Source organism: Henckelia pumila, chromosome 2 (genome assembly GCF_033568475.1).
Source record: "Henckelia pumila isolate YLH828 chromosome 2, ASM3356847v2, whole genome shotgun sequence".
Lineage (NCBI taxonomy): Eukaryota > Viridiplantae > Streptophyta > Magnoliopsida > Lamiales > Gesneriaceae > Henckelia > Henckelia pumila.
The window spans coordinates 68,981,362-69,053,450 of NC_133121.1; the positions used below are offsets into that span (position 1 = coordinate 68,981,362).

General features: G+C 36.4%; 1 protein-coding gene across 1 annotated transcript; it reads right to left on the reverse strand.

Moving 5' to 3' along the window:
- Positions 1–20,439: 20,439 nt before the first annotated feature.
- On the reverse strand, positions 20,440–45,271 carry LOC140880865 (protein LEO1 homolog). Its single transcript, XM_073285710.1, has 10 exons — positions 45,160–45,271; positions 28,720–28,826; positions 28,509–28,524; positions 27,443–27,569; positions 27,158–27,325; positions 24,807–24,980; positions 22,055–22,186; positions 21,780–21,932; positions 21,577–21,702; positions 20,440–21,106 (listed from the first exon to the last, which is right to left on the reverse strand). The coding sequence occupies exons 2-10, from the start codon at positions 28,808–28,810 to the stop codon at positions 20,915–20,917; spliced, it is 1,179 nt and encodes a 392-aa protein (XP_073141811.1). The 5' UTR covers positions 28,811–28,826; positions 45,160–45,271; the 3' UTR covers positions 20,440–20,914.
- Between the last annotated feature and the right edge of the window lie 26,818 nt (positions 45,272–72,089).

A 72,089-nucleotide genomic window follows, 5' to 3' on the forward strand; every position in this document is an offset into this window, starting at 1 on the left:
CTGCCCGAGAAAATTCCGGTCTGTGATTTTGAATCGCAGTAAGGAATAACGAATCAGATTCGTGTAATCTCTTCGCAGAAAACTTCTGATAGATTTTCTAGTGCAATCTATCAGAGGGATTAAACCTCTGTTCGTGGACCTGATTGAAGGCGTTCATCGGTTCCAGGGAGAGACAACAAGAGCAGAATTGTTCTGTTGGTGTCCATTAATCTCGTTGCGAGATTTGAGGTAAAATTTATTTAATTGTTATTTAAATTTTACACATACAATAATTCAATCGTTGTATGGTTGATACCCACACCATGGAATCGTTCCATGAGAAAATTTTTAAACTTCCGCTGCACCGGGTATCAATCGTAATTGGTCTGGGAACTCGCCAGTTTTCCAACAGTGTTTTTGTGTGTTTTTATGTGATGTATTGAATATGTGTGTATTTCACTCTTCGGGTTGATTTTTGTAGGAATTTGTGATGACATCATGATTTTGGAGCAAGAGAAGAGCCGCAAGAATGAATTACGAAGTAGCAATGGTCAAAATTTTATTTTTGATTCTAGATAGATCCAAATCCGATCATCACCGTTCAAATTGAAGCTCAAGATGTTTTGAAGCTGCTGTCCAAATTTCGACTCAATCCGACAGCTAGAACTTCGGATATGAATTTTTTAAAATCGATGCGTGCTGGAAAAAAGTGAGCTCGCACGAACCGCAACTTTTTGCGGCTCGAGCGAGATCTGTGCTGCGGGAAAAAAAATTGGGCAGAAAGTTGCTCTCTTGAGCGGAAATTTCTTGCCGCTCAAGAGAGCGATCGCGGATCAGAAAAAAATACAGATTTTGGAACTTAAAATTCTTAATTTGTCGGGCTTTATTTTATGGGCTTTCAAAGCACTACAAGAAAAATGTACAAACACAACACTTAAAAGACAACGCTTTTAACGAAAAGGGTTGTCTTTTTTTAAAAGACAACGCTTTTAGTGAAAAGCGTTGTCGTTATATGTTTTTTGTTCATCAAAGACAACACTTTTTTTAAAAAGCGTTGTCAATAAGCGTTTTTTTGGGGTCAAAGACAACGCTTTTAAAAGTGTTGTCTATAAGCATTTTTTCCCCATGTATCACAACACTTTTTAAAAAGTGTTGTGGAAAAAATATTATTTTTATTTAAAATAAAACATAAAATAAATAATATTTCCTTAGCCCAATTAGATCCTCAAATCTCAGACCCCTTCTCTCGATCGATTTCTTCTCCAGATCCGACATATCCCTTAGCTCCTTTTTCTCTCTTTCAATTCAAAATCCCATGGCTTCCATTTTTGCCCGATTCTTCAAACGATTTTTGAAGTGACTCCGACGATGAATTGGTTGACACCTCGCAACGTTCTCGCTCGAGCCGTCGGGAAGCCCACCTCGCATCTTCACTACAGGTGAATACCGATCCCTTAGTTTCCTGTCACGTTTGAAAAAATCCCAAAATACCCAAACCCTTGTCACGATTAATACCTTAAGGTAAAGTGGAAGCTTGCTTTTAAAAATTAATACCATTTTACAACTCTCTCATTTGAGGGTTTGAAAGATAATTATAACTGCTGAACGGATTTTGCAAATGACAGATTCCTTAGTACTAGAAGTACACCTCTAAATTTTTTTATTGAAATACAGTTCTTCGTTTACTTATTAGGATGCACCTTCATTAGGTGTCTTGTGATATTCCTAAAGTTGTTTATGAAGGAAGAATTAGGATTAATGGAAAAGTGAGAAATCCCATTTAATAAGGTGCACATTCGTGTGTTTTATGCAAACAGTTGCACATCTTCACGCATAAATTTCTTGATAGCGAGGAACATGACAATTTTCTTATGCTTTTACACTTATATTGCTTTTACCAGTAGCAACATAAGTTAGACGTTATCCATATAATGGATAGTGGCTCAGCCTAACACAAATGCCACCCTTGAAACATTCTGCCTTGAACAGAAAAATAATCATCAATTTAAATGACAAACATTGTTGCTTGCTTAGCGGGCTTGAATTGGATATATGTTCTTGTTTGACTAGAGCGCATTTATACAAGTATGAAAACAACACAATTTCTCTTACTTTACAGATATCAAATACATGGTATTTTTCATATTTCGGAACAATAATCATCTAATGGTAGTGCACATAAGTTCCTCAAGTTTGACTTAAATCTATTCGTTGTCCCTTTTTGGCATGTGTTTTTTGAGTTCATAATCTGCATACTAATATATGTTTAAAGTTTAGGTGCTTTACATGTTTATTCTACTTTCAGGACGCAAGCCTGACCATTCCTTTGCTTTCACCTGTTCTTGTTCCAATGGCTCAAAGCATTGGGCCACTTTTGTCGCAAATAGCATCATCACCAACAATACGCTTTGGGGTGAGCTTAACTTCCATCTTATGCATTTTCAGATGTTAACGTACTAAAGTAAGCAGCTTTGTTAGCTTCACAATTTATGATGAACAAATATTCCAATCTTGGAAAATTAACTAGTTTATGTGCTATCAATAATTGTTCCTTTATGGCTTTTCTACACTTTGCAATTGAGAATCGTTGGTGAAGATTTTGAACTTCTTCTACTTAACTAATCCAAGAGTATACTGTGATTGTGCGCCTCCTCTCAATACTTCTATTTTTCTGCAACCACTCAGGTGATGTTTAGTAATGTTCTTGAAAATATTTCGGGAAGATGTGTTTTGGAATATTTTGCAGAATTTGATGTCTATTTGATTTTATTTTTGGAATAGGCATATTTTACCACGACTGCCATCTTATATAAGAATTTGGCACATTAATGACATCATATTATTTAGTTATCATATTGTAATCTTCAATAATAGTATTGTATCATTTTTCCAAGTTTAAGTTTTTGGAGTCTTTATTAACACTTTATAATCAGATTGAAGGAGCCATTATGGCAGGGATCTTCACTTGGAGTTAGGGTTCGAGCTCCTTTTATTTTATTTGAAATTAATTATCAACTATATATAGGCTCCAATTATGATCAAACACATTAGCTCATTTAATATTAAATAAATTATTATCTAGTAATGTTGATAAATTTTTCAGACATGGAAGCTATTGAATGTGTCCTCTGTGTCTTAGCTAGCTGGGAATGACTAGTTTAATTATTCAGGCTATTCTTGGTGAACGCTCAAGATCATTTGGTCCTTGGTGAGAGCCATACCTTTCTAGATTCTAATTGTTGTTCAACTATTTTTTTCTGTTTGAAAATCCTTTTTAGGATAACATGTCTTTCTTTATATGACTTGATGGTGGTTGATCATCTGTTATATGTCTCAAGTAATTGTTTTCTTGATGTGCGAATGGATTTTATTTATATTATTCTATTTGGAGAGTAATTAATATGATCATGGTTATGGAATTGGCATCCAGAATTTTAGAATTTGCGTCATATGATGCAATCTTGTGTTTTTTACCAATAGGATGATAACCCATGCTATAGAGCTGCTGACAACTGGAAGTACACAAGTAGAAATACTAATGCGTGAACATCAGCCAAAATTTTCAAGGACACGTGAAGGATTGTCTAACTGTGAAAACAATGCAATGAGCATCAAACCCCACTTTTTTCTCTCTTTTTCCCATCACTGATGGCCATTGCATTCTATTGATATGTTCATTTATATGTCTTATTCCCTTGTTATTTATATGCTGTGAGACATTAGATGTTTGAATTTTAGGGATTTTTAAATTGATCTGATTGTCTGTTGCCGCCAGATGGTGGGTAAGAAGCCCTCATGGAATATTGGTTCGTCATTTTACATTAAGAAATCCATGCTAGTTCTACCCAAATTCCATTTTGACGATGATATGGATTTAATTGATGAGGATATTCTCCTCACAGAAGATCCAAAAAAACAGCTGCCACTTGGTTAGTGTTTATGTTTGCAGTTCAATTGTTTATTTATAGTCTTTTGTATGATCGGTAGGTGGAAATTTTGAAAATATTTCCACCTACTAGGTGATTGTGAAGTTGGAAGTACAAGGAAAGCCTGTAAAACTGCACTTGTGGAAGGGCTGAAGAAGAGGAAAAAGTGCTAAAGCTTGGACTTACCATGGACCAGCTGAATAATCCTTAATCTTCTTGTGGAAATGTGAGTTCAATTCAACTCTAAAATGTTGTTTTGGTATCTAGGTTTATAAATGCCAGACGTCCTGAAAATGATAGGGTACTACTGAATTTTTTTAATATGCTAGTTTTATTTTGCTTCAACCTGATCACTATATCACTTTTAACAGTGACTGAAATATGCAAACATTTTTAATTAATGTTTGTCTTTGAAAAGCAAGTTATATGATGAATTCTTATGTTGGTTTCGTGCTTCCGAGTTTCATTGTCACTTTCTTCATTGGCTGTGGATCTTGTTTGCATAAGGAACTATGTTTTTCACCCATATAATCTCATTAATGATTGTTGTCTATTCAGTGTGGTCTTGGTGATGCTTTTCAATGCAGTATGTGACCTTACAAGGGTCTTCCAACTTTTAAACTAAGTTAAAAGGTGCCTCTACTGATTCCAAATTCACTGAACGAATTCTATACACATTGTGATTACGACTCCTGAGATCTAGACATGTATGAATTATGCTTCCAAATTATTATAAAATGTTTTGAATCTACCTCCCTAAGTATATGCCAAAATGTTTCACATCCACCTACATTCAAGAGATTTTGAAGCATCCCCAATTTCACATCCAAAATGTCTCTTGTGTATGTATTTGAAGTTAGATAATGTTTTTGAGTTTAACTCAAGTGTTGTATCCAATTGTTTCCTGTAATCTCTAAATTTCTCCGCAATTGTGTTTTCGAGAGGAGAAATTTTTTCAAGGGAGAAAATGGCAGATAAGTTTATGAAGGAGCAGATCGCCGAGTTCAAGGATGCATTCAGCCATTTTGATAAGGATGGCGATGGTATACTCAATTTTAAATCTCTGTTTTTGCTCAGTGTGTGTGAATTCATGAGTTGAATGCTTCTAGGACTTCCCTCATTAGAGGCTGGAGCTTTTGGACGATGAGGAGCACATTTTCAGTATGTGGATTGTTGGTGGTGATCATCGGCTCAGCTCAAGGTTGATTTTTTTTTCATATTTAATAATGTTTGTCTTTTTTGTTGGTTTATTTGCTCAGAATGAATATGGAACACAGACCGAGTATAGAGTGTGGAACTGGAATCGTTTCCAATTCTAGCTGGCTACATCCATTCTTGGTGGAATTGATAATGTTTGGTAAGTTGGCCGGCCTCACTTCGCCTCTCCTTTAGCATAGTTTTGTTCCATTGCCTAGATTACTTACTTTTTCAATTCTAGTTTTATGTTTGGTATTTCATTTTATCCTTGTATTAGAGTTTCCTCCATATTTCCTGGTTGTTTTTTTTTACTTCAGCTGTTGGAAGGCCGCACTTACATCTGTTGCTAGTTTAATAACATCTTTGCAGATTCTCATGTCCAGGAGTTTCCTTCCTCCCCTCAAGCTTTTTTGAGATATTATGATTTATGTTGTTATATGGCTAAGCTCTGAATGTGTGCTTTGAAGATGTTATGAATCAACAATTGGTGACTCGAGTTTGAAAACCAACATGGAATCGACATGAAATAGGAGACTAGCCAAAGCTATACATCACTAAAAATTGGAGGCAAAAGGAATGACTTGGATTCATCGTCGTTGTCCGATATGTAAGTTTCCCACTGCATTCCTGAATCTACATTATAAGTTATTGGCAAGCATTGCGTTTCAGACACTTTATCGTGCAGATTTATTCTACTCTATGTTTTTCACTTTTCTTCCCTTCTTCTCTCTGTTTCCCCTCTCCTACAGTTTGAGCAGAAACAGAAGTATGAAGCATGGAAAGCTCCAGATATAAGGAAGGCTATAAAATAAGGGAGGAAGCCTCTGCTAGGCCCGAGAGGTAACTCCCAAGACTTTTGATGTGTTTTATTATTCATTCTAGTTGAGTGATAGTTGTCTGCAAACCTTGGGTTAAATATTTTAGTTGAGAAAAATATTTGAGGGTGTGAGAGACCTTTGGCCCCTCAAGATTTTAACATATCAAGATTTTTACCTTCAACGTGAATTATATACGGTAGCAATGCCGGGTGTGAGAGACCTTTGGCCCCTCAAGAATTTAGCATATCAAGATTTTTACCTTCAAATGACTTATATACAGTAGCATTGCCTTTAATTTTATGCTATTTCCCGAATTTTGCAGTTTGGGGATGCTATCCTGCCACATAAGGAATACTTTTTTTTTGTCCGGTTGCAGCTCACATGCGTGAACTGCCGTGAAGCAATACTCTCTGGAAATCATTGGACTTGCAATCAATGCCACTACCATTTAATGTAGCAGGTGAGTATTGTCTTCAATACCAAGACCTTTCTTCTGTTTTTTAACTCAATAAATACTTAAGGAGCTATCTATTAACTTTGTTTCATATAATCCATCAACAAGTTTTAACTCAAGAAATACTCAACATTCTTACGTTCCTTTTTTATATTTGGTTTATGATCCTTTCAGATTGCCGTGGATGCACCTGAAAACACAGATGATAAAGATATATTATATAATGAGCTCTTTGAGAGCACACACTCATTCTTGAGAGTTGGTCTGATCGCTGACTCTAGTTTGAGGTAGAAAGCATAGCGCACATGGCCGAGATGAACATGAAGAATTCAATTATTTGTTATATTTGAATGATTTTTGTTATATTTGAATGATTTATAATATTGAAATATTGTATATTAGATTTAATTTTCAAAAATTTTGAATATTGAGTGATAATATTGAAAATTTGTGAATTAATTTTTTTTTTGTTTTTTATTTGAGAAAAGACAACGTTTTTTAAACATTGTCGTAGGTGGAAAAAGCGTTGTTGTTACTAAAAAAGACAACGCTTAAAAAACGTTGTCTTTTTCAAATATCACGATGCTTTTTATGCGTTGTCTTTGCTCAAAACGACAACGCTTTTTAAGTGTTGTCTTTGAACGCGGCCTTGCACAACATTGGCTACGACAACACTTTTTTTGACAAAGACAACGCGAAAAAAGCGTTGTCGTTTTTACTTTCCAGAAACGACAACGCTTTTTCCGCGTTGTCTTTGAGCGTGGTCTTTTACAACACTGGATATGACAACGCTTTTTCGGGGACATTAACAACGCGGAAAAAGCGTTGTCTTTGGCCGTTTTTCTTGTAGTGAAGCCATGTAACAGGGAGATAAAATATCAGATGAAGGGGGGAGATCGCACGCACAGATCGAGGCGGCTAGGGCGCAGATTGAAGATTTGAAGAATGCTCCATTCTAGTTTCTTATTTCTTCTTCTTCTTTTTATTTTTGAATTATATTGTTTTCGTTATTTGATTAGTTTTTCTTCAACCAAAACCGCGAGATTGGGCCGAACAATTTTATGTCGAACATGTGGATTTTTATTTGGGATTTTTAGATTTTTATTAAAGTTTTTGGTTGTTGTATTTATATTTTGTTCTTGTGAATAATCTGATCAATTATTTACTTGTTTGTTAATTGATTTTGAGTCGACAGAATAGGAATTGATTTCGATCGCTCCAATAATTGACATATGATTAAACCGACTAGAAATAGTATTCGGTTTCAGTATGCGGCTTTAGGTAAAAACTGAATTCTCATAATTCCTAATGCATTTGAAGTTGATCAGAATTATGAAAATTAATATGTCAATATTTGAATAGGTTTAACTGTTCTAGAAATAGACTGTTAAATAAATTAGGAGAATTCGCCATGATTTAATATTAAATCTGGATCCTAGATTTTCCACTTGTTTGCATAAATTTTTTGGTACCTGCGTGTGTCTTGGTTTTCTCGTTTTAATTAAATTTATCTTTCAGCTATTTTATTTCTTATTTGTTTTAGTAATTAAATTTTTATTTAAATTCATCGCATCCTTTTTATTACTCTGTCTAGATTAAGCTAAATAATTAAATATTGAAAATTAACTACAGTCCTTGTGGGTTCGACACTTAGACTCTCTGTCCACTTTACTATTACTTGACCAAATATACTTGCTAGTAGACACCGATTTAAGAGGTCAAGTTTTTGGCGCCGTTGCTGGGGACTATTTAGTTGATATTAGGATATATTCTTCGCTTGAGACTAGACATTTTTTTCTTGCATTTGTTTAATTTTTAATTTTGATTTTATTGTTTTTTACTTGTGAGATATTTGGAGATGGATCATCGACGGGTATTCACAAGGTTTGGCCTACAATACTTAGAGTCATTCTTTGTTGCTTGGAAAAGATTCAATGATTTTACAAACAATTGTCGATATCATGATTTTTAAAACTACACTCTAGTTCAGATTTTTTATGGTGATTTGGATGATCCAACAAGAATTTGGGTGGATTATGGAGCTTTGGCAACTGGCAGTCACTTGTTCAGAAGAGATTATAATAGTGTTATGCACTTGTTAAATGATATGGCAGATTTGGACTACCATTGGCATTGTGATCCTTCACTGCAGGGTTGGAGTCACCAATATTCTCCAGAATTCAACTCCACAAATTTTGCGAACCAACCATTTGAGCTTCAAGAATAGTGTATAGGGAGTTTTGAAAATCATGTGGCTTAATTGGAGAACATTGTGAAAAAGTAGGCAGCTACAAATAAGTTCTTAGATAGCCACATCAACTCTTTGAGTCATTTGGATGAACAGATTGCGCTTTTTATAGAACCATTTTTTGAGATCTGTCAAGAGAATGAAGTAATTGAGCCAGAGCAAGAAGAAATACTATTTGAAGAATTTTTAATTGAAGAGGAGCCAAAAGTGATAGTGAAGGAGGAAGAAATATACAAGGAGAAAGATTTGACCTCGTCAATGGTCTATCCATGTACACCATTAGAAGATCCGTTCTTGCCATTGACTCCAACTTCACAGTATTACATCCTCTATGAGCTTCAGCCTAGATTCGGAGTCTCCTTCCAAACTAATTAGTTCATGCCGAGTATTGCTGGACCGACGAGCTTTCCATGTCAATATCACGCCAAGATTGAGGGCGTTGGAAATCAAGACCCATACGTAGATTCGTATGATTCTTACTATGGGCGGCAGCCGCTATTTGATGGCTGCTACTGGAAGTTGGGTAATAGAATATAAACTTAGCGCTGACTGGGTCCTTTAAATTTTTTTTTTATTGTTCTTTTTATGTTTATTTTTTATTATCTTTTTCTAATCCAATGTCTTACCCGTCGCTTTCCATGTTCAATAGGTTACCCTGATAAGTGAAGTTGCTTTGGAGTTCTACAGCCAGAGGAAAAGGAAGAATCATGGACCAGGGGAGTGTTATTTTTATTTGTCCTGTGTTTATGTCGTCTTGCATGTGTTTTTTTGTTTCTGCATTTTGTTCATTTTTTCTAAATCATTGAGGGCAATGCTTTGGATAATTATGAGGGGTAGACTAGTTTATTTCAATGTTTTTCATGTTTGTGTTGCATTCCTAACGTTTTAGTTTGATTGCATATAGTTCGTGTCGTGTTTGATTGTGTTCTGTTCGTTTTAGTAATTGTCTGCATATGTGTTGAGTAGGATGATGAATGGGAGCTGATGATGATATGAAGTTATGAATTTTGTGAAAATTTTTGCTCTTGACTTTACATGAGAAACTGTAGGTTGAACCGTGAATATTTTTAAGCACTCATGTTAAACCAGTGAATTGTAGAGAAAGATTTCATGAAGTTTCTGTTTGTTTGATCATTGCACGACAATAAGTGTTTTGTGGAGCTTAACTGTGTTCTGTGAATTTTGATGAGTCTCTAACATTGCACTTATGATCTTGGGAACATAAAACTCAACTAATTGAAATCCTAATTACCACGTCCAATGCTAAGTCTGCGGATGAAATGAGGTTGATGCTCCATCTGGGCTATAGATGAGGGGATTGAAATTCAAATCCTATCACAGTTATAATTAAGCTTTCGGGTAATTATTGGGGCTAAAGCAAAACTGGGTGTAAAATCTGGAGGTGTGTAATTAATTATCTCAAGGGAGGTGTGTTTTGTTAAGAGATCATTGGAAGAAATGGATACTGGAGAGTGAAACTTTCACTGATTTGTCATAGGTCGCTTAGCAGTCTTGAAACTGATTCTGTCTAAGTTGCATGTAATTGGAATGACATCGCACATACACACATTCACGCTAAACCGAAGGTTTATCGTGAAGAGTTAAGGGTGTTTGTGATTTTAGTTTGTGTTTGAACTTCGCTGAGGCTAATACTTTCCCATATAATCATCCTACCTTCGATTTGTGTTTTATATTTTTTTGTCATATGTCTTGATAGAGGGCGAGCAAGGTTTAAGTATGGGGGAGTTGATAAGTGCATTTTGTGTGCATTATTTTATGTTATTTTTATGTCTATTTTGCATGCATTCGTATTGTCTCATTGTGTTTTTGTGTGTTTTTATGTGATGTATTGCATACGTGTGCATTTCACTTTTCGGGTTAATTTTTGTAGGAATTTGTGATGAAATCATGATTTCGAAGCAAGAGAAGAGCCGCAAGAATGAATTACGGAGCAGCAATTGTCAAAATTTTATTTTTCATGCTAGAAAGATCCAAATCCGATCTCCACCGTTCAAATTGAAGTTCGAGTTTTTTGAAGTTGCTGTCCAAATTTCGGCTCGATCTGACGGCAAGAACTCCAAATATGAATTTTTTAAAATCGCTGCGCGCTGGAAAAAAGTGAGCTCGACCGAGCCGCAACTTTTTGCGGCTCCAGCAATACCTGTGTTGCAGAAAAAAATTATTGGGCAGAAAGTTGCTCGCTCGAGCGGCAATTTCTTGCCGCTCGAGCTAGCGATCTCGGATCAGAAAAAAATACAGATTTTGGAACTTAAAATTCTTAATTTTTTAGGCTTTATTTTATGGGCATTCAAAGCCATATAAAAGGGAGATAAAATATCAGATGAAGGGGGGAGATCGCACGCACAGATCGAGGCGGCTAGGGCGGAGATTGAAGATTTGAAGAACGCTCCATTCTAGTTTCTTCTTTCTTCTTCTTCTTTTTATTTTTGAATTATATTGTTTTCGTTATTTGATTAGTTTTTCTTCAACCAAGACCGCGATATTGGGCCGAACAATTTAATATCGAACATGTGGATTTTGATTTGGGATTTTTAGATTTTTATTAAAATTATTGATTGTTGGATTTAGATTTTATTCTTGTGAATAATCTGATCAATTATTTACTTGTTTGTTAATTGATTTTGAGTCGAAAGATTAGGAATTTATTTTGATTGCTTCAATAATTGACATATGGTTAAACCGAATAGAAATAGTATTCGGTTTCAGTATGCGGCTTTAAGTGAAAACTGAATTCTCATAATTCCTAATGCATTTGAATTTGATCGGAATTATGAAAATTAATCCGTCAATATTTGAATAGGTTTAACTGTTCTAGAAATAGATTGTTAAATAAATTAGGAGATTTTGTCGTGATTTAAGATTAAATTTGGATCCTAGATTTGCCACTTGTTTGCATAATTTGTTTGGTACCCGCGTGTGTCTCGGTTGTCTCGTTTTAATTAAATTTATCTTTCAACTATTTTATTTTTTATTTGTTTTAGTAATTAAATTTTTATTTAAATTCATCGCATCCTTTTTATTATTCTGTCTAGATTAAGCTAAATAATTAAATCTTGAGAATTAACTACAGTCTCTGTGGGTTCGACACTTGAACTCTCTGTCCAATTTACTATTACTTGACCTAGTATACTTGCTAGTAGACACCGATTTAAGCGGTCAGGATGTTCGAGAAGGGAGAGGAAGCGCGACCCTATGCCGGTGTTCTCTGGGAGGATTATTCCAGATAGGCTCTCGGGGGAGGCTACCTCAGTCTTGATATGTTGCACAGTCATAGCAAAGAGTATAACTACCAGGAGGATCATTATGGGGTTTTGGTAGTGGGATAGTGCCAACGGATTTAATTTGTTATCATCTGACTCAGTCAGAGATACAGTGTTAGTTTTCTGTTGTCAGAATAGTTTTGGAACGGATGTTCCTTGATGAATGTTAATTTTTCAAAAGTGGTTGTGTTTGTATATTGGAAATTTCTAGATGGATAGATCTAGTAGGTGGATTGACGATTATCATTGGCCAGTTAGAGTATCATCCGGTTTCTTCAGTAATTCAACTTGAGGTTTCCCTTGTGACAGTGATTGTCTAGAGTAGGGATTGATTCTTGTTTGGAGAATAGTACAGGAATTGGCAAGTAATCTAGTGTCCATTTTCGATTTAACAAGAACATCTTTGGTAGTAAGTCTGGATTGGCACAGGATCTATATCAGTGATCACTCTTAGCTATCATCTGACGCAGTCAGAGAAGGTATATTGATTCGGCGTGGGAATTTCGTGATTCCAAGTGTGGGAACTTGATGACTATTGCGAAGTCATATAGTGGGAATCAGGAATTGTTGATCAGTACTTGTTAAGTGATAGTGATTCAAAAATGATTGTGTTGAACCAGTTTGTTCATTTCGTTGGGTTAGTCCAGATTATACTAGAATTTGGGGTTACCATGGTAATATAACCAATATTATCGTTAGGATGTTATCTCTAGTGTTGAGATAGAGTAATTCAAGTATGTACTCAGAGGAGAGGATTCTTGGAGATTTAACTTTTGGGTTAGAATCTCAAGTTGTACAATTGACAACCTGGTGTTTTTACTGGGGAAGGAGATCAGTATTGGATCAGGTAAGTGATACAATATAGATGTATCTCATTCTTTCGCATGATGGCGAACAGATATGGTTAGAGTTAGTTGATATCAGGTTAGATATCAGAGGGATCTTGAATAGCCAGATAACCGTATTGATATTAACCAATAGCACTTGGAGCTGTTGGGAGTTTAAACTGTCATTCGAAGTTGACGAATTATTATGGATTTCAATGATTGAGTAGCCGATGAGGTTTTTGACTAGTATCTTAGAAGGTACCAAGCAGTATCAATCTTGGGATGCATTAGTTAGACTGATTTTGCTATTGGGCAAAGCAGATTCTTTATAATCATTTGCCAGGTATGAGATTTTGATAGTGGTGCTGCTTAAAAATTCCAGAGGATTGTGGAATTGCACTTAGTAGACAGTTGTAAGAAGGCATATTTCAGCGCTAGCTTGGGTTTCTTGATAGCGGCGGGTTGGGATAGAACTATGATTATGTTATAATCTTGACCTTCGAATTTTGATGTGTTTCAGTGAGAGAGATACCATACAGGTTTTGTGGGGTCTGGATTGTCGAAAGCTACTCAACCCGATGTTTTGGTTATGATCAGGAGCTATCAGTGACTGTGATAAGTTGGATTTTGTGTTACATTTCTCAAGATTTCCCTAGATTTCGGGGACGAAATCTTCTTAGGAGGGGAGAATTTAGTGACCCGAAACCTGAATTTATAATTAAATTGCGATTAATGTAGTAATCGTGTTTATATTGGATAAAACATGATTAAGGAATCTCCAAATGGGATTAATGAGTTTAGAATTGGATTCAAGACGTCCGAAAATGACCCGGAGGATTCCAAGTGATCGGGTGGATCGGATGATCCGAACCCCAAGATCGGACCATCCGAATATGCTTAGTTCAGAGGCTCTGATCAAGTTCGGAAGTGGGTGAGATCATACGATCCAATCGAATGTTCGAACAATCCGAACTAATGATGTTCGGATGGATGGTTTGAGTTCGGAAGCTACGAGGCGATCGGACGCTCCAATCAGGTGATCAGACGATCCAAACTCAAGGTGGACAGGTTTCCAAGACCAGTCAGCGTGATGACATCATGGATGACATATTTTTGAAGGATTGGACGATCCAAAGAGCAGGATCGGACCGTTCGATGTGTCACCAGGACAAGTGTCCGATATGCATGCATTTGATAGGACACGTCGAGAAGATCTGACCATCCAAAGGTGCAGATCGGACGATCCGAAGTGCTGGCAGGACAGGTGGCTCGCAAGCAGAGATCGGACGACCCGATGGGGGAGTTCGGGCCATCCGAACTCTGCTTATATATAGAGGGTCCGAGAGCTCATTTGGTGCACCATTTTCAAATTCCTCCTCTCTCTTTTAGTTAGTGTTTTTAGGTTTTTCTAGTCACCTAGTAAAGTCCCGGAGTTGGCGGATAGTCTCCGAGGTAGTAGCAGAGTTATGCCCAAGTTATGGGGCAATCGCCATCAGCAAGCTAATGATGGACGCAGGTATAGTCCGAGATGCCTAAAAATATTAGGGAGTATTCAGTATCTTAGTTAAGGCTTTTAGAGCATTATTAGTGATGTATGGTTATATTGACTTGTATGCTTGGAACCTAGAGTGGTGCTTCTAGGACTGCCTTAGTAAGGTACGTAAGTACTGACTGAGATTTTCAGCAGGTATGCGTGTTTATGTGTTGCATTTATGTGTCATGATTTCATGTTACTGCTTTGAGATATTATGATGCAAGTGTATATCATATTGTGCATGTATCTCCTTCGAGATAAGCCAGTGTAGGGTGGCTCAGCCTTGTTTGGATGTTTGATGTTGAGGGCCACAGTGACCGACGGGTCAAGTGGGCACTGACATCCAGGGACACCCAGCTCCACGCCCAGTTAGGAGTGAGTGGTTGGGTCCAGTGTTTTGATTCCCCGTGACTACAGCTCATATCCTAGGCGCCAGCCTGAGCAGTTTGGATCAGTATATCCCATATATGGATACCCGAATATTTTATTATGCATGCATCATGTTTGTATGTTTACCCGTACTAGCGTAATGAGCCTTATGCTCACGTCCAGTGTTTTCTGTGTTGTCTGGACAACCCATTCGATGGGGCAATTGCAGGAAGTTCACCCAGAGACTTGGAGTAATTGGAGACCAGGGCTCGACAGCAGGATTAGTTGTTGGTTATATTTTATTAAGTTTCATTTGATTGGGTTGGATTATTTGGATTTGTTTAACCGGTTGTATTCTGCTGGTCTAGTATGTATTTGGTTTTCCACAGTGTATCTCTGATTATGTTAATTGCATGTTTAATTCAGCATTAATCTTTGATTAGTAGATGACCTGGGTAAGGGTCACTACAAATACAACCAAAACAACTCAGGATGTTCTGAATACATCCGGCTCTCTAATTCCCAAGTGGCTTCCCCTGTGCCTCGACGCTGCCACTGAACTAGAACGAGAGGAATGATCTATATGAGACTAATCGGATAGATATTGTCGCAACAGTGATACATGGAACACATCATGAATACTAGGCAGATACGACGGCAATGCTAGTCTGTAAGATAAATCTCCAATACTTTCCAAAATCTCAAATGGATCCAGAATCTTGGAGATAACTTTCCCTTGAGACCAAATCTCAAAATCTTATGGAACGGTGAAACTTTCAAGAACACATTTTCACCTACCTGGAACTGCAAAGGTATACACTTAGTATTAGCATAACTGGCTTGTCGATCTTGTGCAGTTCTAATTCATTTCTTAATCTGATCAACTACATCAACAGCATGTCGAACTAATTCTGGTCCTTCCACCTGTCGTTCCCAAAAAATTTTCCAGAACGATGGAGTACGACAACATCGCCCGTACAACGCTTCAAATGGTGTCATACCAATACTACGATGATAACTTTTGTTGTACGTGAATTCAATAAAAGGAAATGATCTTGTCAAGCTTGACCAAAATCCATAGTACAAGCTCGTAGCGTATCCTCAAGAGTATGGATAGTACGCTCTGACTGACCATCTATCTCCGGGTGATAAGCAGTACTCAAGCTAAGAGTAGTACCCAAAGAACTTTGAAAACTCCCCCAAAATCGAGATGTAAACCTGGGGTTTCTGTCGCTAATCTCTTTATTTCCAATGTTAATCCATAATTGACCACTGTCGATTATAATCTTTTATTTGGCAAGTGATGTCGAAATTCCAAAGTTAAAATCTCTAAATAACAATTCCTAGAATTCATTATCAATTAATCTTATTGCAGTAGGCTAAATCCTTATACTAAAAAGGATACTATTATTGTGAAAATGGCAATGTCTCCGCCCAAATCACCCGAGTTGTGACAACTTCGTTGTCCACAATTTTCTTGTCTTCTAGAAATATTCAGATTAATTAGTACAACTTTTGGTACTAACAGTTTGAATCAAACTATTATATCTGTCTCAGCTTACCTGCTTGAGATAACATTCTAATAATCGAAACAATGCTACTATTTAATATCTCACTCATAGAAATAAACCTTTATCAAATCCTGACTCACTTGTCTAGAACAACACAAACTGAGTCATTCGATAATTGGGAAGTTCATCAACTCTGCTCGAGTCGACTCTGTTAAAACAGTCACATCAATGGTCTAGCGCATCCAATAGACACCCGAAAAATCAATAACAATAATCCCGCCAAACCCGAAAGCTATAAGTCTCAGCTACTGTCTTTCCCCACGTCTAACCACTCGATTCTATCTTGATAGAGTCCATTGAAACAATAACACATGTTCGATCAAAACCTGTAGATGGAATCTCCAGAAGACTACAGAAAATACCTGAGTACAAAGCTCAATCTAAGCTCAAAAAACTAGGTCAACAACCTCTGGTACCAAACTAGGTACTAAATCAAGTCTGTCTTTTCTGATAAAGAAACATTTACCCAAACTGTCATTGGCTTCACTATCTGTAACTATAACAGATATACTCAAAAACACTATCTAAATAGACCATATTCATGGCGAGATAAAATCAAATTGTTCAACTCAAAAGTTTTGACTGTACTGATCAGTCTCTCTGTTTGCTGACATATTCAACAATATTGTAACCTCTGGGTTAAAATTTTACATCCACAAGAGTTAAATCTTAACTAATCTCATTAAACAGAATACAATCCAGAAATCTTGACTTAAACATTTCTGATAAATCCCAAACGACTTAGGAATTCCAAATGTCTAACACTCTAAGAGGATTTAACCATTCTTTCGAGGTACCACCGTATGACTAAGTCCCTAAGCAAAGAACTATCAATTACCTCATAGTTCACAATATCCCATTACTGAATTATGATTCGATACTTATCAGACTTAACGGTATCATCTACTGATATTGATCTACTGTGACTCACACTTAGCCTAAAAAGATCAATCAAGTTAGGCAACCACTTACCGGTTTATGATCACTATTAGAATCTTACACCCCTGATCAACACACTCTCATCTTAGTGTTTAAACAAGAATTCATCTAATCCCATATCACTGGAATCACAGGATTTCCATACTGAGTTTCACTGTATCTATCTCTGACGAACTCAGACAATAACTATACTAACAGAATCCTGCTGTCTCTATAGATATACCCTTCTGTGACTTTTGCAAAATCATGAGACTAAGGTAGCCTTCCCTGTACACCCTCTAAAGCACGAAAGGCCCCCAGAGTAACACTGACATAGGGTCTTGATTCCTCTATGTCTAGTCATAAATCCTTACAATTCACAGTAATCCATCATTGTACCCTAATGAAGCCCATCATCACTTGGAAACTAGGTCAAAACTAAATAAACTGATCTAGGAAAGCTGCCCAAATTAAATCATACAACAAACTGGTATGATTCATGCCCCTAACGAAACACATCATCCTTAGCACAAACCTCTAAGTCAACAACTTACCCAAAAATTCTAGGGAAACGCCTAGAACTAATCATTCTGCAACATGTATAACTGTATACTATTCTCCAAGGTACTGTTGTTGAATACCGATCAACTAAACACTGGATCCAATCAAACAAATCCCAATACGAAAATACTTGAACCATACACTCAGGTTCTATACAATTCTTATTACAATTCCCAGTAATAGAAACAAACAACTAAACCCCAAATCAATTACACCGAAAGATGTACAATGATAAAAATAATTGATATAACCAATGTCTGAAATCATTAATACAAATGATTCAAATGTTTATAACAGAAATACTTGTTACAACAAATCTCTGATACATTACATACAATCTAACTAAATGCGGAAATCTTACATTCCGTCTATGGTACCCTATACAACTCAACGGTCGTATTTATCTTGGTACCTACTGATTTTGAACGTGAGGTTTCTGTCTGTCCTAGTCAATAGTCCACATAGATTGTTGTCAGACCCTCTTCCTCACAAGAACTAAGAAGATCTTACCAACCTACCGGATCCTTCCAATATTGTTGGGTCCATTATCTGGTAGATGGGGATGGATCTTGATGACAATCTCTTCAACTGCTTGCGTAGAATCTTCATAGATAACTTCCCATGTCAAAGCCGGATGGATAGCAGCATCTCATGCGTTTCAACCAATCCTTTACTATGCCTGAAGTCTCATACTTGATCATCAACTCTGATCCAATCCTGTCGGAATCCACATAAGTTGAGTCTCTGACGATAACCTTAATGACGATGGTCTCGGGAAAGCCTAGGTGCCTCGTCATCTCAACATCTGATGCTTCTATCGTCATTGAATCCAATCGTCATTCTACAAGGAGAACCCAAATTAACCCAAAAATATCATAACTATGTCCCGAAGAATCCTATTGCATTCTCTGATTCTTCTATCGTCATTGAATCAAATCGTCATACTACAAGGAGAACCCAAATTAACCCAAAAATACCATAACTATGTCCCGAAGAATCCTATTGCACGCTTTGATACCATAAATGTAGTGACCCGCTCTGTGATCACCTACTAATCAGAAGCTTAAACATGCAATAAACTTAATTAAACAAGATCAGAAATACTACAGCGAAAACCATAACATTAATACAATCCAAAGATAAGGAATCTACAAATACTGAATTAAGTACAACCATATCGAATAAAACAACTTAAATAAATTAACTGCAACGCAATCCAGCACTGGTCACCAACTAATCCCAAGTCCACGGTGAACCAACTGCAATTGCCCCGTCGAATAGGTTGTCCAAGAAAAACATAAACAAAGACGTGAGCGAACTACGCTCAGTAAGAGAGTATGAGTATACAAATACTATCTGAGCATGAATGCAAGTGTAGGGTTACCAATACTCAAGGTCAAGAATACTTCTCAATCAGACTCGGCGCCAAGGTATATAGCACTATGTGTCGTCGCACCAGGAGGTGGTTCACATACTTAACTGTGGATATAGGTGACCTGATCACGAGTCCACGTGTCCAACCATCCACTAACACAGGGTGAGTTCTCTACTACAGTCTATCTCAAGGATAAAAGCTCAATATGATAATGCATGAAGCATAATATCATGACATAAAATATGCAGATAAAATCATGTCATATAATAATGCAACACATAGGAAATGCATAATCAGTCATGGTATCTCGAACAGTACTTTCGTACCTCAAATAATATTAGATAAGCTAATTCGGCTCTACTGTCTCAGCCTATAATCATAAGATTGTTATATCACTAATCAACTCTAAAAGTCTGGACTAAGCTAATAGATACTTCCAAACTAGTTTTAGGAACTCGGATTATACCTCCGTCTGTCGTTAGCCCGTTGATGTCGATAGCCCTAAAATTTGGGCACAACTCCGCTACGACTCCGGAGACGCCTCGCCAAGGCCCGCCTCTCGCCAAAAAAGGCTAAAAACCCCTAAATCATTCAGAAAACGAGAGGGAAACATTTGAAATTGGAGCAAAATTCTGATTCTCGGATGCCCTATTTATAGGCGGAGATCGGACCATCTGATCTCGAGTTCGGACGTTCCGATCCTGCATGCAAACCATGTGTCAAAATCTACGACACTTGTTGAACCACGTCTTCGGATGCTCCGATCAGCACTTCGGACGGTTCGATTGTAACCACGTGTCGATCTCAAGTTGACATCACATCAGACACCTCACTATTGGAGTTCGGACGCTCCGATCTTGGGTTTAGATCGTCCGATCGCACCCTTACCCTCCGAACACCATTCTAGCTTCCGAAGTGTTCGGACCCTCCGAACTGGGTTCGTATCCTCCGAATTGGCCCGAGACAAAAAAATTCCAAAAAATTTCATATTTTAATCCAAATTAAACCCTTAATCAATTCTTAATGACATCAAATCACTTAATCTTATAAAATAAGTCTGAATTACTACACTATTAGTGCGCGATATTTTTAGTACTTTCTTTGTAGTCCTGTAATTTTTTGTTTTTAATCAATTTTCGTCCTTCTCGTCAAAATCACGTAACTAAATGACTTGTATTATAGTCAAAATTTAAATTTATGTTATCAAGCACATGCATACCTCAATAAACTTTTCAAATCACGTGCTTACAAAACTTTAACAATAATATTCATCATCTAATTACATGATTTTGGGGGAGAATTGACTAGTTAATTAAAATAGCAAAATTACATGACTATAATTGATTCAAAAAAAGATACATGACTAAAAATGTCACACAAAAACATACAAGACTAAAATTGAAATTTTGTTATTTAAAAATCCCACGCCTTCAACTTCTAAACTCCTTGTATCAAAATTATTTATTCTAAAATTAAAAACATTTTAAAAGATATAATTAATCATTTAAAAAGATTTAAAATCGATTGCTATCGAGGGCAATCAATCGAAGAAAATGTATTTTGTATTTTGGGAGCTTAAGCATCATCCAAACCATAGCAAAACGACTAATTTAAAGGTGTCAAAGAACTTAATTCCACGCTGTAGTCATAAAAATATCTGTCATCAATTTTTAGCAGTAAACTCCAATAAAAGGCAGGGTCATCCACATAAAAGGATATGTAGTATCATGTAGCTAAATTGAAGGTTCAACCCAATAGCAACGATGTCACGACGTTCATTGGACGTACTTCGAAAACCAAGCACAGCCTCGCAAGAACAAGGTGTGGCGTCCCACGAACAATGAGTCTTCACAAATTTATTTTGTGAAATTGTCACTTACCTCAGCTTCAGTTTCGGTGTCGGGCATTTCCTCTTGTTCAAATATTGGGTCAGGCTCACCACCAGATAGATCTTCATGCCCTTTTGGTCCATGTTTCGACTCCGCCATTTCGCTTACAGAAACGCGAAATGGTCCTTCAGCAGATGATGCTAGATGAAATTTTGTCTCCTGAGAATACTGCTATAAATTTAATTTATTTAGAAAAGGTCCGATCTTTAGATATCTAAAAAAAATTATAAAAAAAGAAAAAAGAAAAAAAGATAGATAGATAGTGCCCATGACCCTTTACTACATTTATAATACTCTCCTCAACATCAGCTTCCTTCTCTAGACCTCACTGAATCTGGTGGTGAGAAGCAGATTGTGATACAAAGTAAAGTTTACATTCAATGAAAAAAAACATTATAAAAGGAAGTAAAAGCTAATATTAACAACTGGTTTTTCTCATCATTTCATCAACTACTTTATTGGTTTATTTTTCGTTAGTTCATATGCTTTTGGTGGACTGTGTGAGAGAGAACAATTCAGTCAGTCTTGATGCATATTTAGTAAGAGAACGGTGTCAAGAAACAACCTTGTTACCCAGACCTGGTACACTTATAGATTGTATTGATAGAAAACAGAAAAACATGAGTTACCTCACGAATATTATCCATCAGAGGTGAAAGTTCGAACTTGCTGATGTCCTTGACAATGCTCTTACGGTTCTTTTTCTTCTTCTTCTGGTTACGGCGTTTATGAGCTTTAGCTGTTTTCCTTTCAGCCTACAAAGCACGGGATCAAGTAAAATATGGAATTCAGGGATGTACACCAAACAATCAGAACCCAATCAGTGATTTACCATCTCAGTTTGCTCCGTCAGATTTTCAGGGCCCACATTTTTATTATCCCATGAATCAACATGATCAGGAAAAAAACAACGAGAACTTGAGGTGGATAATGAAGGCAAAACCTTCATCTTTCTAGATATTCTCCCCTTTGCTTGATAGGTTTCCTGCATGGTTGTCAGAGAACGGAGGTAATTGAAAAGCTAAGAAAAATAGTTGTTAGGTTTCTTAATAAAATTTCATGCAGGCAGTCAAGTTAATGACAATATGGTGGTTTACTTAGAAGCACCTTCCAATGTTCAACGAACAAATGTGATTGAATTTCCTGTACATCGTGCTCAGACACATCAAATGCTTTGTTTCCAATTAATAACTGCAGACTCCCATCAGACCATGTAACAAAGCGTGCATTGCTCTCAACCTACAAAATAAATTATTTTGAGATTAATTGAAGACAAGAAAAAGTGTGTGGATGCATATGTATGCAATAACTGTGACTCTGCAACATTGGGAGTGATTGCCCAGATTTGAGCGGATCAAACCAATACTTTGCATCTGTCATAGATTGGAAAGAATTTAGTCAAAACAATAACATGCATTTGTTACCGACTCAACCTTCAATTCTAAATATTCAATAGATCTGGAGGTCAAAACCAAGGTCTTGGAATTCTAAATATCCAGAGAAACCACACAGCAACTAGAAAAATCAGAATATAACTAAAACTTCATTGTTGTATATTACATCTATATCATGCAATCAAAATTTAAAACCGGAAAGCAAACATTTGTTGAAAACACAAAAAAAAATTGTGCTCTTTGTTTGCTATCTTACACTGCACTCCGCTAGGGGATCACATTCAGAATTCCAGAAGCATCAGGAGATCCCCCTTTCGTTATCTTAACAAAAATCCTGCTTACATTTCCTTGTGCCTAAATCTGAGTCCTAGATAGTGTTCATGTTTCTGATCCTACAGCTTCTATTCACGAGAACAATATATCCTCCAGGCTTCATAAGTAACATCAGTTGAATGATCGGCTCAAAGTTATTTTCAATTTGTTCCGTCTTATTAAACAGCGTGCATCTTACTTCTAAAGTAGCTGCATGCTGAAATATTGGAGAGGTCAAGTACAGAAAGGTTGAACTCTTCATTGAAACTGTATGCATAATTGTTGAGGAAGCAATAACATAAAATATCGATTACTAGAAGTGCATAATATCTTTGTATAATCAAATGCAAAATAGTAAGTGAAGAGAATCATGGAATTATAAGCAAAACTGGGCCACTGGGACGTGAAAGAAATGAAGTTGATCAACCACTCTAATTTAGATAAAACAAGACAATTCTAGACCAGTACAATATAATTCACTGGGAACATCAGGACGAGAAAGAACAGTAAAGGCAGAATATGGTCCAAGTCAAGTCCATTACATGAAATGAGAGCGGTAATTTTCCAACATATCCACAAGTTTTGATGATGCAGGTGTCCCGTTTTGACTATTTCTCCCTGAATGATGGTTCCCTCTGTTTTTTTTCACTTATATTAAACTAACTCGTAATTATTTGTACTTAATGCTCCCTCTGTCATCTGTTCAATCTTTTGATTGACATCATGGAGGCAACTAAGCATTAACATATAGCAGTTAATTTGTTTGCAGAAAAGCATGGGCATACCATTAAAGTGGTACCCATTATTTTATTAACAAAGAATTTCTAGCCTGATACTGAAATAAACCCGAATGACCAGAAATTGGAACTTGAAAATAAAGTATCAAAAGGAACTAAGGAAGTAGTTCATCCAAAACGCCACCACATTAAACCCATTCCATATAGAGGTGTTCAGAAATTGAACCAACCCGAACCAAACTGCTAAACCAAATTAAAACACATGGTCTGGATTGTTTTTCAGTCAATCGCGGTTTGAATTGGTTTTAAAATCAATCAAACCAACAAAATTGGTTTGGTTCAAATTTTTTATAAAATTAAACCAAACCAAACCTACCAAATTAGTGTGATTATTCTTAGATTTAGGAACATTGTATTTTATTTTTAATTTTTATTCTATTCTAAGTGAACTTTGTAAATACTTCAATTACATTTAAGATTTTATTTACTGGATTTTATCCAAAATAAATATAGCTACAACCCTAAAAGTTTAGGTTTTGTAATAAGTCACAAAATTTTGTAACATGCATAAGTATTTTAATTTATGGTATTTTACTAATCATCATTCTAATGCACGATTAAATAAAATATTACCTCAACTTAATACTTTTCGCAAATTAAGATATCTCAAGCATTAATTCACTATGAAACGTAAAATTTAAAATTAATCATTCAAACCAAACCAAACCCAAATTCATGGATTGGATTGTGGATTGGATTGGATTGGATATAAATAATTCATGGTTTGGATTGGTTCGAAAAAAAGTAACACCGATAAAATATGGTTTGGTTCAAATTTTATTCTAAACCGAACCGAACCGTAGTTGAACATTCCTAATTCTACATATTCAATTCCTTCTCTCCTTCTAGCATTAATTTTTGGTTTTTACATTTAGATTTTGGTGTTGCTTTTCAAACCAATTTTTTCATTTCCAGATTGCTACCAGAAGGACGATGTAGTTTTCTTCTATCCTCTCACCCATGCACCCACAAGGTATGAATTTAGAACAGGATAAAAAAACCGACACAAATTGGAGACATTATCCGTTCAGCAAAGGGCATTTAACAAATAGATCAAAACATCTACTTGAAATATGTTTTAATGATCACGCATGAAATTTTCTTCTTCAGTGCAGCTTCGTTTTATAGTACTCTATGCAAACCATACCAGATTATTAGGAAAAGCTGAGTATTGATTCATCAGATACCTATTATTTTATGTTAATGAATTAACGACATTTTCTTCTTCCGTGCAGCATTGTTTTATAGTAATTTGATGCGAACCATACCACATCATTATGAAAAGCTGAGTATCGATTCATCAGATACCTATTCTTTAATGTTAAATTGGTAAGACAGCATCACATATTCACTTACAGAAGTTGTTCCATCAGGGTTTTTGACTTCTCTCCACCGGATGATATTGGGGAATGGGATAGGCCTTTTAAATCCAGAAACATCTTCTGCATAGAACTCTTGTTCAACATATGTCGCAGGGTCAAATGGTATAGGGTCAATGGCAATTAAGTTGGAAAAATCGGCAGTTGCCATCTGCAAAGTATTGAAAAAGCATTATGATATCCAGATATACAGGAACCTGAAAAGCATATTTTGTACTGCCTAGAAGGATGAGTTCACATGCATCAAGTATGCAAGCCAGTCGTTAACAGACAGGAACAGAACTAAATCCAACCAACAAAACTGGAAGATCTATCTGGACAAGACAGACTCTTAGAATGGACAAAAGCACGTGAATAAAGAAAGAGGGACAGAAGATTGTTTACAAGAATCAACATCAATGATCTATATAACAGATGTGAGATAAGTGATACAACTACAACTGTAATTTTCATAACTGCATATTTTCCTAGGGTCAAACGCAAGGGGGAAAAGGGAAAAAAAAAAAAAAAAGAAACCAAGAGAGGGTGGACGCTCATACCAGAAATTAGAATATTAATATGTATGTTGTTATGCTGTTATCTATTCACTTCACATATTAAACATCAAAATAGTAGCACTACTTGTTATGGAGAAGAAACAAGCTTTCCATGCCTTAGTACTTTAGTGCAAAAGATAGCTCATTTAGAAGTAACTCAAGTAGAAAACTGAAATATCACATGAGCAATAAGACCTAAATAATTTTACATGCAATCACATGTAAATGAAAATTGTCAAATTCCATCGGGTTCCCAACAATTTGTATTGCACTATCCGCAAGACACATACTAGCTAGCACCAAATGTTTAAGAGAACACAAAAGACCCAATTGTTGCATCGCTTCAAAGGTCATTGAAATTTAAAAAAGACAAGACACTGGAACTTGAGATCAAAGAGAATTAATTCTCATATTTTTCTATCCAGCATCATTGAATACAAGATATACAGCCCTATCATAAAATAGAACATAAGATAAAGGAAAAAAGATTATTATGAAACTCACAAAAACCATAATGAATTGGTAACTAGTAGATATGACACAACAGAAAGATAACTAGTTAAGATTGATCTCCAAACATGCAATTCATTCCACTTTTCATCACTCAACTTTAACCTAGAGAATTAATAACAATTCCAAGTTTTTGAGATCCCAGACTTCAGAAAGGAATTTGTTAGAATGTAATATTCTCAAGAGAATTAATTCTCATATTTTTCTATCCAGCATCATTGAATACAAGATATACAGCCCTATCATAAAAATAAAACATAAGATAAAGGAAACAAGATTATTATGAAACTCACAAAAACCATAATGAATTGGTAACTAGTAGATATGACACAACAGAAAGATAACTAGTTAAGATTGATCTCCAAACTTGCAATTCATTCCACTTTTCATCACTCAACTTTAACCTAGAGAATTAATAACAATTCCAAGTTTTTGAGATCCCGGACATCAGAAAGGAATTTGTTAGAATGTAATATTCTCATGATTTTGTTCTCAAATATCGTAGACAAACTGTTTTCCTGTTTTTCCTAATTAATAAAAGTTAATGTCAATGGAAAAATACTTTACTCTGGCATACTCTGCTGGATTATGAGCAAGGCTAGTGGTTAACCTGTTGTGATTTGTGGCTACAGACCTTCTTGGTTCTTCCAAAAGGAATATGTAAATCCAACATCAATACAGTTAGCCATATTAGTTCACAAACTCATTATGCAATCGCACGGAAACTCCACCTAGAAACAAGCTTGGTCAATATCCAAATACGACCGATCCTTTCAATTTTTCTTTACAAAAGTCAAAACATTTAAAAACTTGAGTGATGATCATTCTCATAACCCAGCTTTGGTACCATGAAACCAGAGACCAAATGGAAAAAATTATTAGATACTGGTTTATTTACCATATCCAATTCAATATACAAAACCTCCGATATTACAGAAAGAAAACCTAAGATAATGGAAAAAACACAAAAATAGGAAACCAAAAAAATTTCATATGCAAAGAACTTCCAAATACACTCAAACTAAAACATTAACTATGAGAATACAAATTCTAACGTTGGGGCTCATTCAGCTTTCCATTCAATGCTCGCAAAAGATGTTACTCTTACTCGAGTTCCATTATAAAAAGCTGTAAGCAGCCATGAAATTCTAGTGATGAAAACACATTTCAATTAGGTTGTAGGATATTATCATGTACAATAGATGAAGATGTAACTAAACGACAAAATGAAAAACCCTGGAAGGAGATGTACTGCTTGATGAAAACATGATCTGAGTTATACCTGATTTGGATGACCCAGGGAAGGATGCATTGGGATCTCAAACACCAGCAACTGGTTTCCAGATTCCTTCCCCTTGACTTTAGTCTCATCACGTTCTTCTGCAGTCTTCTTAGGCACTTCTCCATCAGTTACAACAATCCCGGTCCTCAATTCTTTCTCATGACAAATCTGAGGGGAATGTGAAACCGATTGTAGGTATATATTTGAATTTACCCACACTATAAGACAACAAAAACAAAACTGAAGTTTTTTTTTAACATAGCATTTAAAACATTATGGATTTACCCCTTGGTTAATCTGATTCTGAACTCCATACTCTGCTTGTTCATCATCCTCTGAATCCCCAAAAACATCATGAATAACAGCTGCAAGTTGTAGATCTAGATCGTCGTCTTTCTCAGTTCCGAGCAATCTATTGTGATAACAAAAATATCGAATATAAAGTTAGCTCTAACCACAATTGCATGGAAGTAAGAGGTTTTATTGAGAAAAAAGGACTGTCGAAAAATGTCATGGAAAGAGTCGACAATTTAAATTTAAAGTATATAAAAGACCAAAGCTTTCGTTCCCCATTCAGATAAATCAACCATTGTTATTTCATCCCCACAATTCCATCACTGCAAAGGATCTCTCAAAAACAAACCAGAAGAGATAATTCCAATAACTGCAAAAAACAGTACACAGACCCCACATTGTTATTTTACAAGATGCAGTGCCAGCAGAATATAACATCACTGCCTACACAAGAAACATTAGCTTAGAATTTTATAGTTTTTGGAACTCTAAAGACTCCAAAATTAATATATATTTGACCACTTTTCTCGCCACATTTTCTTACCTAATGTACACAGATCTGCATTCAGCAAAACTATGTACAAGTAAAGATTAGAACCAAAAAGTAAACTTAGACAAACTGTGGTATTGACATAAAAACCCAAGGAGAAAAGGACTGCCTTAATTACATATAATCGTGACATAAAAACCCAAGGAGAAAAAGACTGCCTTAAATACATATAATCGTGTAAGATATGAATAGCAGAACCATCTCAATCTTATTTTCAGAAAAAATGGATCCCAGGACCATGAAAATGGCAATGGTACAAGAGAAATTTGCCATTTGCTGATTCTTTGACGACCATCGTGCTCTCTATTGAGCAACATTGATAAATTTATTCAGCATCAAGAGCAAGTTGAAAATTATGCTCATGCATTTGTAGATATGGAGAGCACAATCAAAGAAATTTTGCATTTAGCACGATGCAACAAATATAAGAAATTAAAATAGGATGCACATGGAGCCCTGCCCTCTCGTGTCAACAAGGGAACATCAAGCATAAAAACTTTGTATTACCTTCGACTGCAACACACTGAAAATGTTCTGTAAGAAACTTGTTACAAAAAATTCAACCAAACATGAGTTGTTAGGTCTTGAGCCATGTGCATTAACATGAGATCTCAACTGGATTCAGAGGAAAGTAGAAACAATTTTCCCAAGTTAAAAAACCCTAAAAATAGGAAAAATTTCAATAATTAAAAGGAGCAAAACAAGTTCAGTGCAACACCTTGAGCTTCTAGCTTCATTCTCAAGCTTGGTTTCTCCTTCACTTTTGGTTTTGCCTTCCTTCTCAGGCTCAGGAGTTCCATTGTCATCATTCCGAATACAGATGCACTTTATGTTTAGACAAAAAATAAATAAATAACAAGGGGAGACGAAGAGGTAACTTGAAGTAACTTTCAAAATTATAGATAGATCAACATAAACGAATATTACTAAAACCATACATGTCTTGTAACTTTGTCTGAAGCAGCACTCAAAACCAAATTCAATTTTCTTTCACAACCAGCCATGATTATACTAATTAATCATCAAAACAAACAAGAGCTACAACCAGGAAGCACTAATTTTGATTAGTTGCGACGTATAACCAAACAATAAGATTCATCCAATCCACCGAGAGCCTAATCAACATAAAGGATTGAATTATAATTAAATGGTGTATAGTCAATTAGTTTCATCTTAAAGGAAGGAAATTTCAGAACAGTGCTTCACTTGTGGTCACATCGATCCCAATAGACGTTAGCTGCCATCTGATTGGAAGAACATCCATGGTATCTAATGCACCAACTGGCCGAGGAAAGAAGCCAAGACCGAAACAGGCATCACGACAAGGGTAGAGAAGAAGACCTCAACCACAAAACACAGCCAAGTGTTTGCACTAAAAAAGAACAAGCCAGTGCTGCCAATAAGAGCATTATCACATGAAATATATCATTGTTCGAAATTAAAGTTCTTATGTTCATCTGTTGAGAGTCTGAAATGAAAATATGCCAAAGAAGCATCTTCCCAATACGCCTTCTAGACGAGATATGAACACAACGAATTTATGGTGATGCCTTCATGGCTTAATCAACGCATTTGTCATCCTCGTGAATATGATAAAAATAGGATTTCAAACCATTTTTGGACAAGTTCATCATCGTTTTTATTGATGACATACTGGTATATTCATCAATCAATAAAAGTCATGAACAAAGCCTCAAGATTGTGCCTTGAGTACTAGAAAGAGTAACTATATGCCAAACTTTAAAGTTTGAGCTTCGGCTCCATCTAGTTGTAATTTGGGGTTTCATTTGTTAATATATTCGTGGAGCCTAATTATTTATTTAAGCATATTTTAGGTATTTTACATATATTGATGTAGCCCTGATATTATTTATATGATGGTATCTGTTATTGTATTGTTATTCAGATACATAGACAAGGGAGTGACAAGAACTTAGTTCTGAGTGGACAGGTTCATGTAAAATTGTTTTTGTATAATCTTGGTTTCGTTATTGTGGAAATTTGCAGCTGTAGAAGTGGACGTAGCTATCACGTCGGGAGTGAACCACAATAAATCGTATGTTTTTGTATTTAATTTTCCCCGATTTTTATCGTTTTCGGTAATTAAAACTGGGACCATAATTCCTAACAACTAATACCAGAGCGCCAACTTGAATTTAAAAGTGATGGCTAGCGAAGAAGATTTGGCACATGGGATTGGAAAATTTAATGGCAATGATTTTGCTTTCTGGAGAATGCAAATGTAAAACGTTGCATCTCCCCCTTAGATTGACATTGTCGAAGAACGTGGTTCATTATGTGGCAGAGGAGAAATTGACTTCGGGTCCGATGAAAGTTCTGTTAGATATGTACGAGAAGTTTTCCGAAAATAAAGGTATTTCTTATGAAAAAAATCATTTGAAAATGACAGAAGTGTCTACTGTGGCAATACATATGCATGAGTTTAAGACAATTGTCAATCAATTGTCTTATGCTGAAATTAATTTTGATGATAAGGTTTGTCACTTGATACTTTTGTTGTCTACTTGTCTCTAGCAGTGAAAAACTGAAATAATGATGTCAGAGATAGAATTATTGCAGAATAGGTCTGCATAATTTAGGGCTAATTGCTTTAACATCTCTTGTAAAAAATTAATAGCATGTTAAACTCTAGAAACGATGATTCTGCCTTAATCAATATAACAGAGTACAAAACTCTTAAATAGAGTTTACAAGGAAAACCCTAAAGGAAACAAATCTATACATAATTAAAGGACTAATCAAATCCCTAAAAAACAGGGCCTATTTAAACTAAAAAATCTTCTATACAACTGACAATATTCTATTCAACATTCCCCCTCAAGCTGGCTTGTAGATATCATCCATAGCTAGCTTGCTTCTTAACACTTCAAACTGTCCTTTGGGTAACCTTTTAGTCAAGATGTCAGCAACTTGTTCCTTGGTCGGGATGTAGGGGATACAAATTATACCACTTTCAAGCTTTTCCTTATAAAGTGTTTGTCAACTTCAACATACTTTATTTTATCGTGAAGAACTGGATTGTGTGCAATTGAAATGGCAGCCTTGTTATCACAATAGACCTTAATAGTAGGAGAAACAGTCACTTTTAACTCTTCAAGGAGTTTTTTTAACCACATAACTTCACATATGCCATTGGCTAGAGCTCTGAACTCTGCTTCGGCGCTGCTCCTTGCCACTACGTTTTGTTTCTTACTCCGCCAAGTGACTAAGTTTCCTCCAATAAATGTGCAATACCCTGAAGTAGATCGTCTATCAATGGTGCTACCTGCCCAATCGGCATCAGTATACAATTCCACATTCAACTGATCTCGTTTCTTGAACATAAGTCCTCTGCCCGGTGAACCCTTTAAGTACCTTAAAATTCTGTTTACGGCATCAAAGTGTTCCCGTCCAGGAGAGTGCATGAACTGGCTTATCATGCTAACCGCAAAGGTTATATCAGGGCGAGTATGAGACAAATAAATTAGTCTTCCTACCAGCCTTTGATATCTCTCTCTATCAACCACATTCTCAGGTTTGGCTTCCTCTAACTTCAGGTTAGCTTCAAGTGGAGTATCAGCCGCTTTACACCCAAGTTGTCCCGTCTCTTTGAGTAAGTCAAGAACATATTTTCGCTGATTCACAAATATTCCTTCTCTTGACCTAGCAAACTCCATTCCGAGAAAGTATTTCAAAGTTCCCAAGTCTTTAACTTCAAAACTTTCAGCCAGTTTCTGTTTTAGTCTTGCCAATTCTTCAAAGTCATCACCTGTCAAAATTATATCATCAACATATACAATTAAGACAGCAATTTGCCCTTTTTTACTTAGTTTATAGAACATAGTATGGTCTGTCTGACTCTGATAATACCCTTGAGCTTTCACGGCCTTTAAAAACCGTTCAAACCAAGCCCTCGGTGACTGTTTTAAACCATATAGAGACTTTCTGAGTCTACACACTTTGTTCTGATCATACTTTCTCTGAAACCCAGGTGGTAGGCTCATGAACACCTCTTCTTTCAAGTCTCCATTCAAGAATGCATTTTTTATGTCCAACTGGTGTAATTGCCAATTCAAATTTACAGCCAATGATAACAAGACTCGAATAGAATGTATTTTTGCTACAGGCGCGAACGTCTCCTGATAGTCAATGCCGTAGGTTTGCGTAAATCCCTTTGCCACAAGACGTGCTTTGTATCGCTCCACACTTCCATCTGCTTTACACTTAATATTGAACAACCAACGACATCCAACAGTCTTTTTTTCTTTGGGCAAGTCAACGATCTCCCATGTTTTATTTTTTTCAAGTGCATTCATTTCTTCCAACACTGCCGATTTCCAATTTTGATCATCTAGTGCTTCCTAAATATTTCTTGGAACAAATAAGTGAGATATATTTGAAGTAAAAGCTTTATGATTGGGACAAAGTTTTTCATATGACAAGTACTTGGCAATCGGGTGTTGGGTGCAACTTCGAGTTCCTTTTCTAATGGCTATGGGAACATCAATATCTGACTTATTGGGGGTAATAGCAGGCAAAGTAGAGTTTAATGTACCTTGAATATTCAGTGAGTCATTACTCGGGTCCTCTGGTTGGCCATGCTCAGTTGCAACAGTAGGCACTTTATTTCTTTGACAAGTTTTTTTTCGGCTATAAACTAGAAGTTTAGGATTTAATTGCTGCTGACCTGTTTCTTTATTTCTGGAATATCATTTCCTTGGCCAAAAATTTCACCATTCAAGGTACTGTCATGTGAGACAATAGGTATGGGTAGAGAATTTGAGGTAGAAGTCTGACAAAAAAAAATTTCATCATCCTTCTCCCCCTGAAGAAATTTTTTTTGAAAATAAGGCTGATCTTCAACAAAAGTAACATCCATACTGACAAAATATTTTCTTGTTATGGGGTTGAAACATTTGAAACTTTTTTTATGCGGAGCATAACCAACAAAAATACACTTCTCCGCACGAGGATCCAATTTAGACCTAAATCTACTAGTTAGATGAACAAAAACAGTGCATCCAAATACTTTTATTGGAATGTCAGAATAAATACGAGTGTTGGGAAAAATTGATTTTAGACAATTCAGAGGTGTCACATGGTTAAGGACACGAGTAGGCATTCTATTAATTAAATAAGATGCCGTTAAGACCGCATCTCCCCACAAATACTTGGGAACATTTGTACTAAACATAATGGCACGAGAAACTTCAAGCAAGTGTTTATTCTTTCTCTCAGCAATTTCATTTTGTTGAGGAGTGTCAACACATGTAGATTGGCGAAGAATTCCCTTTTCTTTTAAAAAATTCCCTAAAATTCCTTTTAAGTATTCAGTGCCATTGTCACTGTGAAGTATCCCAATTTTTGTTTGAATCTTTAAACAATTTTTCAACCTCTGATTTGTCATTCATCAAGTATACCCAACACAAACGGGTGTGATCATCAATAAAAGTCACAAACCATCTTTTTCCAGAAATTGTTGTCACCCTAGAAGGACCCCAAACATCACTATGGATTAGATAAAATGGTTTTGATGCTTGATATGGTCTAGGGAGATAAGTAGTACGATGACTTTTTGATAAGAAACAACTCTCACAATAGAAAGATGAACAATTTCATCCTTTAAACAATGTAGGAAATAGTTTATTCAGATAAGAAAAACATGGGTGTCGTAGTCTAAGATGCCATAACATAATTTGTCCTCTAGCAGAGTTAGAACTAGTACTAATCAACCCTTGAGCTGCTTTATTGTTTGAAAAATCATTGTCAAAGTAATAGAGGCCATCTATCAATTTAGCACTGCCAATCATTTTCCCCGAGCTCTGTTCCTGAAATTCACAGTGAGATTCAAAGAAAATAACAAGACAGTTAGAGTCTTTGGACAATTTACTGACTGACAAAAGGTTACAATTGAGCTTAGGAACATGAAGTACAGATTTAAGACTGATATCATTAGACAGTTGAACTAAACCTTTACCTGCTATGGGAGAATAAGAACTATCAGCTATCCTAACCTTTTTTGAACCAGAACACGGAGAGTAAGTTTGAAAAAAAGGGGAGAATTTGTCATGTGATCAGATGCTCCTGAATCAATTATCCCAGGAGCATCGAGAGATTTGGAACGACAAGTATAGGCTTTAAAGTGGTTACCTGTTTGAGCCAAAGAAGTATTAGGACTACCAGATGATGTTGAATTGGATTTCAATAGTTTCAGAAGATAATCCACTTGATCTTTGTTGAACGGATGAACCACTGCTTCATGAGCCGTTGGGTTTCGATTGAATCTGCCCTTTTGTTTACTTTTCCAATTTGCTGGTCTACCATGAATTTTCCAGCAAGTTTCACGAGTGCGATAAGGTTTTTCACAGACATCACAGTAAACAGAAGGCTTTTCATCTCTTTTCTGGCCTGCATTTGCCTCACATGTAACAAGGGCAAAAGTCTCCATATTTACAGCTCCTGTTGATACTTTCTTTCCAAGCATCACAAGTCTGCGACTTTCCTCTCGTCGAACTTCAGAAAAAACCTCACTAATTGATGGCAGTGGTTGACGCCCAATGATTCTGTGATAAGAATCTTATGTATGAAAGGCAACACGATTACAACGAATCGCACCTCAATTCGATAACAAAAGAATTCAATAATCTTGTCCCGATCTTTTGAAACAAGTAAGTTTTCGGATATCCACCTCTAGTTGAACCCGTAACTAGCAAGAGATATTCACGAAAAGAAAAACAATTAATAATTCAATTAGACCTTCAAAGGAACATGTCTTTGACAACCCAAGTGAAAAATTAATTGACAAACAATTAATCACAACGAAACCTTCAGAGAAACCTGTTTCTGACAATCCACGAAGCTAATCAATTGACAAACGCCACAAAGTGTTTAGACTTTGATAAGTTTGATTTGATACACAAAGCAAAGCTTTGTCATAATTCTAGAAAGAATTATAATTGATAAAAATCAATTTCCATAATTTTCAATCTTCTATTCAATAATGATTGTATATGTTGTGTTTATAATACAACTACAAAATAATAAAAGATAAATAAAAATAATACAAAAGATATCAAAAGATATGATCTAAAAGTTTCCTAATAGACTTATAATACTCAAAATAATCAAAAATACTCAAAATAATAAAATAATACACAAAAATCCGAAAACACACACTACACACCGAGTGTGTGTAAATCCCGTACCGGCGCCTAGGCGCTTGAAACTGGAGCATAGGCTCTGAAGCTGTCCGAATTGTGCATTATTCTTGAAAAATCATAACTCGAAATCTAGCCGTCGGATCAAGCTGAAATTTTAACCGTAGCTTCATAACATCGTAAACTACATTTTGGACGGTGAAGATTGGATTTGGATCTCTCTAGAATCTTCATAAAATTTCAGTACTCCACCACGAACTCCATGCTTTCCAACTTGGCTTCTTTGCTCCCCAACTTGATTGTCATAGATCCCAATTCCTTCTAATCTCGATGGAAAATTATGAGAAAAATCTTGAAATAATAGGAATCTTCGATAGCTTTTAGATTCATATCAGACTCCTCTTCTTCAAAAAGATTTGTCCTCAAATCTTGCCCTTTACCTGCAAGAAATTTAGCCACAAGTTTTCTCGTTTCTTCTCTCCTTTTTTTTTTTCACCACTTTTTTTTTCTCACCAATTTCGAAACCCCACCCTTTTTTTTCTGAATTTTCGAATTTTTTTGTTTTTTTAATTTATAACTTGTCACACAAGACACGAGACTTGGATAATAAGTTTGAAAGAAACGACACAAAAATTTGACGAAGGAAAGATTCCAACGAAGAACACGAAGAACGGATAAGAAGAACAAAGAATAGATAAAAAGAACAAATAGAAAGATACGACTTACTTGAATCAATAGAACCTTAAGCTCTGATACCAAATGATAAGAATCTTATGTATGAAAGACAACACGATTACAACGAATCGCACCTCAATTCGATAACAAAAGAATTCAATAATGTTGTCCCAATCTTTTGAAACAAGTAAGTTTTCGGATATCTACCTCTAGTTGAACCCGTAACTAGCAACAGATATTCACGAAAAGAAAAACAATTAATAATTCAATTAGACCTTCAAAGGAACCTGTCTTTGACAACCCAAGTGAAAAATCAATTGACAAACAATTAATCACAACGGAACCTTCAGAGGAACCTGTCTCTGACAATCCACGAAGCTAATCAATTGACAAACGCACAAAGTGTTTAGACTTTGATAAGTTTGATTTGATACACAAAGCAAAGCTTTGTCATAATTCTAGAAAGAATTATAATTGATAAAAATCAATTTCCATAATTTTCAATCTTCTATTCAATAATGATTGTATATGTTGTATTTATAATACAACTACAAAATAATAAAAGATAAATAAAAATAATACAAAAGATATCAAAAGATATGATCTAAAAGTTTCCTAATAGACTTATAATACTCAAAATAATCAAAAATACTCAAAATAATAAAATAATACACAAAAATCCGAAAACACACACTACACGCCGAGTGTGTGTAAATCCCGTACCGGCGCCTAGGCGCTTGAAACTGGAGCCTAGGCTCTGAAGCTGTCCGAATTGTGCATTATTCTTGCAAAAATCATAACTCGAAATCTAGCCGTCGGATCAAGCTGAAATTTTAACTGTAGCTTCATAACATCGTAAACTACATTTTGAACGGTGAAGATTGGATTTGGATCTCTCTAGAATCTTCATAAAATTTTATTACTCCACAACGAACTCCATGCTTTCCAACTTGGCTTCTTTGCTCCCCAACTTGATTGTCATAGATCCCAATTCCTTCTAATCTCGATGGAAAATTATGAGAAAAATCTTGAAATAATAGGAATCTCCGATAGCTTTTTAGATTCATATCATTCTGCCTCGCACTTCATTAAATTCAGCATTTAGCCCAATAAGGAATGTAAAAATCCGATTGTCTTCTACCATTTTCTTGTAGTGTTTGCCATCCTCGGGTGATTTCCACTCATAGCTGCTGAATAAATCAAGATCTTGCCACAAGTTTTTCAATGAATTAAAATATTTTGTGACATTATCTTCACCTTGGCGAATCTGTCCAAGTTTCAGCGTCAATTCATAAACTTGAGACTGATTTCCCAAATCAGAATACATCTGATTTACATTGTCCCAAAGTTCTTGAACCGTATGATAACACATATAATTGACACTGATATCTTCAGCCATTGAATTGACCAGCCATGTCATGACCATCGAGTTTTCTGCATCCCAAGTGGCGTAGGAAGACTCATCGGGCTTTGGTTCCTTTTTTTCTCCAGTCAGGTAGCCGATTTTCCCTATACCTCGGATATACATCCTTACAGATTGGGACCAGCGCAGAAAGTTTTCCCCATTCAGTCGAATAGTTGTAATTTGGACCGAGTGCTGGTCAGAGAACGGGACTCGAGTTTCAGCAGCTTTAGTTTGGTGCACAGTAGATGAAGACCCAGAGTCAGTTTCCGACATGGTGAGCAAAGGCTTGGGCTAAGAGCCGAGGTGCCAAAGGGGAAAGGATGAGACACGCAGGCTGGGCGACGAAGGCAGTGTAGTCGCAATCACAAACACTGCGATGGGTTGAGCGGTGGAGGACAAAAAACGAGGCAGAGAAGGATGGGCTTTTAAGAATTGGGCCTTTCTTTTTCCCTCAGCATCGTTTTTGTCTCTGATACCATCTAGAAACGATGATTCTACCTTAATCAATATAACAGAGTACAAAACTCTTAAATAGAGTTTACAAGGAAAACCCTAAAGGAAACAAATCCATACATAATTAAAGGACTAATCAAATCCCTAAAAAACAGGGCCTATTTAAACTAAAAAATCTTCTATACAACTGACAATATTTTATTCAACATAAACTATATGTTTTCAATAATTGAGCATAAAACCTCCTATCAGAGGGGGCAATGTGTTTGAGTTTTTATAAGTTTATAACATAGAGGTGAAGTGTGCCAGATTTTTAAAAAATGAATGATGCATTAGATTATTAATATTTTTATGGGGTTTTATGTCTTTTAGACTTTCACATGGCTATTAATGCAATTAGCCCTTATGTAACGACAAAAGCGTCAAATTTTGCCTTAAATATTGAAGGAAGAGGCAAAGGTCATAAAAATATCTAATCGGAACAAAGGCAAATCACAATCACGGAACTGCTAATGTAATCCAGATATGAGAGAAATCTAGAGTGTTGGAACTTTGAGAGAAATGTTACGACACCAAAAAAGAGAGAGAGAAAAAAAAAAAAAAAAAAAAAAAGGCAACTCGCATACATGCCAATAGATGAGATTCAGGGTGTACTACATTTGTCTGTTGGCAATCATGTTGATTCATGGGGTTTTGGATTCAGGAGCGTCCTTTCAGACGATTCCTAATCATGAAATTATGGAAAATTATGATATTAGAAATTATGGGAAAATATATTTGGCTGATGGAGATCTTTGAATATTGTGGGTATCGGCGATGCACGTTTCAAGATATCACACGGGGTTGTGTGGAAAATACAGAGGGTGGGGCATGTACTGAAGTTGATGCGAAATTTAATTTCAATAGGACACCTTGACGGTAAAGGGCATAATGTCACTTTTTGTGGTGGTGCATGGAAGATTATTAAAGATTCTATGCTTATTACAGGTAGTAATAAAACTGGAACTATTTACATGATTTCCAATTGAAGAGATATGATTGTTGATGATAGTTGTGCCAGATCAAATTTTTTGGCATTGTATATCTAATCGGGTATCAGGCACCCAATGTTTTTTTTTTTTACAATATAATATGCCAATTAATTAACGGAACCAAATGGTCCAAATCTAATTACCCGGGCGGACTCTTTCCCGGACAATCAAACATTGTCCGTCCTCTTTCTTTTGCTCCCTCTCCATAATGGTTGGAGTTACAACTTTCAAACCATCACCCACCCCCGGCTGGACCTTGAAACAGTCACGGATTACACAAATCAATACTCTCACAAACCAGCACTCTGAATCTCTAGACTCTCGCACCTCCCTTAAGCTGTGAGGCATTCGGTTTCAATCTTTTTTCTGGGTTGCTTGTTGGTTCACAAGACAACTTGGTTGATATTTTGGGTTTTAACCATCGAAATTACTTGTTATTGTTGATGCTTGAAAGTTGAAACTACTCGATCGATTTTTTGTTGTTTCTATTCAATGGATTTGTTGGTTGTGATGTGATGAAGGTTCATAGGTGTTTTGGTTGTTTTTATGCAATGATTGGAGGAGCCCATTTTTTTTATATTTCTTGACTTTTGTCCCATATATTTTCTTGGATGCATTTCAGCAGGTCTGTGTAGTCTAAATGGCAAATGCATATTATCACTGAATTTCAGATACATATGAATTTTTTTCTGATTTCTTTTCTGGTGGCTATATCATAGCTTATATGTGGGGAAAATAAGGCTGAAATTTTGGGTTACCCGACAGTACCAAACATTTTTCGGGTACCTGAAAGTCGGGTGGTGGTTTTCCTCAGGTCGTATTCAGGACTTAAAAGTGCTATAATGATCATTTTATCAATACCCACGTAAACAACGGTTTATCATAGCTGACTGATGTTTTCAACAAACAGCTGGCTATTGATCATTTTATCCTAATCATCTCTGCATATGATTCTTTTATTGTCTCAGTTAGGAGATGCCTAACTTGTGGTCCTACATTTTCATCCTCCTGTCCTTTTTACTAGAAGTAGTGACATATATTACTGTGTTTTTACTCATATTTTTATCATGATCTATCACTTTAGAATTAAAAGTTCTTCATGTTTTTCTTTCTGCCTTGAACAAAAGTCCAAGACCATCTTATATTTATGCTGACGAGTCTAACCATATGATCATGTTAAAACGCAAGCCGCAAACTGCAGTGAATGCCAGGCACATTAATGAGTACATAGCCCAAGAACCTCATGCATTCATGCCTATTCTTCACTATATGTGGCTAGATTTTCCATGCATAAATGATCAGCCATTACATGGAGACTTGTAATACAATAGCGACAATCATAACAATAAGCAGTACATCATACATGAATAATTCAGATATAGCAAATCATGTTTCAGAAAAATTGTCCAAAGAAACATTGAAACACTTCGAGAGTAAGAAACTATAACTTTTAGTTTGTCATGGAAAACATTTTAGAGACAGAAAAAAGAAAACAATACTTTTTGTTTTTCCTAATCCCAGGTTTAAATAGCCTACGGCACGACAATCACATGCCCCATCTTGAATTTTTCATCTAAGTAAATAATCTAAAGCCTAGGCATGCTTAACGGGGCCAATTCGGCCCGGAACCGCTTTGGAACCGGCCCGTTAAGCCCGGAACCTGACCAGGTACAGATGAACCGGGACCGGGACCGGAACCGGCTCGAATCCATTGGTTAATGGATTGAGCCGGTTTCGCTATATTAGAACCGGATCCGGTTCCGGAACGCCAGATCATTTTTTTAAAACAATAAAATAAATAAAATTAGCCTTCGGAACCGGTAGAAACTGGACCGGAACCGGTCCATATACTACTAAACCGGGTAATGGATTGGACTGGTTCCAAGGTATTTTCCTTGGAAACCGGTCCCGTACAGGTTCCAGCCGGTTCGTGAACTGGTTGGTCTGGAACCGGTCGGAACCGGAACCGGAACCATGGAACCGTTAAGCATGTCTACTAAAACCAAATAATGATTTTCTTTGCAGTCAAAAGTGTGCATGTGCGTGATTCTTGTTTTACAAGATTGGCATTCATTGGAAAAAAATTCCGACAAATATTCTCATGTTTGCCTAAAAATAGGGGTGAACCGTTAAGATGGTGGATTTGAACCTGACTCCAACCCAAAAAGCTAGTTCAAGGGGAGAAGATTGTCCAAGTCTGTATATACAACTCCCAAAGACTTTATTCCATCAACGTGGGACTTTTAACACACCCTCCTCACGTTCAAAAATGAACATCTAGAGCATGAAGTTTACAAGACATTTAACGGGTGGCCCATAGTCTAACACATAACGGTGGGAATGGCTCTGATAGCATGATAAAATGGTGAACTTGAACCTAACTCTAACCCCAAAAACTAGCTCAGGGGGAGATTGTCCAAGTCCATATATACAACTCTCAATGACTTTATCCAACCAACGTGGGATATCTACCATGAACAAAACTTCAGGCAAACAGAAATAACCAGCCGCAACGAATCAATTGGAAGGTTCGGTTTCGTTAATTCCAAATATTGGTTTTTAACTTTAAAAAAATCAGTTACTTAGGTTTATTTGGATCTGCTACAATTATTTTTTAAGCCTATGGTCTTGGGCTTTGGTATTGGGCTAAGCTTATTTAAATTGAGTTTTGTGTCAATGATAAGTTGATTGGCCTGATGATTAAATGTTTGGACTTTATTATCAATTTGTTGCGAATTTCTCTTGATTTAAAGAAATAGCTTTTTGAAATTTGATTAATTCGGTTGCCGGAAGAAATAATCAATTTTTAATTAGATTTGGTTTGTTGTTTTTGATTAAAAAGCGAGTTCGGTTGACGAACCAAATGTACACCTCTAATAAGATTATTTACATATATAGTAGGGATAATCCCAAATCTATTGCTCCATCAAATAAAAACTAGCAGTTATATCAATCGCCAAAAAATTTATTTATTTGTGTGTAACAAAACGGATTCCTAATAAAAAAAATAAAAAATAAGCTAAGTCTACATCACAAATCTGGAAAAAAAAATTGATGGATGTTTTCCAGAAAAAGAATGTGATTCTGGATCCCCAAGATGGAGGACATGAGAAGCATTCAATGAACTAGAACTCCATTGGAATTTGAAGGTGTTTTTGTGATTGAGATCTAATTTGGGGAAGAAGGAAAAGTAAATTTCAAAAGCTTAACATGCAACTGAAAAAGAAAAATGAAAATCTTACAAAAACAGAGCCAGCTTGGTGATCTATTTCATGGTTGGTTTCAAAATCCTCATCTTCAGATAAGCCACCAAAGAGGTTTTTCAACACTTTGCACTTCGTTTCTCCCACCATTTTTTCTCTCCCAAGGAAAACCTGAGTTTTATGGGTGGTCTACGACTGTGTGATAGCGAGTGTGTGCAAAGGGAAATTTGTGAACCTATGATTTTTTGATGTACTCTAATGTGAATGGGAATATTATGAGTAGGGAATTTGCTTTAAATTTAATGCCTTCAACAACTGAGTTTATGACAGTCGAGCAAGTGTGTACATGCTGTGTTGTGGTAATAAATAAAAAAAGTCCAAAAATCAATACTAAATAGGCGTAATAAATGAGAATCGATTACATCGATATCAAAAATGATTAGGGAAATCCTTCACAAGATTGTGTATTTTGAGCCCATAAGTTTTTCAGACCGGATTATCCACGTGTTTCTGAGTCCAAATGAGTAGATGCTATCATGGTGAATGCGAAATGGACACATGAGTGAGGATACCTACTTGTTCGAACCATGTATTTCTAAAATTGTTTAAACTGAGTTTGCAATTGAAGATGTGAATTAAGAGTATGAGGATGAATTGTGTTGTAGTCATGTACAAGGCTGTTCAATACAGATGACTAATATTCTGTAAAAAATACAGAATATCAATAATCAATAATAAATTTGGAGAAATCATTCATTGTCATTACTTCAACCCATTGTCACTCCGAGAGATTACTTCAATCCTTTATCATTGGTTGCATGTTAAAATTCCATATAGGTCCTAGAAAACTTCCCAGCACCCAAATTAAGATAACAAGATAGCTGAAACTGGTAAGGCATAATCACCATCCCCCCTTCAACACGTTTTTTATCTGACCCACATGCATTCTCTCCAGCACCTACACTCTCAATAAGAACTGGTCAAGCTGATGAATATAGTGTGCTGACGAATGGTTGATTAGCAAGACCAATTGAAAAGGTTTTATAACCTCACATCAGAACTAGAACAATGCAAAAACCCTCAAGGAAACTGTAGAGAAAAAAAAACTCGTTTCGGCAATAAGTGGTGTTTCATTTAATTTGCAAACAAGGAGTAAAGAATATGATATTTTTGAAGGTGCTTTCTTTAATTTAACAATGTACAATAATATGAAAAGCTATCTCCATGAAATGCAGTTGGGAAACTAATTCATTCCATATAAAACCCAACATTCAATTTCTTCAAAATATTAAATTCCTAACTTCCTTCAATTGATTATTTATTTCCAATTGGATCACTAAGACAAATTGTGAAATCTAGACCGGGAGCTACAAGTTTATGAAGTAGCAAAATCATGTTAACACCTGCTAATTACCATGTTATCTACGCCACTCAAACTCCTCAACCTTAAAGTCAAGTCAACAACTGAGGTGACACAATGATCTTAGTGCCTTGTATAAGCAGTCAACTGCAAACCATTGGCATTTGTCACCAATTGACAAGTCTGGTAAAAACAAATGTATCTCGTCGAGTTCCATTGGCAACCCATGTGTGCAGCGGAATTATAATAGCTGTCAACCTTAGTCTAAATCGAATAACAACACAAATGTAGCTCCGAAGTCATCAGACATGCACATGCCTAAGGCACACTACGAAACACATACCGTGGAACTGACAACACTGCATCTTTAATTATTCATTGCCAATGCCTACAAATATTTCCACTATCCAAGTTTTAAATTCTAAAATTTATGGTCTGAGACACAGTGTTAACAAAACATTGCATGTTATGGCAAAAGTGAGACAAATTACAATACAAAGTTAACTATGTCAAGTTTTCAAAAGTTATTTCAAATCTCAAAACGCAGCTCGTATAGAGTTACTTAGGTAATAGATATCTGTCATAGACTATCCTCATTCTTCAAACACTTCTTTCAATTTCCACACACAAAGGTCATCATGAGTCTTCGTCTGGTGACAAAAGAATGGAAAATATTGTTCTATCAGGTAACCAGCTTGGATGTTCCAGTCAAACTACATGATAAACTACGAGATGCCAGACTGTAGATGCAAAATTCGCCAAGTGGACCACATCGATCACATGAGAAGAGAACAAACGAGCAAAATGACTCGATCGCAGAAATAAAACTACGTAAACTTAAATTTATTACTAAAACTAATCCATGATTCTACAGCTTCCCTTCTCGAAAGCGATGCTTCGAGAATTGCACTTGCTATGATTATTTGTCAAGATTGCTGAAGATATAAACCCATTAAAAGAGTTAAATAGAAATAATTTTCTACCTTCCATTTATTTTTGTTTATTGTTTCAAACAGTCCTTTCGGGATTTTAGTTCCACTGATCTCTAACCTTAAACCTTAAAAAGTGCACGGTTATATAATTCTAGTTAGTATTCAACCCTTTAAAGAATTAAGGGCACCATAACCAATATATAGGTTGAAAACAACCACTACAAATCTCAAGCTAAAGAAAATTCTTGAGATGTCTTCATAAGAATATTCATAATAAAAATGACTCCAAGCCTAGTGCATCATCGGTAGTCTCCATTTTAGCCTAATCCTAATTTATTAACTCCTAAAAATGTCACATAGTGACGCTATCTAATCATCTGAACTTTCCCAGAGTAACTTCATTAAAAGCCAATCTTATGCATTTCGTCGCTCGATGATGAAAAGCACTAAATCTGCATTCCCTGCATTCAGAGAAGACCCCCTTCATACATCCTACATTCACTTGTTAAGTTTGTGGCATCATACTCAAATATCGCCCAGGGACACTTTTGACGAAAATATCAAAGATGGAACAAATGGTTAAAACCAGTCCAGAAACTGGCATGAAGTTAGCTGAAGGATGTGCCAGAGGAACAATACACTAATAAAGCTAAGACTATAACACTTCAACCCGGAATACACCAATTGCGTTTGCTATATTTTTTCTCAATAATTAATCCTTTTGCAAATTTTCTTTATTTATACTCACAAATCAACCGTTTGGCCACACAGAGCAAAGCAAGAAGAACTATTATCAATATTGACAAGGAGATTGCTGCAGCATAGACAACAAATCAACCACTTTAAAGAAGTAAAAAACCGGTTCAGAAATTCTCCATAGATCGAAAGGATTATTATATCAAACAAATGGGTCTTAAATCTTAAACTAACAGCAAAGCACACCTTATGATTGTACGCACAGGGTGCCTTCCGACCTTCACTTCTCTAGCTCGCCATGGCCGAACATCGGAGTTCTTTGCACAACACCGTGCAACTTTGAGCACGTTTGGGAATGAAAGCTTTTATAATTTTATTTTTAAAAAAAAAAACACTTTTTTTAATTTTATCAAGGTCAAACTTGCTACTCCCCAATCCCAACTTTCCTTTGTTCTTTACCCTCTATCTACCAAAATCTTTGTTTGAACTGTTGTTTCCCAAAATGTCTTTTTATTAATTTTAATCATTAGTTTCTCTTCATCAAATATGGAATCTCTGTTTTCCAAAACATCTTTTTATTAATTTTAATCATTAGTTTCTCTTAATCAAATATGGAATCTGATTCAAAATCTGATTTACTTGATTCATCAAGGTAATAAATATTTTTATCATCGGATAAAAATTCAATTGTTTCTACTAGATAAAATCCAATAATATATAATTCTTCAAGAAGTTTAACTTTGTTTTTTTTTCGTTCCGTTTTGGACATTCATTCGCATAATGTCCTTCTTCATTGCACAACCAACATGTGCAATTCTCTTCTTTACCTTTTGGGAAAGGTGATTTTATGTTATCAAACTTTTTATAGAATCTTCTTCTATAAGGTTTTCTGGAGAAATTCTTTTTGAATTTTATTTTCTTATAAGAAATGAATTTTTTATTAAACGGTTTATAAGGTTTATTAGTTTTGATTTGTTTGTTTCTTTTGTGTGGCATGTTTGTTTTACAACCATACTCTTTTACTGTGAATTTCATTTTATCACAACAAAATTTATTGTTTTGTTTGTAGGATTTGGAGATTCTCTTATTTAGTGTTACTTCATGACATTTCTTTGTTATTATATCATTGATAAAATTTAATAGATCCTCTCAATGTTTTGGCGTAAGAGCAAGTTAAGAATTCATATTTACTGTTTATTGGTATATTAAGTATTTTATTAAAAATACTCAATTTATAATATTTCTTTTTATCAGCATCTATTAACTGATAATATTTTGTTTCATAATCATTGATAAATTCTTCTAGATAACATAAATTGCATAATTTGATATTATCCAGGATAAAAATTGCTCTATTTCGTTATATGTTTTTGGCTACTAAATTAGCATCATTATTAGAAAATCCTAAAAATTCTTGGTATAGGGCATCAACAAATAGTTCGAAATATCGATGTCCTGTCATTCCTTGTGGTAGATTAGTTATTATTAGGTTTTCAGCCCAAGTTCTTACTGCTCCTACCAATGTCATTTTTATCATTTCATGAGTTAATACTTGTACTGTAAGGCCCGGGATTATTTAATTTTAATCCGAGAATATTTAATTTGGGAATATTTAGAGTTTAGAATTAAATTCTAATATTCTTAAATTGAAAAGTATTGAAATTGAATTAAATCGCTTTTTTGGGGACTAAATTGCAAATAGTAGAAAGTTCAGGGACTAAACTACAAATAGGCTTATATTTATCTATTTCTTCACTTATTCCTAGCATTTGCACGTGAAAACCATCAGAATACAAAGGAAAGAACAGCTCCGAGACCTTCGAGACCTTCGATTTGGTACAAGTTTCATTCACTTTTCTCAGATTTTATTTTTATGTGAAAGATGAAAAATTATGATTTTACGATATGTGCGTATATCAGCTGTACCAATCGTGTATTCGCAGAAGGTTCGAAAAAAGACTATCGTTCGGATTTTATATGATTTTAGCAAGATAAATTCGAACCCTACCTTATCTGAATATGATGTTTTTGATGGGATTGAGTTGATATAATGAGTTGTTGGGATTGATATCTTGTTTTGGATATTGTTTGGATTGTCGGTTTGTAGCTGTTACACCGTCGATTCGCAAAATGTCAAGACTTTGATATTCTTGATTCAAAGAAGCATGGTTTGAGTTGCCTCTGATCTTGTTAGCTCTTTGACATGTTATTTCTCAGCTTTCAATCGAAGATTTACGAATCGAGAGTGCCGAGTCGCAACGAGAAGAAGTTGAAGCAAGGTTTGCTAGCATTGTATTTGAGTTTGAGTTGAGAACTTGAGCAACCGTTTGATATGCTTTATCATTGATGTCTTTGCAGACTTGAAGTACTTTCAGACGTGTTATTGAAAGGTATAAATGACAGCGAATTTAGATGGGATAGAACGCTTGAAATAGCTATCATTTCAAGTATTCCCATGTCAATCACATACGTGTTTCCTTATGTTCTTTATGTGATTACTTGCTTGTATTGCTTTGCTTGCTTATGTGATTAGTTGTTCAAGATGTTTTATAGCCTTTAATGCATACAGAATATGTTGCATTCATCTTGAACTCCAGCCTGAAAAGCACAGAGGGTTGAAAGGCCTAGAGTGCATATGACGTTTGGAGAGCTGTAGTAAGTGGCACGGATTGTAGACTTACTTCCAGAGCCAGAAGACTTACTATGGTTGCACCAAAGTCAGAGGAAATAAAGTATTTAACTTCACCTCGAATGAGTGAGTTGGTGTTGTTTAAAGATTTTATTTCCTCGGGATCCCAAAGAACCTATAATCGATTGATATCAGCTTGATAGCCTGCTTTTGCCATATGCATTGCATTCATGTTTATTATCTCGTGTTTTAAGTTATTTATACTGGGATTTTATTCTCACCGGAGTTATCCGGCTATTGCTTTATTTTGTATGTGTGCATGGCAATAGGTGGGGCAGGAGCTAGTCAGAAAAGACAAGGATAGCTCAAGATAGAAGCATAGCAAGTGAGGATACGGGTTTTAGCAGCAAGTCTTGTACTTTGAGTTGTTAAACAATGCTAGAAATGATACAAGAACTTTGTATATTGTGGTTTGAACACATGCTAGTTTATGTATATGATGTTTAGAAGCTTGTAAGAGGTTATAAGATGACATGTATTTGATTTTGTATCATGTATATCAGATTATGTGATTTGTTTTCAAGTCTTGACAGCAGAATTTTAGCAGCAGAAGTTTCTGCATTTTAGGCTCGCTCGATCGGTCGAAATGCACCGATCGAGCGAGGCCATTATTGTGCTAAACAGAGGAGCAAGATTTGTTGCTCGCTCGATCGGTAGAAATTCACCGATCGAGCGAGGCCTTAAATTCTGAAACAGAGCGTTTGAGCATTTGAGCTCGCTCGATCGGCTAAGTTTCACCGATCGAGCGGGACCCTGCCTTTTAAAAAAAAATATATTTAGCTCTTGTTTCTTTAATTCTTTTAAGTACTTGTTTAATTGTTAATTACAATAAATTGTCCTAAGATAAGATTAGCAACCTGGGTCCCCACAACAGGTGGTATCAGAGCATAAGTTTCTGGAATGAGATAGAAGTTGATGAGCGGGGTAGATTGAGTCTGTTTGATTGTTTGATATTGTATGAGATTACATGTTGTATCTGATTATGTGCATTATATGCTAGCATGCTTTATATTGCAATAATTATGTGATTGCATGATTATGTGTTTTTATTGCTACTGCATGCTATATATGCAATTATGTTCCAGAATATCCTCAGTCAGAACCTGAATTCTCATGAGAACGCATGAGAATGCTTATCAGAGAAGGATGGAATAAATTGCTGCATATTATATCGTTTATGCACTAATCTGTTTGACAATCAGATATATCTCCCCGTAAAGAACCAGCTACTAGACATCCATTGACTGTTCCCCAAGCTGAACCAGCACCAGTACCACCGGCAGTGGTTGAACCTCAGAATGCACAGGGTAGTACATCTGCTGACCCTATGGATCCTACTGCTACTCCAATGGAAACTTTGTTGAAGCGATTTCAGTCTTTCAAACCGCCAAAATTGAAAGAAACAGAAAATTCAGTTGATTGTGAAAACTGGCTTGAAGATATAGAACAACTGTTTGAATCACTCGACTATACTGATGATCGTCGTATTCGATTGGTGATACATCAACTTCACGATGTTGCTAAAAGTTGGTGGATTACAACAAAACGGGCATTGGAACAGCGAGGTACTATTATCACCTGGACTGTCTTTAAAACTGAGTTCTATTAACGTTTCTTTCCAGTCTCCTACAGGAAGGATAAAGGTGCTGAGTTTGCCAATCTAAGGCAAGGCAATTTGAATATTGAGGAATATGTGGCCAAATTTTCAAGTCTTTTGAAGTTTGCTCCACATATAGCTGCAACTGACGAAGAAATGGCAGATCAGTTTATCAATGGCCTTAATACAGATGTATTTACCTTAGTGAACAGTGGACGACACAATACTTTTGCTGATGCATTGAACAAAGCTAAGGGAGCAGAAGCTGGTATTTTGCGACAAAGAGGAGTACCATTTATTCCATAGCCATCTCCCCAGCATGTATCAGCTTTCATTCCACAGAATCCGCCACAGTTTCAGCAACCATCTCCCAGATTTGAGGGAGGAAGCAGTGGCAGAAAGGATTCTCGATTCAGGCCAAAGGGAAAGCAATTCAAGAGGGCAGGCAGTAGTTCTTCCAGTTCTAGTGGACAGAGATAGTTTAGGGCAGGTCAGAGAACTGGTGAATCAGGAGTCTTTTGCAGTAAGTGTGGTGGAAGACATTCGAGTGAACAGTGCAGAGGTGTGTCCGGTAATTGCAATATTTGTCGTCAACCAGGTCATTATGCCAAGGTATGTCCTCAACGAGCTATTGGTGAAAGTTCTTCCCGACCCACATCTCAGGCAGAAAGGCAATCAGTGCATTCATTTCAGCCTCAGCAACCTCAGCAACAGACCAGAGTATGAGGAAGCCAGACTATGACTCAACTGTTGGAAAACCGTGTTCAGATCAATTGAATCGATACCCGGTGCAGCGGAAGTTTAAAAAATTTATTTTTCTTTGATATGAAACAATTTCATATCATGGGTATCAAAACGTTTAACGATTAAATCACACAAGTAAAATAAATAATAATTAATTAAATATTTTACCTCCAATCTCGAAGCGAGATTATGGACACCAACAGAATTTAATCTGCTCTTCTTGTATATCCCGGGAACCGATGGCGTCACGATCAATCACCGGAATAAGGTCCACGAACAGAAAACAGAAACCCTTTGATTGACTGCACTAGAAATCAATCAGAAGTTTTGCGTAGAGAATAAACAGATATGATCTGTTAATTCAGAATTGTAATTTTCCACAAAAATCACAAGTCTGAATTTTCTCCGGGAGGGACAAGGATTTCGAAAAACCCTTAGAATATTTAGAGTGTAATTTCGAAAATTATAAGACACAAAGTGTTTGATTTTCGAACCCAACACCTCTATTTATAGATAATTTCTAGTTATAATTGTATCAGGACTCTAACTCCTTAAAGCCCACAATCCATAACTTAAGCCCAACAAACCAAGCCCGTTGTTATAGAAATTAATATAAAATTCATCGTGACTCCGATTGATAAACTGATTTCACCAATGTGCACAGAAACCATTTCTGCATCTTTTAGAGTCAAGATAATTTTTCTGAATCCGAATTCAGTGATTTCCAAAAAATGCCCATCACTATGTCATTTTAGGAAATTCCACTCCCTTTAGTTGAGAAATCCAATTTCTCTTTCATTAAATTTAACTCTTTAAATTTAACTATATCTACGGGGTTTTAGTAATCCATTACTTGTGTAACCCTCAATGGTTCAGGAATACAGCTAGCCGTGGGCTCACAACTGCTTGTGACTCGGAACAACAATTTTCGACTTACCCAACGAATCATGGTAAGAGCGTCTAGCAACATCGCCCCATGATTCCCTAGGTATTAGTGATAGTGCCTGCAAGAACCAGTAGATTTTGGTTAGTGTACAGTACGGTCCCTTCAACCAAATATCCCGATCGAATCAACAACCATTGGTACATCGAGAGTCGTTCGAGATTCGATAACTATGCATAACATCTTGGAGATCTATTAGTGACATCGCATGTGTTACTAGGATAACCATTAACCTAAAACACATCATGTACTCTGGCCAGAGATTCGTCACACTAATATCTCCTCAGATCGCATAGGATATCCACACTCGCAAGTATGTGGTGAATCCTTGACAACAAAGCATCGACTCCTATATGCGTCGTAACTGTACCCAATCCCGACACCTGATGACCCTCATAGAGTCGGTAAATGAGTCAAAGCACAGTACTAGCATATAGAGTCTCAATGATGTTTCAAGTAATAAGAACTAATGGTGTACAACCAAAAACGCGGACTTTATCCACTCGATAAGTGATAACCACTTGGAAAGTCCGAATAGGGTAGTTCGATCATTCATCATATGAATATCCATTTGCATGCTTCGAACATCTCTATGTTCACTACCAATGAAACGTGGTACTCTGCATCGCAAATGCTAGTCTCAAACTCGAGCGATCCTTATCCTTATTTTCGGACGGCTCAATCGACTAGGAACTGTTTAGAATATACAGTGACTATAAGATGTGTTTCATGATAGTCATCCCCATGTACTACCACATCTTACATACACTATAGTATATTCAAGGTCTTTATCAAAACAACAATAGTATATCACAATATAACAATATGAATAAAGATAAAGTCATTGCCATTAATAAAATGTAAATTATATTAAACAAAGATTGTTTACACAAAGAGTCATAAAAACCCTTAGCCACAAGTTGGCTATCCGGGCACCCACTCTTTCAATCTCCCACTTGCCCTAAAGCCAACTAGTCATACTACGTAATCCCATTGCTTCGCGATGTTTGTCAAACAATGGTCCTGGCAAGGGCTTAGTAAGCGGATCAACGATATTGTCTGTAGAGGCCACTCTCTCGACACTGATGTCTCCTTTTTCCACAATCTCCCGGATGATGTGGTATTTCCTCAGTACGTGTTTGGACTTCTGATGAGACCTTGGCTCCTTTGCCTGAGCAACGGCACCTGTGTTGTCACAGTACACCGGGACTGGACCAACAGCTTCAGGAATTACACCCAACTCTTGGATGAATTTCCTTATCCAAACCGCCTCTTTAGCAGCAGCTGATGCTGCAATGTATTCTGCCTCAGTGGTGGAATCTGCTGTGGTGTCTTGCTTGGAACTCTTCCAAGAGACAGCACCGCCATTGAGCACGAATACAAATCTAGAGGTTGATTTCGAGTCATCCACGTCACATTGGAAGCTAGAGTCGGTGTAGCATTCCAACTTCAATTCTCTTCCTTCATAAACCATGAACACATTCTTAGTCCTTCGCAAGTACTTAAGAATATCCTTCACGGCTTTCCAATGCATTTGACCAGGATTGGCTTGATATCTGCTCGTGACGCTCAGAGTATAGGCCACATCCGGTCTGGTAGATATCATCCCATACATGATACTACCAATGGCTGACGCATATGGTATGTGTGTCATCTTCTCTATCTCTTCATCAGTCTTAGGACACATAGACTTTGATAGAGAAACTCCATGACACATAGGTAGATGTCCTCTCTTAGACCCATCCATTGAAAACCTTTTCAATATGGTGTCGATGTAGGTTGATTGAGTAAGTCCTATCATTCTCTTAGATCTATCTCTATAGATCTGTATCCCTAGAATATAGGAGGCCTCACCCAAATCCTTCATCGAGAATCTACCTGATAACCATATCTTTGTTGACTGCAACATCCCTACGTCATTCCCCATGAGTAGGATGTCATCAACATAAAGTACTAAGAATGTTACCGCATCCTTAACTACTTTCTTGTACACGCATGGTTCCTCCGGGTTCTTGATGAAACCAAAATCCTTTATTGTTTCATCAAATTTCTGGTTCCAACTTCTTGATGCTTGTTTGAGACCATAAATTGATCTCTGAAGCTTGCATACCTTATGCTCGCTTCCCATGGATGTGTATCCCTCAGGCTGCATCATATAGATCTCTTCCTTAATGTTTCCATTAAGAAAAGCAGTCTTTACATCCATTTTCCATATCTCATAGTCATACCATGCTGCTATGCCAATAAGGATTCTTATGGACTTGAACATTGCGACTGGTGAAAAGGTTTCATCATAGTCAACTCCTTGTCTTTGAGTATAACCTTTTGCCACCAATCGTGCCTTGTAGGTCAACACTTTGCCATCAGGCCCAAGTTTTCTTTTGTAAATCCATTTACATCCTATTGGAACAATTCCATCAGGAGGATCTACTAAAGACCAAACTTGGTTTGAATGCATCGAGTCTATTTCCGACTGCATTGCTTCAAGCCATAAATTAGAATCCGCATCAGAAATTGCTTCCTTGAAGTTTCTTGGATCACATCCAATATCGGGTTCACTTTGATCCCCTTCAAGAAGAAGATCATATCTAACAGGAGGCCTAGAAGTCCTCTCGGATCTTCTAGCAATAGGCGTGTCTTGTGATGATTCTTGAGGTGTAGAATCGTTAATTTGTATTTCGGGTTCTTCTCGAATTTCTTCGAGTTCCATCATCTTGCCTTTCTTATCCAATAAGAATTCCTTCTCCAAGAAGGTGGCATTCCTTGAAAAAAATACCTTTGTTTCAGCAGGATGATAGAAATAATATCCGATTGAATTCTTCGGATACCCCACAAAATAACATAAGATGGATCGACTATCCAACTTATCTCCCACTGTCTGCTTCACGTAAGCAGGACATCCCCAAATCCTCAAGTACGAATACTTAGGAGGTTTGCCATTCCATAAATCGTATGGTGTTTTATCTACTGCTTTAGTGTGAACGTTGTTCAACAACAAAACCGCCGTTTTAAGCGCGTAGCCCCAAAACGATGGTGGGAGCTCAGTGAAGCTCATCATGGATCGAACCATGTCCAACAAGGTTCTATTACGACGCTTCGAAACACCATTCAGCTGTGGTGTCATAGGAGGAGTCCACTGAGAGAGAATCCCATTCTCTTTTAGATAGTCCAAAAACTCGGCACTTAAGTATTCTCCACCACGATCCGATCGAAGTGCCTTAATACTTTTGCCTAGTTTGTTTTATACTTCAGCCTTGAATTCTTTGAACTTTTCAAATGCTTCAGACTTATATTTCATTAAATATAAATACCCATACCTTGAATAATCATCAGTAAAGGTAATGAAGTAGGTGTGGCCAAATTGAGTACCAATTCTAAATGGACCACAAACATCTGTATGGATCAAATCCAACAGATTTTTACTACGCTCAGGTTTCCCCTTGAATGGAGATTTAGTCATTTTTCCTTTCAGGCAGGATTCACAAGTAGGTAGAGAGTTAATATCAGACATATCAAACATGCCCTCTCCCACTAGCTTGTTCATCCTCCTTGAGGAAATATGACCTAGCCTAGCATGCCAAAGATTTGCCGGGTTTTGACTATCGTTTTTCTTTTTATTTGTTGTTACCGGTTTATCGACATAATTCATTGAAACGTCTTTTAATTTTAAGTTATATAGATCGTTTTTAAATTGTCCACTTCAAATCAAACATTCATTCTTGTAAATATTGCAAATCCCATTCACAAAATTACAAAAAAACCCATCTCTATCAAGCATAGAAATAAAAATAATGTTTTAATGAAATCTTTGGCACAAATAAAAAATATCTTTCTCATAATACAACTTAAAATTGGTTTGCAAAATTAAACAAATATTTCCCATAGCTATGGATTTAACTCTGGAACCATTCCCAAGCCTTGACTGGGTCTCACCCATCCTTAGCCTATTACTTCTTGTCATCATTTGCAACTTATTGCAAATGTGAGATCTACATCTGGTATCCAATACCCAAGAAGTAGTATTAAGAAAAACATTTATTTCAATGTAAAACATACCCTTTGCAGTTCGCAACTGCTCGAGGTATTCCTTGCAGTTACGTTTCCAATGACCGGGTTTCTTGCAGTGATGGCAAACTTGTTTAGATTTGTCCAATTTTGCATGTAACATTTGGCCTTGAGATCATGGTCCAACCATTTCTCTAGTTCGGCCAACCTTTCGGCAATTACATCAGCCTGGGCTGTTTTCGGAGAAGCCTTTTCTAACACTTAGAAAATCTTTTCCGAACTTAGGACAATCTTAACTTATGGAATCATTCCGTATTGTTTGCGCCAGTAAGTTTGTTTTGTTCGAGAATTGAAACATGTGGATTACGAAGATGATATACTGAGATGAAACAGACAATTATCGATGATTGTTTAATTAATTTACTAAGACATAAAATAAGGCGAATTTTAATTTTATGAATTACACTCCCACTATTTTAACGATTTCACCACCCTCTAGTGAAAACGGAAAACTTTTTCCTTAGTGAGAACATGGAGTCCAATTGACAAATCATAGTCCCGAATAATATCAGCCAACCATAATTTTCCAAAGGTAGAGCCCAATTACTTCCAAAGTAACCCCCATGTTTTTACCTCATGTCCAATAAGGGCCCAATAATATGACGCCGTTTATTGTGACATGTCAAGATGACCCATCAATATTAAGTTGTGATGGACGGTCGCCATGTGGATCCCCCAATAATATGAGCCGATCCCATGGGAGTTCCACCCAACTTACAACATTTGTCGATCCAATGTACAACTTTCCGACGAACGGGCCCCCCCAATAATATGAGCCGGACCATATCCGCGGGTAGCATCTCATACATTGATCGTTGATGGAAGGTAGGAAAATTTAAACAATATTTAAATTCCCTTTTATTAATCTTGATATAAATTTTAAATCATATTTAAAATGAGGGATTTTTAATTTTGAAAATTTGTCTCATCATTCATTTTTATGTATGCTTGCGGGATTCATACAATTTGTTCTAAACATGCATACATCAATAATATCATATATTATTTAAGGATGATCGATCCCATTATCTATTCGACCCGTGGTTGCCAATCACGAGTCTAAGTCCAATCCTAGGTAATATGCAGGTATGCAATGCAATCCTATTACATTGAGCTTCCAATTTACATTTTTTCAGTCTTCATTGTCTGCTGGGCCCACCACTTCTTCAAATCTTTGTCTTCCACTAAGTCTAATAAATTTACAATAAATTTCGATGACAAGTATGGGATACATTTGTAGGGGTGGGAACGGGCCATAAACCAGGCCCACTTTTATTACATATGACAATCATATTGGGCTATAAACCAAGCCCATTAATAAACACCAACAACAATAAGACAAATGTAAATTCCTAACATACACCTACAAAATTGGTTATGGCAATCGATCATCTCATTATCCAATTTTAAATTCAAAATTTAAATAATTGGATAAACATGCTGTGGCATCATAATTTAAAAGATAAAATCATATTTTATCTTATCCATCCATAAGATCACATCTTATCATCAATTGTACCAAAATAATCAATTTTCAAAATTTAATTTAACGGATAAAATATTTAAATTTTCCAAAAATTCAAATTTATCCAAAAATCAATTTTAAAAATTTCGGACTCGAACAATTCGATCCGATGCCTCGTGATCTTATCAAAAACATTTTTCGATCGGATCAAACACTAGAATTTCAAAAATTCAAAAATTTTCAAAAATCAATTTTTAATTTTTCCGGGCTGCCCGGGACAATCCCGGGCAGCCCGTGCCAATCCCGGGCAGCCCGTGCCCTGACCGGGCACGGGCTGGGCAGCCCGCCGCTACCCATTGGGCAGCGACGATCGCTGCCCTTTTTTTTTCTTGCCCGTCAGAAAAATAAAATTTTTGATTTTTAAAAATATGTTTTGTTTCAAAAACCCGAGGCCAAAAATTTTTGTACAATCCATTAATTTAATCGTTTGATCTGAGCAACCTGTCTCTGATACCAGTGTTGAAAAATCGTGTTCAGATCAATTGAATCGATACCCGGTGCAGCGGAAGTTTAAAAAATTTATTTTTCTTTGATATGAAACAATTTCATATCATGGGTATCAAAACGTTTAACGATTAAATCACACAAGTAAAATAAATAATAATTAATTAAATATTTTACCTCCAATCTCGAAGCGAGATTATGGACACCAACAGAATTTAATCTGCTCTTCTTGTATATCTCGGGAACCGATGGCGTCACGATCAATCACCGGAATAAGGTCCACGAACAGAAAACAGAAACCCTCTGATTGACTGCACTAGAAATCAATCAGAATTTTTGCGTAGAGAATAAACAGATATGATCTGTTAATTCAGAATTGTAATTTTCCACAAAAATCACAAGTCTGAATTTTCTCCGGGAGGGACAAGGATTTCGAAAAACCCTTAGAATATTTAGAGTGTAATTTTGAAAATTATAAGACACAAAGTGTTTGATTTTCGAACCCAACACCTCTATTTATAGATAATTTCTAGTTATAATTGTATGAGGACTCTAACTCCTTAAAGCCCACAATCCATAACTTAAGCCCAACAAGCCAAGCCCGTTGTTATAGAAATTAATATAAAATTCATCGTGACTCCGATTGATAAACTGATTTCACCAATGTGCACAGAAACCATTTCTGCATCTTTTAGAGTCAAGATAATTTTTCTGAATCCGAATTCAGTGATTTCCAAAAATGCCCATCACTATGTCATTTTAGGAAATTCCACTCCCTTAAGTTGAGAAATCAAATTTCTCTTTCATTAAATTTAACTCTTTAAATTTAACTATCTCTACGGGATTTTAGTAATCCATTACTTGTGTAACCCTCAATGGTTCAGGAATACAGCTAGCCGTGGGCTCACAACTCCTTGTGACTCGGAACAACAATTTCCGACTTACCCAACGAATCATGGTAAGAGCGTCTAGCAACATCGCCCCATGATTCCCTAAGTATTACTGATAGTGCCTGAAAGAACCAGTAGATTTTGGTTAGCGTACAGTACGGTCCCTTCAACCACATATCCCGATCAAATCAACAACCATTGGTACATTGAGAGTCGTTCGAGATTCGATAACTATGTATAACATCTTGGAGATCTATTAGTTTCATCGCATGTGTTACTAGGATAACCATTAACCTAAAACACATCATGTACTCTGGCCAGAGATTCGTCACACTAATATCTCCTCAGATCACATAGGATATCCACACTCGCAAGTATGTGGTGAATCCTTGACAACAAAACATCGACTCCTATATGCGTCGTAACTGTACCCAATCCCGACACCTGATGACCCCCATAGAGTCAGTAAACGAGTCAAAGCACAGTACTAGCATATAGAGTCTCAATGATGTTTCAAGTAATAAGGACTAATGGTGTACAACAAAAAACGTGGACTTTATTCACACGATAAGTGATAACCACTTGGAAAGTTCGAATAGGGTAGTTCGATCATTCATCATATGAATATCCATTTGCATGCTTCGAACATCTCTATGTTCCCTACCAATGAAACGTGGTACTCTGCATCGCAAATGCTAGTCTCAAACTCGAGCGATCCTTATCCTTATTTTTGGACGGCTCAATCGACTAGGAACTGTTTAGAATATACAGTGACTATAAGATGTATTTCATGATAGTCATCCCCATGTACTACCACATCTTACATACACTATAGTATATTCAAGGTCTTTATCAAAACAACAATAGTATATCACAATATAACAATATGAAGAAAGATAAAGTCATTGCCATTAATAAAATGTAAATTATATTAAACAAAGATTGTTTACACAAAGAGTCATAAAAACCCTTAGCCACAAGTTGGCTATCCGGGCACCCACTCTTTCATCAACCTCCTAGACAACAGGCTCGAGTTTTTGCACTTACTGAGGAACAGGCTCAGGCGGCACCGGATGATGTCATAGCAGGTAACTGCTTTCTTTCTGGTTATCCTGCCTCTGTTTTGATAGATACAGGTGTATCACATACATTCATCTCTGAACAATTTATTATGATGCATTCTTTATCTTCTGAGCCATTGCCTACTGTTGTTTCTATTTCTTCACCTTTGGGTGAAGGTATTATATCTGTTCGAATGATTCGAGATTTTTCATTGCAATATGATGGGAATGTGATTGATCTAGATTGTATAGTACTTGGATTATCAGATTTTGATTGTATTGTCGGTATAGACATGTTAACCAAGTACAGGGCAACTGTGGATTGTTTCCAGAAAGTAGTCCGTTTTAGACCAGAAATGGCATCAGAATGGAAATTCTACGGTAAGGGTTCTCAAGCCAAGATCCCTTTGATATTTGTGCTATCTATGACCCGTTTATTGCAGAGAGGTGCAGAAGGATTTTTGATTTATGCTATTGATGTATTGAAATCCAGTCCAGCAGTAACAGATATTCCAGTTGTGAAAGAATTTGTTGATGTATTTCCTGATGAAATTCCTGGTTTACCTCCAGTCCGAGAGATAGATTTCAGCATTGATTTAATTCCAGGTACACAACCAATATCCAAAGCTCCTTACAGAATGGCACCTATTGAATTGAAGGAGTTGAAGGATCAATTGGAAGATTTGTTAGCCAAGGGGTACATTAGACTGAGTGTTTCACCTTGGGGCGCTCCGGTACTATTTGTACGAAAGAAAGATGGTTCCATGCGCTTATGTATCGATTATCGTCAATTGAACAAGGTAACCATCAAGAATAAATATCCACTGCCTAGAATAGATGATTTGTTTGATCAATTACAGGGTTCAGCTATCTATTCTAAGATTGATTTGCGATCCGGATATCATCAACTGAGAGTACGAGATGAAGATATTCCTAAAACTGCTTTCAGAACAAGGTATGGACATTATGAATTCATCGTCATGCCTTTTGGTTTAACCAATGCTCCGGCAGTATTTATGGGATTGATGAATCAGATATTTCAGAAATATTTGGATGACTTTGTCATTATTTTTATCGATGATATCTTGATTTATTCCAAGACTGTGGATGATCACGCTGAACATCTCAGAATTATTTTACAGACTTTGAGAAATGAGAAATTATATGCCAAGTTATCGAAATGTGAATTTTGGTTGCAGAAAGTTGTGTTTCTTGGGCATATTCTTTCAGGTGATGGGATTTCAGTGGATCCAAGTAAGGTCGAGGCTGTTCTGAATTGGCCTAGACCTACATCAGTGCCAGAAATACGAAGTTTTATGGGCTTGGCAGGTTATTATAGACGCTTTATCAGAGATTTCTTCAGCATTGCGAAGCCTATTACGCAATTGACTCAGAAAAATAAGCCGTATGTCTGGACTGAAGCATGTGAAATGAGTTTCTTGGAGTTGAAGAAAAGGCTTACAAGTGCACCTGTCTTGACGATTCCATCAGGTACAGGTGATTTTGTTGTATATTGTGATGCTTCTCACCAGGGTCTGGGTTGTGTGCTTATGCAAAGAGGGCATGTTATTGCTTATGCTTCGAGACAGTTGAAGCCACATGAGACTCGATATCCTATCCATGATTTGGAGCTTGCCGCTATTGTCTTTGCATTAAAGATATGGCGACATTATCTTTATGGTGAGAAGTTTGACATCTTTTGTGATCACAAAAGTTTGAAATATCTATTTTCGCAATCAGAATTGAATATGAGACAGCGTAGATGGCTTGATTTATTGAAAGATTTCGATTGCGAGATCAAATATTATCCAGAAAAGTCTAATGCAGCTGCAGATGCCTTAAGTAGAAAGGTATGTTCTTTATCCTTGTCTACGATAGGTGTATCTCAAATGGTGGAAGATTGTTGTATTTCTGGATTAGTATTTGAAATAGATATGCGACCTATTCGTGTTTGTGCTATAAAAGCTGAGCCAGAACTGTTATTGAGAATCAAAGAAGCACAGAAAGAAGATTGGAATATTCAGAATTCTATTGCTATGGTCAGATCTGGACATCAATCTGAATATCAGGTCAGTGCTGATGATATATTATATGTGAATAACAGACTTGTGGTTTCAGATGTTTCAGATTTGAAACAGCAGATTTTGAAAGAGGCTCATAATAGTCGATTCAGTATTCACCCTGGTGGCAGAAAAATGTATAATGATTTGAAAATGCAGTATTGGTGGAAACAGATAAAGTCAGATGTGACTGAATTTTTAGTCAGATGTTTGAATTGCCAACAAGTAAAAGCTGAAAGAAAGAGGCCAGGTGGTCTATTACAGAGTCTATCAGTTCCAGAATGGAAATGGGATCATATTTCCATGGATTTCGTTACACAGCTACCACGTTCATCCAGAGGTTGCGATGCCATTTGGGTGATTATTGATCGCTTGACGAAATCAACATGTTTTATTCCGTATAGAATGACGTACAGACATGATCAGATGGCAGAAATCTACGTAAGAGAAGTGGTAAGATTACATGGTGTGCCTAAATCTATCGTTTCAGATCAAGACCCTAGATTTACATCACACTTTTGGCACAGTTTGCAACAAGCTCTTGGTACTCAATTGCACCTGAGTACAGCGTATCATCCTCAAATAGACGGACAGTCAGAACGGACTATCCAGACACTTGAGGATATGTTAAGAGCTGTAGTACTAGATTTTGGTACTAATTGGCAAGATTCTTTACCACTTGCAGAATTCTCTTATAATAACAGCTATCAGACGAGCATTGAAATGGCTCCTTTTGAAGCACTGTACGGAAAGAAATGCAGATCACCGTTATACTGGGATGATATCTCAGATGTTCCTGATGTTGGGCCTGATATGATCCGAGAAATGACAGAGAAAGTAAAGCTTATTCAGAAAAGAATGAAAACAGCTCAGGACAGACAAGCAAAGTATGCAAATATCAGACGACGACCTCTATATTTTGATCAGGGAGACAAAGTTTTCTTGAAGATTTCTCCGTTTAGAGGTACAGTCAGATTTGGCAAGAGAGGAAAGTTATCTCCACGTTTTATTGGTCCGTACGAGATTATCGAGAAGATAGGTGATCTTGCTTATCGACTCGCTCTTCCTCCATCTTTGTCTGGTATTCATGATTTATTCCATGTCTCTATGCTTCGGAAGTATCAGCCTGATCCTTCCCATATTCTCCAACCTGATGAAGTTGAACTTGACGAAACTCTTAGTTATTTTTAGGTTTTCAGCCCAAGTTCTTACTGTCATTCCTTGTGGTAGATTAGTTCCTTGGGCATCAACAAATAGTTCGAAATATCGATGTCCTGTCATTTCTTGTGGTAGATTAGTTATTATTAGGTTTTCAGCCCAAGTTCTTACTGCTCCTACCAATGTCATTTTTATCATTTCATGAGTTAATCTTGTACTAAAGGCCCGGGATTATTTAATTTTAATCCGAGAATATTTAATTTGGGAATATTTAGAGTTTAGAATTAAATTCTAATATTCTTAAATTTAAAATGATTGAAATTGAATTAAATCATTTTTTCGAGGAATGAATTGCAAATAGCAGAAAGTTCAGGGACTAAACTGCAAATAGGCTTATATTTATCTATTTCTTCACTTATTCCTAGCATTTGCACGTGAAAACCATCAGAATACAAAGGAAAGAACAGAGGAAATGTTCCAACCCTCAAGAACTCCATTTTCGTTCCGTAAAAGCTTCGATAACTTGCGTTTCGATTGCCAGAAATTCGAAAGAAATATATATCTGCGATCACAGCTCCGAGACCTTCGATTTGGTACAAGTTTCATTCACTGTTCTCAGATTTTATTTTTATGTGAAAGATGGAAAATTATGATTTTACGATATATGCATATATCAGCTGTACCAATCGTGTATTCGCAGACGGTTTGGAAAAAAACTATCGTTCGGATTTTATATGATTTTAGCAAGCTAAATTCGAACCCTACATTATCTGAATATGATGTTTTTGATGGGATTGAGTTGATATAATGAGTTGTTGGGATTGATATCTTGTTTTGGATATTGTTTGGATTGTCGGTTTGTAGCCGTTACGCTGTCGATTCGCAAAATGTCAAGACTTTGATATTCTTGATTCAAAGAAGCATGGTTTGAGTTGCATCTGATCTTTTTAGCTCTTTGACATGTTATTTCTCAGCTTTCAATTGAAGATTTACGAATCGAGAGTGCCGAGTCGCAACGAGAAGAAGATGAAGCAAGGTTTGCTAGCATTGTATTTGAGTTTGAGTTGAGAACTTGAGCAACCGTTTGATATGTGTCTTTGCAGACTTGAAGTACTTTCAGACTTGTTATTGAAAGGTATAAATGACAGCGAATTTAGATGGGATAGAACGCTTGAAATAGCTATCGTTTCAAGTATTCCCATGTCAATCACATACGTGTTTCCTTATGTTCTTTATTTGATTACTTTCTTGTATTGCTTTGCTTGCTTATGTGATTAGTTGTTCAAGATGTTTTATAGCCTTTAATGCATACAGAATATGTTGCATTCATCTTGAACTCCAGCCTGAAAAGCACAGAGGGTTGAAAGGCCTAGAGTGCATATGACGTTTGGAGAGCTGTAGTAAGTGGCACGGATTGTAGACTTACTTCCAGAGCCAGAAGACTTACTATGGTTGCACCAAAGTCAGAGGAAATAAAGTATTTAACTTCACCTCGAATGGGTGAGTTGGTGTTGGTTAAAGATTTTATTTTCTCGGGATCCCAAAGAACCTATAATCGATTGATATCAGCCTGATAGCCTCTTTTTGCCATATGCATTGCATTCATGTTTATTATCTCGCGTTTTATGTTATTTATACTGGGATTTTATTCTCACCGGAGTTATCCGGCTATTGCTTTATTTTGTATGTGTGAATGGCAATAGGTGGGGCAGGAGCTAGTCAGAAAAGACAAGGATAGCTCAAGATAGAAGCATAGCAAGTGAGGATACGGGTTTTAGCAGCAAGTCTTGTACTTTGAGTTGTTAAACAATGCTAGAAATGATACAAGAACTTTGTATATTGTGGTTTGAACACATGCTAGTTTATGTATATGATGTTTAGAAGCTTGTAAGAGGTTATAAGATGGCATGTATTTGATTTGTATCATGTATATCAGATTATGTGATTTGTTTTCAAGTCTTGACAGCAGAATTTTAGCAGCAGAAGTTTCTGCATTTTAGGCTCGCTCGATCGGTCGAAATGCACCGATCGAGCGAGGCCATTATTGTGCTAAACAGAGGAGCAAGATTTGTTGCTCGCTCGATCGGTAGAAATTCACCGATCGAGCGAGGCCTTAAATTCTGAAACAGAGCGTTTGAGCATTTGAGCTCGCTCGATCGGCTAAGTTTCACCGATCGAGCGAGACCCTGCCTTTTAAATTTTTTTTTTTAGCTCTTGTTTCTTTAATTCTTTTAAGTACTTGTTTAATTGTTAATTACAATAAATTACCCTAAGATAAGATTAGCAACCCGGGTCCCCACATGTACGTTCTCACTTTTATCTAATAATGATGTTAATTGAATTTGTACTGATAGTTCATTTGTCAAATGATCTATCCTTGATTTTCTTTTCTTTAGTAGTAGAACACCCTAAATCTAGAATGTTTTGTTTTACAAATCCTGGTGTTTTTGATTATCTAAGAATATCTCTAACATATTTATATGTTCCAAAATATTGGTCTTTATTGTATTCGAATCCTTCATTTTTTGTTCCACTACCACTGCCCCCTACATTCATTCGTAGAGTTAGTTGTAGTCTAGAATCATCTTCTGATTCTGTTTCTGAGATATCCATATCTCTATATTGTTCTGATTCCTGATGTGAATGATACAGTTCTTCTGTATTTATTCCTATTTGTTCATAATCAGATTGATCTGTTTCACTAAACATCTTCATACTTAATTTTCCCATAAATTAGAGGATTTTTAAACCATGATTCAATTTTGAATGGTGGTTCTTCATTCAATTTCCCTTTTCCTTTATCCTTTGAAATAACTTACTTAAGATAGCTTAATATTTCCTTACTATGACTTTTTTGTTCTATTATTAATCTGGTCGTAGCTAAATCAATGTATTCTTTGAGATTTTTCTCTAACTCTTGTATTGTTAAATTAATCTTCTTAATTTTGTTTCCTAATTCTTCTAGTTCGTTTTCTAATTTTATTAAAGATGTCATTATGATGAAGTTGATTCATTAATAATAGCTTGTTTAATTTTAAAAACATTTTGGTTCATTGTTCCAATCTTCTCTAGTATATCTTCATCATTTCTAGCAAATGATAAAGATCTTCTCGGTAATAAAGATGAATGTTTTTTCAATTGAAGATCATCCGAACTCCATTGTTTGTTAGAATTTATTTCTTCAATGAATATGTGGGGCCTCGGGTTACTAATCTCATTCTTAGGGCAATTAGTAATTAAACATCAGTAATTAAAACAAGTAAGGAAGAAAATCAAACAATTTTTTTAAGGGTGCGCTCGGGCGGTCAAAAACCGCCGCCCGAGCGCCCCTCCCTAACCCAACTCTCGGGTTGGGGATTTTTGGGCCGTGCCCGGGCTGCCAAAAAGTGCAGCTCGGGCACTGATCTGGGCAGCTTGCTGCTCTGTTTTTCAACAGCATTTTTTGATCCTTCCAATTCATTCCATTCCATGTTTTACAAGTCTAGAACATGTATAAATACAAAGAACAAGATCTACACATGTTTATAACTAGGTAATAAATTAGTCTAACAGTTTGGAATCCAACAAAAACATGAAACTACACAAGTGTTCATCAACTTCTCAAGAACAATATTGTGAGACCTCGTTTCTAATCAACTAATATCAGACAACAATCGATAAGTAAACAAGAAACCAATAATATATTTATTTTTTAAAAGAAAGCTCGCGCGCCCGCGCCTAAGCTCCGCTAAAACCAGCGCGCCCGCGCTCTAAGTAAGAGTGCCCGCGCCCATACCTCGCAAAGAGGCCGCGCGCCCGTGCCAACAACCGCGCGCCCGCGCCGTCCTCTTGACCAGAAGAGTTAAGGCACTGAAATAAACTCAATCAAAACCTAAAAACTTGCATTAAAAGTATTTGACATGCCAATAATAATACAAGTAAGGTTTAGGGAAGAGAAACATTCAATACGGTAGTACCTACATCGATTCTTGCTTATAAAACAATTACGAGAAGTTCGAATGACTAAACATGTTCGCAAAACATAACTAGGTTTACATGCTGATTCGACTTCTAAACGAGTCTCACTTCTATCTCTTGCTCTGGACGCTAACCAGGTCTATGCTGACTTGATCCTGCCCTTCCTGTTGCCAAGTACACATACAAAACAAAGCAACAGCCGAATAAACCGGTGAGAATGATAAACCCAGTAAAAGTAACATATCAAGTAATACAACAATAAACATGCTTTCAAGACAACAACACAATCAATAACAACGTAATGAAATGCATGTCTTTAAACCGGGATATCAAATCTGATAAACGAAGGATTGCTACTGTGCTTTTGGGATCCCGAGGATGAGATCATGTGACGACTCACCGACTCTCCCAATCGAGGTGGTGCCACATATCTCACTCCTCTAGACTTTGAGCAACCATAATGAGTATGCTAGCACTAGGCGATACGACTACGACCTAGGCCACTCAATCATAGTTCCCAAACGTCCAAACAAAAAGGGCGGTTCTGCCCGCTGAATCAACGTAGGCTCAAGATGAATGCATAGCAGAAACATAAAACATAAGCCACATAGTCAAAATCAAAATCAATCAACAAGACACAACTTCCTCCTGCTAGAACAAGTGTAGATGCAATATGTGATTTGAAAAGGGAAACTCGAGAACCAACTATCCCGAGTATGCTATCCCGCTACGATGACTGCTTTTACCTTTCAATGTCATAGATCCAACTCCGGACAAGCTACAACAAAAGATTGTATCAACAACTATACAACCTAAACAACAAACAACGGTTCAAGGAAATCTCTTTACCGTTCTTCGTCCAACTCTCGAAGAACGATGCTGCTAACACAGGGCTCGACAAACTCCAACGAATCTGTACGAATACAAGAGTTGATCAACAACCATGATCACTCACAAGCCAAGGCTTCAATCAATACAAAAACGATTCGAAAACCCAAAACTCAAATCGACGGCATAACGGCTACAAACTGAACAAACCGGAAACGTAGACAGCAGTTCAATACCGATATAACCTCATAAAAATGCCCAAAACAACAATAACAAAGAAAACCCATCAATCTCAAAATCCACATTTTCGAAAATGTCTTCCAAAAAATCATAACAAATCCGAACGTCGCTCTAATTCAAAACCGACAGATAATAAACGATCAGAACTCTGTCAAGAACAACATACTCGAATCTCAAACGATTCTAACAACATCCAAAAACTAGAATGTATCCGATCGTAGAAGAACTTACAATATAACAGAGCTCTCACTGCAGTGATCGATAATCTGCCTTCAGAAATAAATTCCAACGGCCGGATCGAGCTCGGACTAGATTCTGAAAGCTTGAAGAGGCATTTCCCCAAGCTTCAATGGAGGGAGGCGATGCAATGGAGGTGATGGAGAAGAGAATGGGTCCAAAAGCCTAATAAATATCTATAAAAACCGATAATTGCATTTTAGTCCCTGAAATTTCCAAAATTTGCAAAAAGGACCCTTATCAAAAACAAGGCGGCTCGTGAACTTTGTAATCTCTGATTAACTCAAATAAACTCATTTAAGATAAAAACTGGGCGTTACAAATATTCACAAGTGTTTTTTAAGATGCTTGCTAGGACTATAGTACACATCGATTCAGCTATAAACAACCCGAGTCCACATCTAATCTTCTCTCATGAGCTACCCTCGTCGACTTTGGCCAGCTCCTGCCCCATCTGTCGTCATGCACGCATATAAAACAAGACAACAGCCGGAAAACATCCGGTGAGCATACAATTCTCAGTATAATCAACATATACATGCGTTAAATAAATTCATATCGACTCTAAACATTTCAACTCAAGAATAGAGTAGATGCATATATAAAGAATTGATTCCTATCACACTCTTTGCCATCAAGATTCGTATACGATCTTGACATGGATATCCATCTATCATCGTCTCATCAGACTCGAAAATAAGGTCTATCTGACCTTGGCATAAGAATCAATTTATATCTCATATCATATCATATCAAATAAAGATTCACTACCTGAAATGGATCAACAACATCAATAATATAAACACATACGATAAACAAGTATGTGATTTTTGCGGAATAACTCAAGAAGCGTCATTCTTGAGTATTGAATTCCTGACTCTCGATGTTGTCTTATACCTTTCAATCTTTCGGTTCTGAATGCTTCAAATCTGAAAACATAACAAGAACATATATATCAAACTTTATTCAACTTCAAAATTCACTCTTAATTCAATCTTCACAATCAAATCCATTTCAAACCTTGCTTCTAACTCGATCCAAACTTGCTCGGTTCAAAGACGGAATTGCCGAGCTCGTCAACTCTTATCCAATGCTGAAAATGAAGTAATCATAAGCAAAATATATCAACAAGACATTCCATCAAGTTCAGCTCAACAATCAATAATCAAACTCGATAAAATTCTCGAACCGGCGGCGTAACGACTAAAAATCAATAACCGAACGATATCGATACAACATAACAATCCTCATAACATACTCATATCAGCAACTACACGGCCAAACAATAGAATTCAGAAATAAGATTTTCGAAAATAACTTCAAGAATTCATATCAAATTCATACGATGTTATTTCTTCGATCCGTCTTCGAATAAACAATCGACGCTAACTCATAACCTCATATAACCAATAATATTCAAAACCTATCATATCTTCAAAAATTCAACGATAATAGAACTCAAGAAAATATATACCAGAACGAAGCTCTCGTCGCTGCGATCACAAATATATATTCGATTCTGAATTCTGACGGCCGGATATCGAATTATCGAAGCTTTTACAAATAAAAAATGGCATGGGGAGTTGGTTCTCGGTTTCTTCCTTTCTTCTTCTGATATGGACACGTGAATAAGGAACAAATATCAAGTGGAAGATGATATATATCAACTATTTGTAGTTTGGTCCCTGATAACTTTAGTGATTTGCAATTCAGTCCTCGGAAAATCTTTTAATTCAATTTCGATCCTAAAATAATTTAAGAATATTAGAATTTAAATCCAAACTCCATATATTCTCAAATTACATAATCTCGGATCAAAATTAAATAATTTCTGGGCTTTACATTTCTTCCCCTCTAAGACATGAGTTCGTCCTCGAATTCATAAGCAATCTGTATGCACATAAGATAAAGAAATAACAGAAATACTGAATAAGAACTCACATCAATGGAATAGATAGGGAAATCTCTTTCTCATGTCGTCTTCAGTTTCCCATGTCGCTTCTTCAACTTCATGTAGACTCCATTGAATCTTCACCAATGGAATGATTTTGTTTCTGAGTTACTTTTCTTTTCGATCTAGAATCTGAATAGATTTCTCAAAATAACTCAGAGTGTCATCAAGTTCAGCTTCATCCACTTGGATAATATGAGATAAATCAGGATGATATTTCCTCAGCATCGAAACATGGAATATATCGTGAATACTAGATAAAGCTGGAGGCAATACAAGTCGATAAGCTAGATTGTTTATCTTCTCTAGAATCTCATACGGTCCAATAAAATGTGGAGACAACTTCCCTCGCTTACCAAATCGAACAGTACCCCTGAAAGGTGAAATATTCAAGAAAACTCTGTCTCCCTGCTCAAAACTCAAAGGTCGAAGTCTCACGTTCGCATACTTTGCATGTCTGTCTTGAGCTGTCTTTATTTGCTTCTGAATGAGTTTCACTTTGTCAGTCATCTCTCTAATCATATCAGGACCAATCTCAGGTACCTCTGTAACATCATCCCAGTACAACGGTGATCTGCACTTCCTACCATACAATGCTTCGAATAGTGCCATCTCAATACTAGTTTGATAATTGTTGTTGTACGAGAACTCCACGAGTGGTAACGAATCTTGCCAGTTAGTACTCAAATCCAGTACTACAGCTCTCAGCATATCCTCAAGAGTTTGAATCGTTCGTTCTGACTGTCCGTCAGTTTGAGGATGATAAGCAGTACTCAAATTCAAACGGGTACCTAGAGCTTGTTGCAAACTATGCCAAAAATAAGATGTGAATCAAGGATCTCTGTCAGATACGATAGACTTTGGCACTCCGTGCAATCTTACCCTTCCTTGACATATAAATCTGCCATCTGATCACGTCAATTTTCATTCGGTATGGAATAAAACAAGCTGATTTCGTCAACCTATCAATGATCACCCAAATTGCATCACAACCTCGGGATGATCATGGCAACTTCTTCACAAAGTCCATAGAAATATGATCCCATTTCCATTCAAGAATTGACAAACTCCGTAACAGACCACTAGGCTTCTTTCTCTCAGCCTTCACCTGTTGACAATTCAGACATCTAGACACGTATTCAGCGACATCTGATTTCATCTGTTTCCATCAATAATGATTCTTCAAATCATTATACATTTTCCTGCCACCAGGATGAATATTGTATCTACTGCAATGCGCCTCTTTCAATATCTATTGTTTTAGATCAGAAACATTTGGAACAACAAGTCGGTTATTTATGTATAAGATATCATCATCACTGACCTTATATTCAGATTGATGTCCAGACTTAACCATTTCAACGAACTTCTGAATACTCTGATCTTCTTTCTGTGAATCGTTGATTCAAAACAACAATTCAGGCTCAGCTCAAATTGCATAAACTTGAATAGGCCTCATATCTGTCTCAAAGGTTAATCCACAAATGCAACAATCTTCAATCAAATGAGATACACCTACAGTAGATAAGGATAAAGCACATACCTTCCTACTTAGGGCAACTACAGCAGCATTTTATTTCCCTGGATAATATTTGATTTCGCAATCAAAGTACTTCAACAAATCTAACCATCTTCATTGTCTCATGTTCAATTCAAATTGCGTAAATAGATATTTCTGAATCTTATGATCAGAATAAATTTCAAACTTCTCACCATACAAATAATGTCGCCATATCTTCAATGCAAAGATGATGGCTGCCAATTCAAGATCATGAATTGGATATCTCGTCTCATGTGGCTTCAACTATCTCAAAGCATAAGCAACAACATGATCTCGCTGCATCAGCACACATCCTAGTCCCTTGTAAGAAGCATCACAATAAAGAGTGAAGTAACCAGTACCTGAAGGGATAATCAAGACTGGTGCAATTGTCAGCCTTCTTCAATTCAATAAAAATGTCATCACAATCTTCATTCCAGATATACGGTGCATTCTTCTGTGTGAGTTGAGTAATAGGTTTGGCAATAATCGAGAAATCTTTGATAAAGCGACGATAATAACCTGTTAAACCCATAAAACTCCGTATCTCTGGTACAGATGTCGATCTAGGCCAACTGATCACCGCTTCAACCTTACTCGGATCAACAGAAATACCGTCTCCAGATATAATATGGCCGAGAAATACTACTTTTTGCAACCAAAACTCACATTTAGATAGCTTGGCATACAGTCTTTCTGCTCTTAAAGTCTTTAGAACTATTCTCAAATGGTCAGCATGATCACATAAGTTCTTGGAATAGATCAGAATATCGTCAATAAATATAATAACGAAATCATCAAGATATTTCTGAATCACTCGATTCATAAGACCCATAAATACCGTTGGAGCATTCGTCAAACCAAACGGCATTATGAACTCAAAGTGGCCATACCTCGTTCAAAAAGCAGTTTTCGATACATCTTCATCTCTTACTCTCAATTGATGGTAGCCGGACCTCAAATCAATCTTCAAATATACCGACGAACCCTGTAACTGATCAAACAAATCATCAATTCAAGGTAAAGGATAACGATTCTTTACCGTTTCCTTGTTCAGTTGTCGGTAGTCGATACACAATCTCATTGTTCCGTCCTTCTTTTGTACAAAAAGTACCGATGCGCCCCAAGGAAAGACACTCGGTCTAATGTACCCTTTGGCTAATTGATCTTCCAACTGGTCTTTCAACTCTTTCAACTCAACTGGTGCCATTCGGTAAGGTGCTTTTGAAATAGGTTGCGTACCTGGC

Bases quoted from the DNA above. Each gene is read 5' to 3' on its own strand.
- LOC140880865 (XM_073285710.1), bottom strand. From the start codon at position 28,810: ATGATGACAATGGAACTCCTGAGCCTGAGAAGGAAGGCAAAACCAAAA. The intron at 22,187-24,806 runs GTAAGTGAATAT...TTTATTTTGTAG, and splicing joins ACCCTGATGGAACAACTTCT to GTTGAGAGCAATGCACGCTT. The intron at 21,933-22,054 runs GTGCTTCTAAGT...ACAACCATGCAG, and splicing joins TGTTCGTTGAACATTGGAAG to GAAACCTATCAAGCAAAGGG.